The sequence below is a fragment of the Falco peregrinus genome, chromosome 7 (assembly GCF_023634155.1).
Source record: "Falco peregrinus isolate bFalPer1 chromosome 7, bFalPer1.pri, whole genome shotgun sequence".
NCBI classification, from domain to species: Eukaryota; Metazoa; Chordata; class Aves; order Falconiformes; family Falconidae; genus Falco; species Falco peregrinus.
In genome coordinates this window covers 86,259,757-86,314,146 of record NC_073727.1, presented here as the reverse complement: position 1 = coordinate 86,314,146, position 54,390 = coordinate 86,259,757, and the positions used below count along the sequence as shown (strand labels likewise).

The following is a 54,390-nucleotide window of genomic DNA, read 5'->3' as shown; positions in this document are numbered from 1 at the left end:
TACAGTGCTTTAACTCCTGTGAGTTGACTATGAAAGGCAGCTCACCAAGGTTGCTGGCTACCTGAAGCTTGCAGCGTGTCCTGCTGCAGGGAGGGATCATCTGAGGCACAAGTCGATGAATTGAGCAATAGGACATTTCCAGCCCTGTAGGCAGTTCCTGTGCAGGGAGGTTCATCATGGGAAACAGACCCAGTGGGGCAGCGGGATGTGTGGGGTGGTGAAATGAGGCCCGGCCAGCTCCCCTCCAGCCAGAAGGCGTTAGTTCCCAATGGCCGCCCAAGTCCCAAGCCCTAGGAGCACACCTATCCATCAGAAAGAGAAAGCCAAAGCAGAAGGCATACCTAGCACAAACACACAAAACAGTTTGTCACACATAGGTGACACCTGTCCCCAGTCCTTATCAGTAGAGTGTGCAGGGCAGCACGTATCTCACTGCAACCCCAAGAAAGGTGCTGTTCCTCTGGCAGAGACAGCTAAGTCCTCAGACACTGCCAGTGATGTCGCTGGACCAGCAGCAGGAATTCCTGGGGCGAGGAGGTGACACCCATGACACCAACAGTGGCGCAAGGAAACCCATGCCTTCCCCAGGCTCATCCTCGGTGTGGGGTGAAGAGCCCAGGGAGAGACCATGCCTGCTCTGTCACTGTGGCCTGTGGAACTCGGCCGTGAGAGCAGCATGTGGGGGACAACTGGGTGTGAGTTAGGGCCAGTGCAGCTTATCCCCCAGGCAAAGGGCCACCTCTGTGGATTACAGCCCTGCAGCTGGCCAGATACTGGTCGTCACGGGCTTGGCATGGGCACCAAAATGTGTCCAGCCACAGGCTGGCACTGATCCTGCTGTACTCCTCTCTCTGCAGCGGGGGTCCTCCTGGCCACTGAGGCTCAGCACAACGTTCCAGTTGTTTCCTCATCATCAGGAAATAATTTGGACTCAAACCTTATTAACAAGAAGGTTTTGCTCCCATGAACTCTGGGGGCTCGGTGGCCTCAAGCTCAAGGGCTTGCTTTCCTCAGGTGCTAACGCTGACTCTGATACAAGCCCCTTCTTTTGTTTTTTGAGTGAAGCCCGTCGCTGGCCCGAGGGCAAACAGCAGCCAGGGGATGGTGCAGACCCCACGGGACTATCCATGGTGCCTGGTTGCCACCAGCTGTGTCCTGCACCCAGCGCCTGCACTCTGCCAGCATCCAGCAGCACACAGGTCCCACAGCACAGCCCAGGAGCCCAGCCAGAGTTAGACTCTGATTATTGAGATTATTGTTAGGAGGTGGGTTTAGTCATGATGACCTGACTTTTCACTGATATCTATGAGAGTTGATCCAAACTTCTTAGCTAATTCTGTGCTTTCACAAATTATTTTTTGACAGTCCTGGAATCCTCAGAATCGAGGCTGAGAGGTGGCAGGACATTGTACTTTTCCCTGTGCCAATTTTAATTTTAAAAACTGCCTTCTTTTACACAGTCAATAGGTTTTGAAAGGAACAAGGGAGGGAGGGAGCAAGGGAGGGAGAGACAGAGAAGCGCAGGGAGGGAGGAAAGGTGGAAGGGAGGAAGAAGGGGAAAGAAAGGAGGAAGGGAAAAGGGAAGGGAGGAGAGAAAGAGACAAAGACAAAGAAAGAAAGAGAAAAAAGAACAAAAGGGAGGGAAGGAAGGAGGGAGGGAGGGATAGAGGGAGGGGGGGAGGGAGGGAGGGAGGGAGGGAGGGAGGGAGGGAGGGAGGGAGGGAGGGAGGGAGGGAGGGAAGGAGGGAAGGAAGGAGGGAGGGAAGGAAGGAGGGAGGGAAGGAAGGAAGGAGGGAGGGAAGGAAGGAGGGAGGGAAGGAAGGAAGGAGGGAAGGAAGGAAGGAAGGAGGGAAGGAGGGAAGGAAAGAGGGAAGGAGGGAAGGAAGGAAGGAAGGAAGGAAGGAAATCCACTCTATAGCCAGCAAGGTTAGGTGAATTATAATGTATTTACAAACGACACTTGAAAAGAAGGATTCTACACTGTGTTCTGATCCTTCCACTTTGCTTCCTATTTTATGTGTTTTCATTGATGTTGGAAAAGTCTAGCAATACAATTTGCATTTCAGGCAACACTGTGGATCAGTTTGCCACAGACAGATAGATACAGTTCTTTTTCAAGTGACATGGTTTAGTGATGGACTTGGCAGTCCTGGGTTAACGGCTGGACTTGATGATCTCAAAAGTCTTTTCCAACCTAAATGATTTTATGAATCTATGATCCTCTAATAAGGTCTGACATGTCACTTCTCGATGCATCAAACTTGCGAAACACAAGTTGAAATTTTAAGACATCACTGAAGGGTATGGTCAGTCCTTTCCAGGATTTGCAGGGAAGTTTTATCACTCAAGGGTGAAAGTTAGGATTAAAACTCACCAGAGTTGGTGGCGTGGAGCTGCTGTAAGTGATGCCTGAATACAGCCCTGCCCTGCCATGTTTTATGGAATCCACGAGCAAGAAAACCTATGAAAATGAAACACTGTTTTCCATTTTAATTTTTGAAGCTTTAGAGTTCTCTGGGCTTTCTTTTGCCACACTGTCCCCTCTCCAGTTAAAAATGCTTGAACCAAAAGAGAAGGAAAACCAAAGAAAGACTGGGGGGGACCACAGTCGTGGACCATTATTCATTTTATTTTTCCTGAAGGGAGAAGGATCGAGAGATAGAGTTCCAACTTTGTAGAAGAAGTTCGATTTTTCATTATTTAAAATGTTGAAACATAATTTTCACACTCCTTAGAATTAAATACGTTATGAAGAATCTATCCAGCTTGGACCAGCACTAGCACCAGACAGAGGAGAGCTTCCCCAGTTGCATGCATTGCAGATATTTCATATTAGCCAGGAGGCAAGGGAGTAAGAGAGGTCTCCAGCAAAGGGGCGAGACAATGACAATTTAACAGACTGTCCTCTTTATAAACTAACCTCCTGTTCTGATCTTGTGCAGCTACCGAAGATCCCATCCCAGATCCATTTTCTCAGATGAAGGAAATTCAGACCTATGTCTCCCAAGAAAACATCTCAGCTACCAGGGTAGGGGTTAACATGCAGGGTTTCTCCTGGCATCACACACTTCACCCTCTCCACCCAAGTTGTACCAGTGTGTAGAAACATGACAGGTTCCTGGGGCAGGGCATGAAGGGAATCAGAGACCTGCCCTTACGTGGCCTCACTGCTAACAGGCTATATGAGTGGTGACACAGCAGTCTGTGCTGCTTCTGTCATGCAGCTGTTTAATGTAAAATGCAGACGCAGGCATCCCCTTCAAACTGAACAGGATTCAGGGTTGTCTTCCTACTAGCACCTTTGTACATCCAGGTCAACAAACCTTGAACCCTTCTTTGAATAGTGGCTGTGCTACAACAGCTGCTCCTGGCGGAGACAAAATGGGTAGAGAATATGAAGATGGATGAAGCAGTAAATAAAGTTGGGAGAAGCATATGGAACAACTCATCCCTGTGTGGTTTACTAGGGCCAAATGAGAAAAGTTGGTTCAGTAACAAGGAATGTAGTTGTATCTATGAGGAACTGTGTTTAATAAAGATGCAACTCTGCAAGGAGTTTTCGTTGTAGGGATAGCAAGCAGCTGAACAGAGACATCAGTGTCATAGGGCATATATGGTTCTTGGTTGAACAGATAATGCTGAAAAATTAGAAGCTGTCAGAAAGAGTTAGAAAAAGTACCCAAACATGAGAGAGAAAAGTTTTAGAGAAGACCTTTAAGAAGCTTAGTCATAAAAGAAGACTAAAAAATGATCGATTAGTGTGTGTTGGTGAAGTAAAATTTTTCCATGAAGAAAAAATATGAACCACTAAAAGACTGCTGATTTTAGCAGAACCAAAAGCCAGTGGCTGAAAGATGAAGCCAGATGTGTTCACATTTTGAATGAGAAGCAATTCTTATGTAGCACAGAAGGCAATAAACCTCTGGAACAGGTTGCCACAGGAAGTGCAGATGAAGCCAGATGTGTTCACATTTTGAATGAGAAGCAATTCTTATGTAGCACAGAAGGCAATAAACCTCTGGAACAGGTTGCCACAGGAAGTGCTGGACTTCCCGTCTTTCAGTGTCCCCAAAGAAAGGATTTTCTGGCAAGTATCGTTTAAACACAGACTTCAATTGAGTTAACAGCCTCAGCACAAGAGTAATAGATGGACAGGTAAGACGGGTAAGACCCTCTAACAGACACAAGATCAGATGATCCAGTAGGTCCTTCTGGATGTGTGCTCTGTGAACATATGAACTGAAGGTCCTTAAAGCTTTCTTAGAAAATCACAGATGTTTTTCACTGAAAATACTAAGTGTAGCACATGGGCAACCTGGATAAAAACAGTGATTCAACAATAAAAACGAGATTCAATTATACATGACTTGCCTCTACGCTATTCAAAGGGAGCTGGCATTTTGACTTCCACTGGCTCAGAATCTTCTGTGAATAGCACTCGGACCAGGAAGACTGATGACATTTTCGAAGAACTACATCATTCACCTGATGAACTTTTTATGAGACAAGGAATTTACCTTTACCCATTTATCTACAAAGATAAAAGTTTGGAGGCTTTAGAAGTAAAAACCAAGTAAAAAACCTGACTGCCTTTTCAGGGCCATTTACAATGAAGTAAATATACACACTAATCTACCAATTTATAAGGTTTGTCTTTCAGCACCCTGCCTCATTAAATGCCTGGCCTTCTCTTTCTCCTTTTTCAGTTGTTTGGGTGAAGTCCTGGCCCCACATCAGTCTATAGCCAGACTTAGTGGGGGAGGAGAGAGGAAATCTTTCAGCCTCTGTTCTGCCTTTAAAATGCCATCCTGCTATTCTGCTTGGGTTCCCCAGGCCTGCTTAACCAACCCTGACAAACCCGACAGCTTTGGTGAGTCCTCTGCTCCCCAGCTCTTCTGCCCCTTCTGTATGAGTGTGTTGCAGTAACAAGCCTGCACCCTGCTCTGTCTTCACGTGCACGCCAGAGACGGGCTGGACCAGTGCTGTACAGCCCACAAACACACTCACATTTCTCAACACCCAAACTTGTAATTCCTTTAGAGTTTTATGTGGTTTATTAAGCTCTGTACTAACAATTCAGGTGTTCTGCCAGGTGGCACCATACTCATAACAACATACACCATCAACAGGGCTGGGACTTTCAGCTCCAGGACAGGGCTCTGGATGCTTGAGCTAATGCAGTAACATGTTCACCCTTCAAGTTAACTGCATATACAGGAGGCGAGAGTCATAGTTTGCTAATGGGTCTTATAGATGTTTGCTAGCAGCAGAGGTACAAAGAGGCTGAGAAAAACTGCCCCGAATCGAGGTTCACGATGGAGGAGTATTCAAGTGGACACAGGTACCCCCAAACAAATCCTCTCTTCTGACCCCTTCTGTTTTGACCCTTCAAGTATTGTGCCTGCTGTAGCCCATGTCTCCCTTGCTCATTCTTCCAGTCTCTCCTTGCCAGTGATTTCCAGTCTCCCGTCTTCAGGTTTCTCAACCCAGTTTCTATTTTTTTATCTATTCAGCCCTAGCTTTCCACTCTAGCCTTGTTCTTCATTATCCACTCCAGTTCCCCAGCCCTCCTGTCCCAGCATTCAGACCCAGGTTGTTTACCCAGTGTCTTCATCCTGCCTTTCTTCTCTCCATATTCACGTTCAACATGCTTAGCTCCCTGTTTGATAGCTCTCTCTCTGCCTCCCAGGATCTCACAATCCCAGTTTCCTTCTCCATGTTCCTCACAATTCCTGTCTGGCTTTCTATCCAGCCAGTTCTCCCTCTTGCTGAAGATCCTGCTCAAGGCATCTCTCTTTTCACAGTATCTGCTCCTTCTCCCCACTTCCATCAGGTTTCTAACCACAGCCTCTTTGTCCCACTAATCTCAGGATGTTGCTTAATTTCTTTTTTCTCAGCTAGCACTCCCAGTCTCTGCTCCCTTCCCAGTTTTCCCCCACCCAGCCTGCTGTCACCAGCCCCTCTCAAAATACTTACCCACCCTGTCTTAATCTTGCTCTTTCCTACATCTCCTCCATCACCTCCAAGTCAGTGTCATTCCTTTCCTGTTCAATCTTAGTCTTACCACACTAAGGAAGAGCTGCTGATGGGAGGGTAGGCCAGGAGTGGGGAAACTTGAGATGAGAGCAGAAACTAGGAATGTGAGATAAATGGTCAGGATGGGATTAGCAGCCCATTTTTCCATTGAGTGGGTCCCTAGAAAAAAATAAAACATTTGACTGCACTTTCTGCATACTCAGAAAGAAAGATAGTAGCTTGAGGATCACATATTCATCATGGAAAATTTCTGCCTTAAAGACTAAATTTGGCAGTTATAAGTAGCAGAAAATTGGATCATTGCAAAGATCAAGGGATTTTAATTAACAATTTGCCATTATTCTAGGTGTAATACAACATAATGTCATCCCAGAATAGTAACTGCTTTATCTGCACGACAATTTCATACTATTATTTAATTCTTACATAGTGAAAACATGCGATACTCTCAGTAGGGATCAGGACATCATATTATATGACACTGTATGTATACTACAAAACCACCTCTCTGGGAAAAGGCTGATTTAATCGGCTCATCTTCCCATTTTGCCCAGTAGCTTTCTGATTATAAGAACATGAGGATAGAGTACAAAACACATGTAGGTTAAGTAATTTTAAATAGCCAATTATCCATATCCAGCCATGCTGGATTTGGGGTTTAATTGCTTCAGACATCCAAGCTTTTTCTCCAGTTATCTCTTCACAGCCCACAAACACAATTTCATGTTAAAGTAGCACTGTCCTGAAAATTCCCCATAATGAATTTTCCAGTCTCAGCACTCTGTCTCAGTTCTAAGTCAAAAGTTTTTCTACACAGAAAAGTAAAAAACTTAGTAAATCTTAAGTGAACAATATTGACCTAATATAACAAAAAAATCTACCTCTACACATTACAGATAAACAACTGGAAACTGCAGAGAGTTCTATTTCCAAACCCCATATAAAATGCTCTACATTTGACTTAACATTTATCTGTAGCTTTCTGATTCATAAAACCATAAATCGAATTATTTGCTTATTTTCTCCCTGTAATGGCTGCACAATGCTGAAATTTTGCCATCAATCATGGAGCACCGAATCAGTTTTCAACTAGCATTTCTTTATTTTATTTTATAGAGCATCAGGTTAAAAAATGACCCATACTTCTGTGGCAAACTCTCTCTTTTGCATAGCAGCAAAGAAAGAAAAATCATGAGTACTTATTATTTTTTTAAGTGTGTTTGACTAAACGAAGTTATAAAAAAATAATGAAAATCTCTGCAATTCACCATAAAATTTTTATTTCCAAAAAGAGCCAGTAAACCTGTCAAAGAAAAAAAATTCATTTCTATGGTATATACTATTAGACCATACATAAATGAAACTGCACACACATCAAGACTTAAATAACTATATAAATGCATCCTAAATTTCCTGAGATAGATAGTGGATCATATACAGGCAAGATATGCATTCCAAAAAGATTTTTCTTTAAGAAGAAGAAGAAAGGGAAGATGAAAGAATACTGGGGAAACAATTAAAATACTATTAAATTGAAACCCACAAGATCGTGTTGCAACATTAGACAATGCAAAGCAAATGAAAGCAAGGAATGACACGGTCATTTTGGCCCCGATTCTGGAAATCACTTAAACACATGTACGAGGACATCTTAGCTCAGGAAAGAATGTAAGCACAAGCTTAAATTTAAGCATGATGAGATTTTCACCTTCACTCCGGCCCCTGTATCCCAGATTCAGCAGCTGGAGTAGTGGGAGGAGATAGTGGAAGGCTCTGTACAGCAAAGGCAGGTGAAAAGGTCTCCTGGCAGATGAACTGAGCTTGATGGCCATCCAAGGTGTGGTGTAGGAGGGTATCCGGCTCCCACAGTGCTAGGATTTCTGTACAGATCACACTTGCCAGAGCGGGCTAGAGAGGCTGCCTAACCTGCATTGGCCAAAAGCTCTTGTAGGCTCCCGTGATCATGAAAACATTTTTATGTGACCTTTGTCCCTTCTTATAGTTCTTCCGTGTTTCTCCCCTTAGAAATGCAGCAGATTCTCACTTCAAGAATTTAAATACCACTGGCTTAAACAGGAGTTGGGCACATGCCTAAGGTCTCAGAATAAGAATACTTCTGTACCTTGGGGTGATCAGTAGAGATAATGTTTCCACTGCAGTCAGCAAGCAGAAGGAGATAAAAACATTGTAGTTAAATCTACAGAAAAGGAGAAACTCCTGTTGATTCTTTTAATTAACCCACTACCAGAAAGTAACAATGAAAATTCTTTACATTTCTCAGGCACTGCAGATAAAAGGAGTTACACCAAGTACAGTTATATATTCTAGATGGTGAACACTTCTTGCTAGAAGTGTTCAAGAAGATTGCAACATATTCTTTCTCTCTTTAAAAATACTTAAGCTAACTGAAACACTTATTTCTGGATGCCCTTTACCTGACTGTCATGGCTGTCCACCCTCTTACCAAACCAACAGGTATATTATTCAGATTATGGCATCAAAAGTCAGGGACAGTTGTGCTAAGATAATAATTTTGCACTTCCTATGTGTGTTATACTGCATCTAGTACAAAGAGCAACTCATTCAAGTTTATATTTAGAATGAGAAGATGATAATACAGTGGTTGTGTGATGGCTGCTTGGACAGAGTAACTACCAACTTCAGGAATTTCCTCACTTCTTGGAGTTTCTGATTGCAGCTTCAGCAACAGAACAGCCTGTTTGCCCTATCTGTTGAGCAGTAAGGCACTCTTCTGTGTTTTATGCTACAGTTTTTGCATCAAATTTTCTAGCAATTTTTTTCCTGTTTTGTACATAGCTTTAAGGAGCTGTAAGAGAACAAAAAAAGCAGCAGATAATCATATTTTGCAAAATATAAGCCAAAAGAACAAAGCCTCCTTGACCTACCCTAAGAACCCCCACACTTACCAGTACGGATTAGTTCAGCTGTTCCTGAATTTCATTTTCTGAACTACTCTGCTTATGTTACCTATCACTTTTTGCTGGGTTTTCCAGCAGACCATGGAAATTTAAAACCTTCAAAATATCAACCCAAACAAGTCTGGAGGTTCTTTGCAAATGTTATTAAAATACAAAATGGTTGTGTATTAGTACACCTTTGCATCATTATGGAAAAGAATATCCTAGTTCCCTCTCTTTCAGTTACACTACACCCTAATCACAACACGAAAGCAGGAGTTCAGAAGTCAATCATAGAGCCGATGGCAGTGCTTCATATTTACCATACTTTCAGTGGAAACATTTTCCTGAGTAATAACAACTGGTTTGGGTCTGTTTTTAAGAGCAGCATTCCAGACCTAATCCCAGACTCACCACAATATGCTGTCTTTGATTGTTGCACAGAATCAAAAACTCACCTTGAATGTGTAAGCTAGTTTTGTGAACTGCAGAATTTATTGTCTGCTTTTTCCTGCTCTATGCATTTTCTTCTTAATGTTGCAAGACTTTTAAGTTTGTCCACCAAATGCTATAAGATGACATAGTTAATGATAGTGTTACCAAAAATATCATTTCCTTTTTTAAAAAAGATATTTTTATAGAATTAAGTGCATGTCATTTTTTAGTATGATGTTTTATTTGCAAAAATGTAAATGATCGTTTCACTAAACAGCAAACAAAATGATGTATCTCTGAAAAATATGATAATGCTTTTTTAAGGATGTGCAGATGGTGCAGTTAGAACATCTGCAGCAACAGAGGATCTGAAGAGAACAGGAATTCTTTGAGAGGATGAGTTACTACCTCCAATCTATTTTTTTGCCATTTTTTCACAATGTTCTTTACTGAGAAGCATTCTCTACCCTGGAGTGCTCAATATTTGGCCTCTTTTCAGAGCTTTTACAATACTCAAGAGAAAATCTTAATTATAAAATCTATTAAACATTTTAATCAGTCCACAGTCCATTTTTCAACATGTCATCCACTCAGGTTTTTTATCTGCATCAAACAATGTTTATGTACACCAACAGAAAGCACCTTCATAAACAAGACTGTCATGTAATGGAGGAGGGTTAGAGAAGCTCAGAAAGGATGATCAGAGGTATGATATGGTTTCACGATGAAGAATCACTATGTACTCTTGCACTTTTCATTCCAAAAAGAATATGATCCCTGAAGGGGAGAGGACAGTGTGGCCTGGCAGCTCACTGCCTTTTCAAGAAGTAAGGTGGTCAAATGAAGCTAGAAGGAGGTGGGTTCAAGCTGCACAAAAGATGTGGTTGTGCTATGGATCTCCTTGCCCTAGGATGTTTTATGGGACAGAAGCTTACACAGGTACAAGGGGACATTGAACAAAGCCATGGAAAAGAAATCCATGCAAGATTGCTAACTGCTTAGAAGTTGCATCTGTTTTAGAAAATCTGCAAATGCCTGGAAGCTGGAGGAATACATGTGGAACATCATACAGCCTTGTCTTGTTTTTGTACTCTCCCCTAGACATCCTTTTTTTTCATCCACTGATGTGATTACAGAGGTAGATGAATCCTTGGTCTGACCCTACTCTTCTGTTCACATAGTTTGGTCCCCTTGATGGCAGAAATGGTTACAAGCACAAATGTGCAGGTAAAAAATTAATTAAACTTATGAAGCAACTTTTAATGACCTTCCCTACCATTATGTATCCCTCCACGTGTCAAGAAGAAACTGGATTATAGTGATTACATAGTAGGTGCTATGCTTGAAGATCACCAGGGAGATGAGGAGCACTTTACAAAAAATGGTCTCTGCCTAAACTATATGTCTGGTTTCATCTAGTCTAGATTAATATCGTCACAAAATTAAGACTTCTTAAATGTCAGACTTACTGGAAATCAAAGACAGTGAATGAACTATAAAACGTACTTCTTAAAACCAGTATATCAAACATATTTTAATCTTCTTTGTATCACATTTCTTTGTAATCCATTTTTTTTCTATTTATTATGCAAGTCCTGGAAGGACTTTTGCACTTCATACTTGGTGAGTGAGGGCTTTGACACTTCTATTATAGCTAATGCAGATGGTGAGAACACTGTAGCTACAGGTGGAGACTCCAGTTCCTTGAAAGGCCAATGCAGACCCTTAGGGGGGCTATTTAGTCCATGTTACACAGTGATCTTTTGTGGGCCAACTTCTCTTGGTTGTCTTGTCCAAATTTTGATTTCCAAATATATTTTATAAGACCCCTGAAATGGAAAAAAGAATTAAACAAAAACATACCTTCAAGTAAGTTTCCATAAATTGCTTTGAATCACAGAATCACAGAATGGTCAGGGTTGGAAGGGAGGTCATCTAGCCCAACCCCCTGCTAAAGCAGCTTCACACAGAGCAGGTTGCACAGTCACATCCAGGCAGGTTTTGAATGTCTCCAAAGGAGACTCCACAGCCTCTCTGGGCAGCCTGTCCCAGTGCTCTGTCACCATCAGGGTAAAGAAGTTCTTCCTCATATTCAGGTGGAACCTCTTGTGTTGCCGTTTGTGCCCGTTGCCCCTTGTCCTGTCCTGGGCACCACTGCAAGGAGCCTGGCCCCGTCCTCTGGACACTCACCCTTAAGGTATCTGTAGACATTGACCAGATCCCCTCCCAGCCTTCTCCAGGATACACAGCCCCAGCTCTCTCAGCCTTCCCTCGTACAGGAGATGCTCCAGTCCCCTCATCACCTTCATATCCCTCTGCTGGGCCCTCTCCAGCAGTTCCCTGTCTCTCTTGAACTGGGGAGCCCAGGACTGGACACAGCACTCCAGGTGTGGCCTACCAGGGCAGAGCAGAGGGGGGAGGATCAGCTCCCCTGACCTGCTGGCCACGCTGCTCCCAACGCCCCCCAGGGTCCCATGGGCCTTCTTGGCCACCAGGACACACAGCTGGCTCGTGGGCAGCTTGCTGTCCCCCAGAACCCCCAGGCCCTTCTCCGCAGAGCTGCCTTCCAGCAGGTCACCCCTGGGCTGTGCTGGTGCATGGGGTTGTCCCTCCCCAGGTGCAGGACCTTACACTTGCCTTTATTGAACTTCATCAGGTTCCTCTCCACCCAGCTCTCCAGCCTGTGCAGGTTTCTCTGGCAGCCCAACCTCCTGGTGTATCAGCCACTTCTCCCAGCTTTGTACCATCAGCAAACTTGCTGAGGGCACACTCTGTCCCTCCATCCAGGTCATTGATGACTAAGTTGAACAGGACTGGAGTCAGTACTGACCCCTGAGGAACACCACTAGCTACAGGCCTCCAGCTAGACTCTATACCACTGACCACAATCCTCTGAGCTCTGCCCTTCAGCCAGTTCTCTGTCCACCTCACTGCCCACTCATCCAGTCCACGCTTCCTGAGTTTACGTGTGAGGATGTTACCGTAGACAGTGTCAAAAGCCTTGCTGAGGTCAAGGGAGACAACATCCACCGCTCTCCCCTCGTCTACCCAGACAGTCATTCTATCGCAGAAGGCTATCAGGTTGGTCAGGCATGATTTCCCCTTGATGAATCCATGTTGACTACTCCTGATAACCTTATTTTCCAGCATATGCTTAGACATGACCTCCATGATGAGCTGTTCCATCACCTATCCAGGGATGAAGGTGAGGCTGAACAGCCTGTAGTTTTCTGTGTCCTCCTTTTTGCCCCTTTTGAAGACTGGAGTGACATTGGCTTTCCTCCAGTCCTCGGGCGTCTCTCCTGTTCTCCATGACCCTTCAAAAAGTGACAGTGGCTTAGCAATAACATCTGCCAGCTCCCTCAGCACTTAGGGGTGCACCTCATCAGGGCCCATGGATTTGTGGGTGTCTAGTTTGCTTAAGTGATCTCTAATATGAGTCGTTCCCTTCCCACCCACCATCACTGTAACTGCTTTGCAAAGCACTTCTTTCCAGTCTCCAGAAGCTTGTTCCTGTTTTCTTTACTGACAATACAAATATTAAACTACAGAGAAACTTGTCATGTTTGTCATCAGTAATACCATATTTTGATCAAATAAAATGTAAAACATATTGTATACTGTCCACCTACCAGTGAAGAATCATAAAGATCACGGCAAAGATCACACCAACAGTCACAATGGTTCCAGTTACCAGGCAAAAGACCAGGATGGCATCTCTTGTTCTCCTTGATTGCTCTGTTTCTATTCTCCTAGATTTTTTTGCTTGTATCTCTGAAGAAAAGAAATACATGGTCACTGTTATGTTCAAATTGTCAAAGGAATCAGGCATTTAATCTGATGGACAGGATGAAAAGGAGCAGGGCTTGATTATTTACTATCTGACATCTTTCACAGCCTTCAGGCTTTTACTGTATCAGCAAAAGTTAGAATAGTGACATTTTATACCTTCTTTGCAAAGGCCTATCTAACCAAGGAAGATGCAAAGAAACAGAGATCAAGGTGTGGAGTGGGGGATACATGTCACTTAACAGCTGTGAAACACAAAGAACTGCAATTCCTAAAGACAAGGCAAAAATAAAAATGGGAAAGTATCTATTTGGTACATGTTAAGAATGACTAATATAACAATATTTTTGCTTTAAGAAATGCCTTAATGTTAAGATTTCAAGACATGTTCATGTAAGACACATGAACGATAAAGACAGAAGAAATACCACAGCCTGTCTGCCACTCGAGGCAGGCTGACTTCTTTGTTTTGTGCCTGGTACCAGGTGCTCCATCACCCAGGGCTGAGACATCAAGGTACCACCGTGCTACAGAAGAATTCTAACAATGGTAATTGCTGCAGTCATAATGATAATAATGAAGCCAAAAGAGAGTATGCTAACAAAAGACCAGATTCAAGGACTTAAGTGCCGCTTTTCAGTTCCCTGTCTCTATCTAGGTCTGCAAAGCCTTTATTTAAAGCAAATAACCACTAAGCGTGGAAAGGAGCTGTTCTGCATGGCCCAGAAATACAGAGAGAGGAGCAGCTGCATGAAGCTGAGAAATGAAAATGTAGCAAGGACATCAAGTAAAAATGCATTTTGTAATACTGCAGCCTGTTCAACCATTCACCTAAGGAAACTGAGGGCCTTGCCATTACTCAGGCTGTCTCTCTAAGACCAGACGTGACGGTTAGGAGGTGACTCTAACAACCAACCCAGGAAGAGTGAAAAATGCTGAAGATGGTAACCAACTTCCTCCATCTGTTTTTTGACAGTGGATAAAGAAATGCCTGGAAATCAAACCCAGTCACCTTGTTCTGAAATTTATTTGACCTTATTTGTTCAGCCACATTCAACCAAAATCAATGAACCATTAGGCATCTTGCCAGATCCCTCCAACTTTGGCAATTTTACATGAGCCAACTCTAATTTTTCATTTTCCCTCATGCAGTTTCTAAAACTATAAGGTGCAATCTCATTGCTGACTGGTATGCAAGATTCATGTTCACACTGGTAGGAATTCTGTGTAGCAGAATGACTGCAGGAAACCCATTTCTATTTCTACTTCATTTCTACTTCTATATAAAGACCTGTGCCACTGTCATCACTGTAGTATCTAAGCAACTCTTCCATCACATCATTTGGGTTTCACCCTTCTGCATCACAGAATTTTCATTCTGATATTCTTACACCACAGCTCATCTATATGATTCTCCTGATCTTTCTGCAAGATATAGGACAGGTAAGAATGGTGAACTGGCTGAGAGTATCATACATAATAAGTCTGAATGCTGGGGTTTTTATACAATGTAAAGCCATTCACTTTTAAGCTAACTGACATCACTGGACTGTGTCTTTTTAGAATTACATGAAGGTGTGGGGAAGAGAGGTTAATGAAAATTATAATTGATTTTGTAATTTCATTAATGTAATATATTAGATGTAAACTTAGAACTCTAAGAATATCCCTGTTTACGGGCTGTAACAGGAGCCTGCTGAAGAGAAAAGCAAGTTTTATGTCATCCACAGCTAGTCTACTCAAGTTTTCTTCCTAGGCAAGAAATTCTTCCAGTAGCCAAGAACCAGAACTGCCCAAGAGACAACCTGATAATACAGAGGGTATGCATTCCAAGTAAACACACGTGTTTAAAATGCAAGCAGGAAGCAGACAGGAAAGCAGCTTCCCAGTAAGCTGGTTCACAATAAGCAAAGATTGATTCACATCAGGTGCACTTCTAAGTGCTGACTGCACTCTTAAAGTCCAGGCAACACTCCCAATTAGTAAGTGAAAATTTTGCCACAGTCAGAATGTGCCTTAAAAACATCCTCAGCTTACAGTTAAGGTTACAAAGAGGTATTTATAAAAATAGGAAGAGCAAATCTTTTCTGAAACATGTGAAGTCTAGTTCAATTGCTTTCAACTTGAAGTCCACAGCCCACTCTGGGTCTGTGGACTACTTCACTACAAAGAATGACCAAAAAAACCACTATCATATATATTCCCAAATTACATTGTAAAACGATCCCTAAAACTGTGCATTCCACTATTAAAAAAAAAAAAAAAGAGATTGATAACATATCTCACAGTTTCAAGCAGATTGCCTCCAACCCTTACTGAAAGCATGGCATTCTTACCTTACCTGTTAATTATTTATATTCATGTTTATTAAAAAAGGAATGCACTTCAATGAAATGCAAGGCTGGGATACTGCAGATAGATTGTAGGCACTGTTGGATCTAACCTATGAAGATCCATTTACTTATGTAAGTCTGAACAAGACAGGAAGGAAGGAAAAGAAAGAACGCTCAAATTTGAAATTAAAAAAAAAAAATTAACTTCCACCAGGGCTTGCTGATTTGAGGCCAGCCCTGTGGCAGAAACCCCAGAGTTTGTGTGGTCCCAGTGCTGGTCATGACTTACGGAAGCCTTTCCAACAGCTCAAATGGTCCAAGCAGTGCACACTCCTACCCCAGTCTCTATCTGCTATGCCAATGCAGGGACAACAGGCTGGATTAAAGGAAACAAAAGCATCACCTGTATGGTCACTACCTGCTGCTAAGAAGCTTGGCAGCTTTTTAACCTTCTTTGTGCCATCAGAACAACAGGACCTTAGAAAGTTACTGCTTTCTTATTTGGGCTGAAAGAGATACATCACATACCTCCTTCCCACCAAGCACCAGAGCAGGTTAGCAACACATACTTTGCTGTGGTGTGGCCCAGCAACTGTATTTGCATTGTACACCACAGTTCAACAAAGCTGTTTTGATTTCTGTGCAGTGCAGTGCATCTCTGGACTGTCCTCTGCCTTTATGGAACCCTCTCCCCCTTAATTTCTTAAATCCAAATACATTCAGAAGCATCTGTTGCCACTGCTAGCATTTCCCTCCAGAAAATATCAGCAATACAAATTCTGTCTCTGCATTCCATTCAGTAATTTCTTTAATAAGAAACAGATTCATAATAATGTAAATCATGTACATCAAGAAGTGGAACACCTGCTTTTTCAGCACCATTTCTGTCCAAAGGAAACCCAGTTCTTCTGCCAGTAGCACTGTTCCTCTTTATCCTCCTCTACCCCTGGGTTTTTCACTGAGCTGGAGTTCCTCCTAGACCATGATGTTGACTGTACAGCAGTGCTCCATTTACAAGCCAGCGCTCAACCAATTGTTTATATGGTCCAGCAGCCAACAGCAGTTCTTTCCACCACTTTGCAGATCCAGAAAGTATGTATCAGTTTGGCAGAAAGGAATGAGATTTTGCCTCTGCAGACTGTTTTATTTCCCCTTAATATAATGGTGATGCATAGCTTTTTTGTTTTCCTTCTAGATTATCTATAAGCCTTTTTCTGTGTATCAAAAATGGATGGATATATGCTAATGAGACAGTAGGGTTGCAACACATGGAGGAGATCCAGGCTGTTAATCTTGAGTACGGGGGTTCCCCATTTCATTTCTGTGCAAATGCAAGGACAACATGGCCATGCTGATTGCATGTTTGTACAGTAGCCAGTTACAGAGATGTGACTTTTCTGTCTCAGGGAGGCTCTGGCACTGAAGTCATCAGCAGGAAATGAAGAGAGATGTGGGCTAGAATGGCCTCTGAAACACAGAAACGCTATTGCCTCCATCTTCTCCACAGAAGTGCCACTAGACACACACCCCAACTCTCTCTCTCACTCATGAGAAGCGTGGAGCTTGGAGCACAGCTGGGATCTCAGTAGGCTGACACCCTTCAAATAGCATCCTAATGAGGATCGTTCTCTGTTCTTGCATTCCTCCCTTGCAGAGTCCTCCCTCCTCACAGAACTATTATTAGTACATATGAATAAACCACCTTCCAGTTCCAAAGTCTTTACAAAACGCCGAACAACACAACAGGTGGGAGTGCGAAACAAACATTCTTCAGTGTTTCAGGGTAGTGATTTAGTAAAAAGGAAATATAGAAAAGTCAGTTATTAGAAGATGGGATTTTCCTTGCATAGATTCCAGTAATTTTGGATGAGAATAAAATACTTTTTTTCCCCCTGTTCTCTTGCTATAAAAGACAAAGAGAACCCATAGGTCTGAACAGTTCTGAAAACCAAAGAAAGAGCCAAATTATGAAAAAAACCTCACTTATGCAAAAATACCATTATGACTGCTCGTCAAAAGGTCACTGAGAAGCACAGTGATCACTGGTAAAGGACACATGGAAGTTCTGTGTGCATAGATTTAAAATTAACTCATACGAAGTTTTGCCACATGGCAAATACACACAAAGTCCTGTGAGGTTTTATCTGCCCTTTTGCAACACGTCTTCCCTCCTCCCACCTCACATGCCTCAAAATCTGAAGCAGAAAGTGTCACACTATGTATTTTCAAGTAGTGTCTTTGGGGCCAGGCTTGTAGGTGGTGTTGCTGAATCTGGTTGCTGCTGTTCACATGGGTGAAACATCAGAGCACTAGAAAAAGAAGGAAGGATGAGACAAAAGCAAACATATTTGCCCTTTGTCAGCTACCTTGATAATTTTTAGCTCTGTTGACAACTTCAAGGCTTTCTCTCTAGGAAAGTGCCAACAAGAAAGGCCAACCATGGAGCAAACACGTTTTCGCTTCCCCTGCCGTGTCCTGTAGTCCCAGCATGAAGAAATGTATCTCTGTGGAATAGTGAAAGGAGTGATCTAGGTGATGAGAAAGATGAAATACATAAGCTTATTGACTTGACTGAGGCACAGAGATCGTCTGAATCCCCTCAGTTGGATTAAAAAAAAAAAAAGTAATTTAGGAGGCAATAGAAAGGACCTACTCTTTTCCTGACTAAAACCAATTTGTCCATGCATCTGGTTCAAAGACACCTCCCAAAACATACACAAGACCCTCTCCCCACAGACAGTTTGGACTGCAGTACTAGGTGCCAGTGCCCAGGCAGTGAAGGGCTGCAAGGTGGCCTCTGTGAGACTCATCACTTAAGGACGTGGTTTAGTGGTGGACTTGGCAGTGCTAGGTTAAGGGTTGGACCTGATGATCTTAAAGGTCTTCTCCAACCTAAGCAATTTTATGATTCTCTGACCCACCTGTGTGGGGCTGGCAGCCAGCCAGGGTCAGCCCACCACACCTGTCCAGCTTCGGCTGACTAGGAATCTCTGTAGCCAATTTTGGATGCTCAAAAAAAATCTAGTTCAGTCCTGTAGATTACCTGAAAGGGGAAATTTTTGTCCTATTTCTGATACTGATTTTGATTCTGCTCTTTACATTTCAGCTTGGAGACCGGATAGATAAACGGCAAAGAAAAAGATGTTCACTCAAAGGAAAGACTTAGATTTTCTGGAGTAGATAGAGAAGCCATCTTACTTGACGGGGGTGATAAACTTGTCTCAAATTCCCCAACCCTCATTTCAAAATGTCTTTTAATAAGGAACTGGGACAGGCATCGTTGTACCATGGGCAGAAATGTTACCCCTTTCCAGAGTCTGAACAACACAGATGAACAGAGCAGCTCTGCAAAATATAAGGCAGCAGCTAAGAAAATCGACATCCAAACACAAGGAGTCTCGCCGCATCCACTGATGCTGTCAGAAGGATCTTTCTCATTTCCTCCCAATCCTGTTGCAAATCCTGATCTGGCTAGACTTCTGATCATCCACAGTGAGCAAAACTAGATCTGGTACATTCTCAACCAAAACTTAAACTAATTAACTTCTTCTATGTATCTAATTCAGAGTTAGTAATTTCTCAAGTCCAAACAATGCCACTCCTGGGTAAGCAAAACCCAGAAACTCTTTTGGGCATCTGCACACCTCTGTACAAAGCCAAAGGATGCTGATCTGGCACTAAGCAGAACAATCCATTCCTTTTAGGCTACTTAGTAAACCTTACAGCTTGTCTTCCTCAGATTTTTGTACAGTCCTAAATATTTTCTAACTCAATAAATCTCAGTCCTTGTAAGAGGTTCTCAGTGGCTAGGTCTGTTGGACGTGTTTCATCTGACCACTTTTCACCAACACTACTCAGTCACAGCTTAAACACAAGTGTGTGAGTCGTCCTATTGATGACTCACCTACTCAAGTCAATGGAACCACTTGCATGCTTAAACCTAAAACAGATTATGTGCTACGCTAATTCAGGTCTCAAAAAGGAAGTTTGCTCTGTACAAAAAGGCATGTAGAGACTGAATAGTGGGAGAAGGAAAAAAGAAAACAGCTTTCGGTGTTTTGTGACTGCCAGATGGATTTAGAAAGTGAATAAACAAATTCCATGTTAGTGTACAATAGCAGAAAGGACCTCAATAGATATACAGGAAATAGCCTATCTTACTGAAGAGAAAGGAAAAAAAGCAGGATTCCCAGGCCACACAGTTTTACCTGGGTAAACAACATGAAAGGGAGAAACCTGGGGAGGAGTATCTCCAAGGATTTCTTTCTAGTCTGCCATATTTTTGCCTAAGACCTAAATCTACATTATTTCAGGAAAAACTTTACATTTTGATGAGCAAGGCAATTTCACACTTTCTCTGATTGGGAAAGATTGAGCTTCCGTGTGCTGTTCTCATGGTTTGAGAAAATCAGCACACTGCTACCTTTCCTGACGAAGTCAGCAAAAATCCCATTAGCAGAGGGGGTAAGTAGATAGTACTGGGGAAATGGTTTATGATGCATTCTTCTTCATGTTAAAATTTGCTAAATCCATTGTGTATAAGCAAATTCCAGATGACTACTAAAAGACAAACCCAAAAGATTGTTTTCCTGCTTCAGTGTAGAAGTGGAAAGGAAACTTAAGTGCACAGCCCGTGCTGCTGGTGCTATGTGGTTTAGTGAGGCAAAAAGTACCCTATGTTAACCAACCTGGGTGCAGTAAAAAATAAGCAGGTAATAGGAAAACCTAATTTTAGCTTGAAGTTTTACAAAGGATAAAGAAAATACTCATTCCTACCACAAGGAACCTTTTCATTCTCATTCTGTCATTTCCTTTTATATGTCTCTTTTATTGGCCTGCATTTCATGACAGTCATTACCACAGTGCACAAGCTGCTACCTATATACTGCCAGTGACATGCAATCTTACGAAGACTGAGTACTACATAAAAAACACAAGGCCAAATCACTACAAGACTGTAAGCATCTCTGTGAACTTACCAGTTGTTGCGTAGACTGTGTATTTTACAGAGGCAATTATAATTCCATTTTCTTGAGTTTCACACTGGAAAGTAACTGAATGGGTACCTCTGCAAACTTCCATAATAGCTGAATCATTGGGAAGAATGTGTGGTGTCTAGCCATATATAAAAGAGAAGAAAAAAAAAAAGGGGGGGGGGGTGGTGTTTGCAATTTTTCACATAGATCTGCAAAGATGACTTGCATTGTGTCAGACGCACAGAAAAGTCTTATTATACTCCAACAGCTTTCAACCTGTCAGGATCTCTTGGCCCCTGGGAAAATTCCACCACCTCTTCAGCATCTCCTACGCAAACAACTGGGAAGGGCAACGTGGTTGTGACTTGCTGAGATATGTATATGCTCACCAGCCACTATGCCCCATTTTCCTGAAGTAACAGTAAACATTGCTCTTTAAAATTATTTCCCTCACATGCAGAGGAAAGTGAAGCTGCATAAAGAAGCAAAGCTTTGTGAGTCCTTCTATTACCAACTTTCCAGTCAGAAATCAGGGCTTATTTGCATTATGACAACAAAGGAAATAATCTGCCCAGAAGTCTGAACAATTCAGCTGGAGCATGTGGTAAATGCATGCAGTACGCAATTTTTGTGCACAAAGTGGGATTCAGTTACTCACCTTGCTTGGAATTAACATCTTCCAAACATATGTAAATCGATTTTCAGGAGGTATAGAAATACAAGGCATCTTCACACAGGCAAGGCCCTCAGAAATTGGTATTCCCCCTATAGGAGGAATTTTAAATTAGGTACATCATTACTTAATTAAATACATCTCTGTATAGATCATAAAGTTCATAATTCTGTAAACCACTGAATGTTACTTGGAAATTATGCTTTCCCTTAAAATTGCTTAAAATACTTTTTGCTTGGTCTAATGTCTGGAACCAAGTACACAGCAGAAAAACAGTATTTTACAGGAACTTGAAATCCAGCACACATCAGTACAGAAATGAACCCTGAAACATTACCGGATTTTTTAACAGGGTGATTAGAGGGTGGAATGCAATCATTTTATTCCACTTCCACCATGCTAACAGAGAATAAGGATGTTTCCTTTGAATCAACATATTTACTCTAGATTACCGTATCACAGTGTTCCACTTACATCCACAGTCTACTGGCCCCCGACATTCCTCCACACGGACAAGACATTTTGCTTCAGTCCCAGGGCATCCACGGGTTAACAGAACTTCCCGAATGCCAATACCTATGAGGGGCAAAAAAAAATCTTTCACTCTGAATTTCTTCATTTCCTTCATACTCTGTTTTTCTTTCTCTTTCTTTATCCTGGATGTTAATATGTATCTACCAAATACCAGGCAAAACAGATGTTCTCAGAGTGCCTGCTAAAGCTATCCCATGTTGGTATCTAAGATTTCATGACAACATCTACTTCTGTCAGACACTGCACACCAGGAACTGAGATTCTTAGAGTCATCATGTGTCATCAAAAGAATTGAATATTAATTCAAAACTTTTCTTACAGAAAAAGCATTTGAAAAGAAACTAATCTATGTTCTGAAAAACCATTAATTCACTTTAACTACCAAAGCACTCAGGCTCCTGGCCTTTAAATGCTCGAATCAGATGGCACAGAGAACACTGTACAGACTGCCGACTCAGCCTGCCTCCAGTCTCGTGACTGAGTGTCTTCAACTCCCACCAAGGGCAACAGAAACTGAAGGCACGAAAAACCTCCTGGCACTAGGACTGGGGAGTCTGAAGCTACCTAACAGGGACCAACAGTGAGGGATACAGGAATACCACCAACAGCCTCCGGAATGAAGCCTCTCAGAGAACAGAGGCTGGTGGACGGTAACATGGGGCTTCTCACGACAAACACGTGAAATCAAGTGTTGTCCACCTGGACTCCACCTGCAACATGGAGGGTCGCACTGAAGACAAAGAACGGGAGGGAACCTATTTCAAACATGTAAAGTTAAGGAGAATTCCTACACAATGTTCAAGGAAGCAAAAAGCTGTTCACTCTCACTATCAGGATTTCAATGGGAACATCCTCGTTTTAACAATTACGAACAAATTCAAAACAAGTGCTATAACTGTTTTTGCCAAACAGTGTGTACACAGTTCATTGGAATGACATAGCTTGTGGGGGAGGCAGGAATAATGTGTTTAGGCCCAGTAAACACTGAAGGTTTTGCCATTTTTCCAGAAGCATTTTGTTTACTAATAGGCATAGAAAGAGAAAGTTAACCCTCCCTTGCAGGAGAATAATAAATAGGAAATTGGTTTGAGCATTGCATTTATGATGCATCTGCCTTCCTTAAATGCGTATTATATAAACCAATGGATTTCAGAATGTCTCAGAGATATCATGTAGCTTGTGAAACAGAACTTCAAGTGACAGAGGGAGACAACACCACTTACTGAAAATGACACAAAACAAGGATTGTTCTCCTCTCCAGAGAATGTCTCATCTCATGATGCAGAGAGACAGAGGTGTAAATGGCAGTGAACTGACATTTTTATTAAAGGCATTCCTCTTTCTTCAGTGACATCTAGTTTTTTTAGCTAACAAAAAAGACAGGAAGCCTATGAAAAGCCAAAAGACTGGGTACTGGGCTAACTGTAGTCACATTCATCAGGAAACATCTCACCATGTCTTATCTATGGGAATAATAAAATGTGAAAAGTATATCGTACTCAAAAGGGTTCATGAAAAAAACCCTTTTAATTACACCTACAAGTTCTTTTGGTACTCCTCTGCCTCTTCCTTTTGGACAGCTTTTCCTTTCATTCCCATGTTTCCTTTCCCCACCTCTTCTTAGTAGCTGCCAAAGCTGATGAAATTAATCTCCTGAGATGCTTAACAAATGAAGTCTTAACTTCAACAAGTCATACAAGTTAACCTAACAGAAAACTGGCCACAATGCAGTAAAATAAATTACCTAAATTAAATTCACCATAGAGAAATGTAAATTAATAGACTGGGGCAGAAGTGGTAAAGAAAGATGATCCACAAAGAACTGGATACTTAGCAATACAAGAGAAATCGAGAGGTAAGAGTGGCCAAAACAATTAGACCACAAAGAGAGTATGGCAAAACTGAGGCAAGTATGACAAGGTATCATTAAATATGTTTTAATTACGCTTTAATGCCTCTGTAAACGTGGACTATGACTACAGGAGCAATGGATCTGAGCCACAGCATTACTGGGAAAAAATTAAGAAAACTGAGTCATTTCAGAAAGCAAGAAATAATAAAAGACTTGATAGATGGATCTAGAGGATAAGGACTGTGAAGGAGACAAAGAGCTTACAGCTTTACCGGAACAACAAATGTAAAATCACAGAATCACAGAGTGGTTTGGGTTGGAAGGGATCTTAAAGATCACCCAGTTCCAACTCCCTTGCCACGCACAGGGACACCTTCCACCAGACCAGGTTGCTCCAAGCCCCGTCCAGCCTGGCCCTGAGCACTCCCAGGGATGGGGCACCCACAGCTGCTCTGGGCAGCCTGTGCCAGTGCCTCACCACCATCACAGTAAAGAATTTCTTCCTAGTATCTAATCTAAATCTACCCTCTTTCAGTTTAAAACCATTACTCCTTGTCCTATCACTACATGCCCTTGTAAAAAGTCCCCCCCAAGCTTTCCTGTAGGCCCCCTTTAGGTACTGGAAGGTTGCTACAAAGCTTCCCTGGAGCCTTCTTTTCTCCAGGCTGAGCAACCTCACCTCTCTCGGCCTGTCTTCATAGGCATTCCAGCCCTATGATCACCTTCATGGCCCTCCTCTGAACTGAGTCCAAGAGGTCTATGTCCTTCTCCTGGGGACCCCAGAGCTGGATGCAGGACTCCAGGTGGGGTCTCATGAGAGTGGCGCAGAGGGGGATAATCAGCTCCCTCGACCTGGTGGTCACACTTCTTTTGATGCAGCCCAGGACACAGTTGGCTTTCTGGGCTGCAAACACACATTTTCAGGCCATGTTGAGCTCCTTGTTAACCAACAACCCCAAATCCTTCTTCTCAGGGCTGCTCCAAATCCATTCTCCACCCAGCCTGTATTTGTGCTTGGGATTGGCCCAATCAATGTGTAGGCCTTTGCATTTGGCCTTGTTGAACTTCATGAGGTTCACACAGGCCTCCCTCTCAAGCCTGTCAAGGTCCCTCTGGATGGCATCCCTTCCTTCTAGCATGTTGACTGCTCCACACAGCTTGGTGTCACTGGCAAACTTGCTGAGGGTGTACTCAATCCCAGTGTCCATGTCACTGACAAAAATGTTAAACAACACTGCTCACAATCCCAACCCCTGAGGAATGCCACTCATCACCAGTCTCCACTTGGACATCAAGCCATTGACCGCAGCTTTTTGAGTGTGATCATACAGCCGATTCCTTATCTACCATGTTGTCCATCCATCAAATCCATGTCTCTCCAATTTAGAGACAAGGATGTTGTGCAGGACAGTGTCAAAAGCTTTGCACAAGTCCAGTAGATGATGTCAGTGGCTCTTCACTTATCCGCTGTAACCCCATCATAGGCGGCCACCAAACTGTCAGGCATGATTTGCCCTTAGTGAAGCCATGCTGGCTGTCACTAATGGCATCCTTATTTTCCATGTGCCTTAGCATAGTTTCCAGGAAGATCTGCTCCATGATCTTGCTGGGTACAGAGGTGAGACTCACTAGCCTGTAGTTCCCCAGGTCTTTCTTTTCTCCCTTTTTAAAAATGGGGATTATGATTCCCCTTTTCCAGTCAGTGGGAACTTCACTGGACTGCCATGACTTCTCAATTCGATGGATAGTGGCTTAGCCACTTCATCTGCCAGTTCCCTCAGGACCCACAGATGCATCTCATCAGGTTCCATGGACTTATGCACCTTGAGGTTCCTTAGATGGTCTTGAACCTGACCTTCTACAGTGGGGAGTTCATTCTCCCAGTCCCTGCCTTTGCCTTCTGTGACTTGGGTGGTGTGGCCAGAGCACTTGCCAGTGAAGACTGAGGCAAAAAAGTGACTGAGTACCTCAGCCTTCTCCATGTCCTGGGTAACCATGTCTCCCGTTTCCTCCCAGAAAGGGCCCACTCTTTCCCTAGTCTTCCTTTCATCACCAAGGTATCTATAGAAGTTTTTCTTGTCACCCTTCATGTCCCTGGTAAGATTTAATTCTATCAGGACTTCAGCTTTTCTAACCTGATCCCTGGCTACTCAATTTCTCTGTATTCCTCCCAGGCTACCTGTCCTTGCTTCCACCCCCTGTAAGCTTCCTTTTTTGTGTTGAGTTTGTCCAGGAGCTCCTTCTTCATCCATGCAGGCCTCCTGGTGCTTTTGCCTGACTTCTTGCTGGGATGCACCGCTCCTGAGTTGGAGGAGATGATCCTTGAACATTAACCAGCTTCCTTGGGCCCCTCTTCCCTCCAGGGCTTAACCCCATGGTACTCTACTAAGTAGATCCCTGAAGAGGCAAAAGTCTGCTCTCCTGAAGTCTAGGGTAAACATGCCATGCACTGAATAGCTCAGACTAGAATGAAGGCTATGAACATGATCTGAACTCCAGATATGAGATGATGCCTTTGTCTTTTTTGTTAGAGCTTTCCTTTCCTGATTCTTCAGCAAGATCATATAATTTTCAGAATTAAAGTGGTTAAACATATTGTATTGGGTCTGGCTGGGATGGAATTAATGTTCCCTATAGCATCTCTTATAGTGCTGTGCTTTGTATTTGTAGCTGGAATAGCGTTGATAACACACTGATGTTTTGGCTACTGCCGAACAGTGTTCCCACAGCATCGAGGCTGTCTCTTCGCACCCCCTCCAAAGACCAGTAGGCTGGGAGTGGGCAAGAGGCTGGAAGGGGACACAGCCAAGACATCCGACCCAAACTGATGAACGTGATATTCCATACCATACGATATCTTGGTCTTCATATTAGCCACTACAAATACTGAGGCCCTACGTCATAGCAAGTGGCTGGACATCACCTGCTGATGGGAAGCAGAGAATAATTTTGTTTGTTTGTTTCCTTTGCTTCTGTGCACAGGCTTTGCTTTTCTTTATTAAAATGCCTTTATCTCGACCCACAACTTTTTCATCTTATTTTTCCCCATGTCCCACTGAGGAGGCGAGTGATCGAGTGGCTTGGTAGACACCTGGCATCTAGCCATAGTTAACCCACCAGAACATTAACTCTGAGGGACCAAAGATAAAACCAAGACAAAATTTAGTGAAACTCCCTGGAAATACAGAACATTTAAGACATCTGCTAGAGGGATGGGACATCAAGAGCAGTTTCTTATATCCAAAAGATGTGTGCATCAGAGCAAGTGAGGTTACTAAGAGTATGGGGATACATATACAGTATCAATATACAGAACATATAAGCAGATTTGACATTATGAAGTGAAGAAAGAGAAATATTAAAGTATGTAGAAGGAAAAAATCTTTTAGACCCATATTGTCCTAAGATGTGAAACAGGAGGGGATTAAGGAAGTTCTAGCATATGAAAAAGTGACTGAGGGAAAAAAAGGCATACTCTAGAAAACATCAGATTGATGGGGGCAAAACCTCACTTTTCTCTGTGGTCTTATGAGAAGCTGAATTTGTTCAGAAAAAAATTAATAGCATTTCTGATTCAAGGCTGCTTCCTAAGCAATAAAATTACCACCTCAGAGCAGTTTCTATCATCACCCCAAACACAGAGATGTCTTCTTAAAGCTCATCTCATCTTTCCTCTCTCCCTTCCTACTCCAAAATGATACCTCTTCTTGCCATCACACAATTTATAAATTGTATAAATGTGGAATACAGAACAGGCTACTGCAGGCAAGCAATTTTTTGGCAATATTGTATGTGGGAAGACATCTGTGAGAAGCATCAGAAGATCTTTCATCTTCTGAACATCTCACAGATGTTCACAAATAGCGAAAATTGTTACTTTGGGGAAGGCAGCTCATGTGCCAATAAACGTAGGGAACTGGTTTAAAATAGGAGCTTGCAGGCTGTGAAATTAATAAAACAACAGATCTGACCTAAACTCCTAATGACAATCAGCCTGATTGTTTTTGTTAATTATAGTTATTGGCAATTGAAACCAATGAGAGGTGAACAAGGGCAAGCAAATTACAACTGCTAAATTGCTACAGTTAGCACTTTTTTTTTCCCCAAAAAACAAATGACAATATGTTTTATTCATCTGCTTTGCTACTTACCACATGTAACAGTGCATGCTCCATATTCTACTTCTGCGGACACAGTGGCATCCAGACCTGAACACAAAGTCTAAAGTTACATCTCTAATACAATGACAGGGGTGGAAATTCCCAATTGATGGGAAACCCACTCCTTGAAATCTCTGCTACTTTTTAGTTGAAATGTGAAATTTGCCAACATTTTTTCTTTCACTAACTAGATGAGAAAAACAAGACATTTACGAAAAATTTATCATAAAATCCAGTCTGAATAGCATTCATGTTTAAACCTTAAGATGATTCTTTAAAAGGAAAAAAGCCGTAATTTTCTTCTAAAGCAGACTATGATGCTAAATTAGCCTACTGAATGCTCTGGGAAGTGCAGTGTCTAGGTTCTACACAAATAATAGGTCCTCCCTGAAAAGAGTTAAGAAAAATTTTCATGAAACAATATTCAGTTAACTCATTTCCTTGTTCTTTCTGGCTAATGTATGCCTTCCCACATGATTTTTTTCCCCATCACACTTCAAGGTCAAGTTTAGACAGCCAGCACAAAGATGAGTCAACCAGGTACAGTATTTTAATTAGATACTAGGGTTTTAATCACTGTGATTGGGTTCCTTCCATTTTTTAATGGTACTTTGAGGTTACAAAATGGGTTTCACAGAATGTACAAAAGCAAAAGGTTCTCATCTCCATCTGGGATTCAAATCTGGATTATATATTTTATTCCTAATAGCATGCAATTTGAATGTTTGTTTATAAGGATGCTGAGATACAGTAACTGTTTTATAGAGAAACTAACTTAGTGAAACTCCTTTGGAAATTATTCATTAAATAAGCAATAGGTCTTTTCAATTCTTCCAAATGCAAAGAGAAAGTCACTATGACTGCTTTTGCAAGTCTGCACTGCCAGTCCCTCCTACTCAGATTATTTTTTTCTGATAACAAATACTCACCAATGTAAAGTTTGCTTTCACTGTCTCTCAGTTTTTTATATTCAAGATTTATGTTTACAAAATGTTATTTCTGTGCAGCAATGCAAGTTTATATATCACTTCTTGCTACTAAATCTCTGAGTAACATTTACATTTTTCACACACTATCCAAAACTTTAAATTTCTCAGGTTGAAAGGAATGGATCCATTTTTCTTGCAGTCAGTGATACACAAATATAAAACCTTTATTTCTCCATTGTAAAGGATTTAGACTACAGCAGCATGGTGCATTCTCCACAATAATACGCTGATACTGAACTCTTTTCCCCAACATTATAAATAAGCCATCAAAATCTTACTCTCCTGTTATCTCTAACTGTCTCTATGGTTTTGACATTTACTTCAGCATATAAGCTGTGCTTGTCAGAACAGTCTTCTAGCGTATGCACAACAATCCTTAAACAGTAGCTATCCAGTTGAATGATAAAACCCCCAACTTTAGCCAAAACATAAGGAAAAAAATGATAAGATTAAAATCCTATGAAAACAGAGACAACCTTTAAAACAGCTAGTGTATCCTCAAACTATCTCTAATGAGCCATAAAAATAACAACTTCTTTAGAAGATGGTACCCACCATGGACATCCTATCACATTTCCCTTAGCTTCTTTTATATCGGACAGTCATTCAACTGTCTTGTCTAACATCAACTACCACAGCACAGCAGAGAGGAGGAGGAGAACTTAAAGATCCTGTCTACAGTCTAAATACAGTCCTGTTTAAAAATACCTGTTTTCAACTTGGTACAACACGAGTTGCACTTGTTCACCTATGCAGAATAAACAAATATGCAAAAATGAATGGGAGGGGGGACTAAAACAGCTTCAGATTATGTTAATTCTCAACTCAATAGATTTCTGATGATTCGTATCAGCTTATGGTAAGCCCCAAACCTCTACCCTGAAAGTAGGCATTATTGTAATTCAATTTTGAGGTGACAAGCTGAGTGTAGCCACAGCAGGATGCCATCAGGTCTGAAAGGAGAACCTGCTATTTCCCATCCAGACACAAATTTAAAAAAAAAAAAAAGCTTTAGAAACAAGCAGAGACACAAAATACAAAATTTCAGATATTACTAATAAAAGGCGAGGGACTTTGCTAACCAGTGAAAGCAAACTTCTAATTATAGGTGAAGATATGAACTTTCAGGATGCTTCTGGCTTCAGGAGCACCACAATGCACAACATGGCTCTTTTGTCAGAGATGCATAATGATGAACTGACTATAGCTCTAAATAAAAAAGATACTGTAAGTAATACTCCAAATAAAACTTTAAACACACCTAAACATTAAAAGCTGACTTGTTCTAAATGAACAAGTTGATCAGGAATCACCAATCCTGGTTTCTGATTTAATGAATTTTTTTTAAAAAGCAACAAAAAGAAACTGAGGGAAACTGAATCAGACTCAATTATAAACCTCTGGATAGCGTAACACTTTTTATATGAACCTTCCGTGCCAATGTCACAATACAAAGTTTTGGGTTGCTTACTTTACTTGCATTTCCTCTGTACATTTTAAATGAACCAAAATGTTAAAGACAGCTCCTGGCAAGAAACTACAGATCTTTCTACTTACATGAGAAGGCTGGTTCTAGTTGCATGGGGTTCAGATAAAAAAAATAGTGTCAGCCCTATGCAAAACGAATTATGTATATAACTTCCATTAGCATTAATAGGAGTTATATATGTAAATCCCACACATGCTGAGATAAGAATGTGCTAAGGAACTGCATTTACATTCCTGTCAGGGGGCTGCAATTAGTACCAGCGCAGCAAAGCAGTCTGTATTCCTCTCTACATTTGGAAGCCTTGTAAAACCTATGTAGAACAGAAATCTTTGCCATTGTACACCATTTTAATTACAAGCCGCATCACAGCATATATGCAGAACATTTTGATACAACACTTTAAAAGCCCGCAGAAGTGCTACCAAAAATGTCAAAGAGAGAGCACACGAAGTCACGGTTGTGAACCCTGGGGGAACTTGCTCACTCCTGAGCTAGGCATCTCATTCCTGCCAGGGACTGTGGCTTTAGTACTTGCGGGGTCCTAAAGGTCAAAGTGGAGTGGGGAGGGAGAGCAGCACTGCTCCGTCCCCGAAGTGTCACCCCAAGGGGCAGCTCAGGGGACGAAGGCTTCCCCGGACGGAAATCTTTCCATGGGGAATTGGCTTTGCCCTTGACTACGCGTGAGCCGTGACCCCGTGCGGTTCGTTGCGCGAGCAGAGGCGGAGGGGGCTGCAGGGGCTCCCGGCGGCCCGGAGCCCACCCCCGCGGCTACCAGAGCAACAGGCAGATCCGGCGCCTCCCCCGCCTCCCCAGCACGTCCCCAGACCCCCGGCCGGAGGGGTCCCTGTGCTGCTGCCTGGCTCCGCACAGCATGGAACCGGCCCCGGCCCCTCCCGCTGCCCGCCTGTGGCACCCGGGAGGGGTCGCTCCGCCCCGGCGGCGGCGAAGGCGGCTGCCCGCACCCGGAGCGCCCGCTCTCCGCACGAAACCTGGTCTCCCCGCGGCGCGGCCGGGCACCCCTGCCTCCGGAGAGGGAAGCCGGGCGGCGAAGGGGAACTCCCCTCGGCGGGAGCGGACATAGCCCCATCTGCGGGAGAAGCCATGCGGGGAGAGAGCGGGCAGGCGGCCGGGCTGAGGAGAGCCCACCGCCCGCCCCGCTCCGGGAAGGGCCCGCCAAGGGCGCCCACACCGCCCGGGGACGCCTCACCCGGCTCGGCGAGCCCGCCCAGGGGCTTCGCCACCTCCGCTCTGCTGCCGTTCACGGCGCCCGCCGCCGGCGAGGGCAGGAGCAGAGACATGAGCAGGAGCAGCGCCGGGCGCCCCGCCGCGCCGCCCGCCCTCAGCGCCATGCCCCGCGCTCGCAGCCCGCCGCCCGGCAGCTCCGGCGCCTCACAGTGCGCCCGGCCCGGCGGGGCTGTGACGGGGCGCCCGGCGCGGCCCCGGCCTCCGGGCTGCTGCGCGGGGTGCTCGGCGGGCCCGGGGCCGCAGGCTGAGGCTGGCAGCCGCAGCGCGAGCAGTTCGTGGCCGCTCCTTGGCCTGACTTCGTCATAAAACTGGCGGCAAACTTCGCGGCACCGGAGGGTTCAGCCTGCCGGTTAAAGGTGGGCCTGAACAGTAACGTTCGCTGTTGCAACTGAGGCATGCAGTTCTTCTCCAAAGTCCAGAAAAAGCAGATTTAGATTCAAATTCTTGTGGCTGACTCCAATGGCTTAAAATACTACCCGACAGCACCTTTCAAGGCCTGGTATGCCGGAGCCCTGTGCAAGCCAGGGAAATGCACCTGCATGCAGCACACCAGCAGTGGTGTGCGGTGGGCACACTGGACAACAGCTCTGAGCGAGGTGCTAGGCCGGCAGGCAGAGAATACAAGAACCTGCTTGCAGTAAGCATCCCCGCAACCCAAACCCAGTGTTTGTAAGCAGTGCTCCCACATTTTCACACAGAATCCACAATGCAATCTCTGCTTTAATGTTGAGAAAACCTCTGCAGATGTCCCAAGCTATCTGGGCAAGAACTTCCCCCTCAGGGACCACGATTTCCACCAGCAATTGCATTTCCTCGGAATGCAGACAGGCAGGCAACAGGGCATTGCTTCTGATTGCAGAGCTGGACCTGGGCTGCTTCCATGTGAAATCTGCTTCCGTGAGGGCTGCAAACGAACAGAGCTTTCCACACATCCGAGACTACCTGTGTATCTTACCTGTTTGACTTAGCCTTTCTTTCATTATTTCTTCCCAGGGCACCTGCTCTCACCTGTGCAAACATGGAAGAAAATTCCTGGAACTGATTAAGCTACTTCCCCAAAGGCTAGAAAAGAGATTATTACTTGGGAGGCTCTCAGGTGTTGAAGGCAGAGAAAGCTGGGGAAGTGGGAAAATACTGTTTTGATGGGTAGTAAACCATCATTTATTCAATAAAGTTCATGAAGCTGTCAAAGTTAATGTTGTCAAAAAAAAAAATTATGTCTTTAGTAACAGCTCCTATTTCTGTGTCTTCAGGACCCAAAGTCATCTAGTACTAGAAAAAAAGTCAGTGTTGAATAAAACCAGCTGTGTCTAGGGAAGGGAAAAAAGACTGACCAAGTAGATTAAATCCAAGTGTCTATTCTAGTTTTTCTTTCATCGAGTCATTTTCAACACTCTTTCCTACCTATGTTTGTGTATGTGTAAAATATACCTGTATATACACACAGATGCACATATATTCTGTGCCACTGTGGCTGCTTGTGATGGAGTGCAGGAGACAGTTAACATGAAGGAAAGACAAATAATTTCTGGGAATAGCAGGGCTACCTACTTCTCTGGAAGAAATAGACCTTTACCATTTCTACAGAATAAGCAGGAACTTTTTAGGCTGGGACCTAGTAAACACCTGGATGGCATTTGGTGTATATACTCAACATTATTAATTAGTAGCAATGTATTTTCCATTCCTTCCTTGTACTTCACAGACTTGGTGTTGATCTTGATATCTTTCTACAGTCTATCTTCTGCCCAGGCTCTCTCTCTTTTTTTTTTTTCTGGCCCTTATTTTTCTGTTGTTATAAAAAAGGGGGATAACAATACTAATGGCAATGGGCTATATCGGTTTGGCTCATGCTGTTAAAAGGCTCTGTGGAGCAGTAGCAAGCTCCCAAGCGGGCAGAGCTGTTCCACCTACTTGTGTTGCTCTCACAGCTGGCTGTACCACAGGCTGCCCAGAGAAGACTGGCAAACAAACAGCTTGGAAAGAGCTTGCAGCTGCCTGTTCTTCTCCCCAGCCGCAGGACAGCCATAAAGTGTTTCTGCAGTGGGAGTGTGTATTTGGAAGCTTTCTTCCAGGCTGCTCCTTTCCTCTCCTGGCTTGGCACCATCTCCCACACAATCGTTTTCCTCAGCCATTTACAGGAAGAACAGTCTGCCTGGACTTGTAGCCAGTATCACTCCCCTCCCCAGGGCTAGGAGCGGTGGGCAGGGTCACAGTACTGCTTAAAATTATGTGGAGCTGGAGATGCAGCTAGGAGCAGCAGAGGGCTTCTTCACTGCTACAAACACCTGGAATATGATTAGCTCTCAGTTCTGCCCTCAGGCTATGGAATGTGGACTGTCAATGTAGCCACATAATGCAAAAAGGTTTCTTGCTGACTTTATTAGTCTAGTTGCTAATTAATAGACCAAATTATACCTTTACCACAATACCAACAGATCTGTACTTTAGTCTGAAATTCTCAGTAATAACGGGCCAGATTAGATGCTCAGCAGTTTTCTGATTTGATAGCTGTACTTGCGAAAGGTTGAAGTGGTGTGTAGCCAAATGACATAGGCAACATTTAGAGTGAGCCAGAGCAGACGTGTCTCTTTTATTCACACGGATAACCCAGGTTGTTAACAAGATAAGGAAGATGTTTGATACTCTTAGAAAACAGGAGTTCCATGCAGTGCTGGTTTCTGCAACAGGACTCTGTTGGTCAATAGAATGTCTTTGTTCTCTGTGCATGGGCCAATAAATAATTCTGCAAGTTGTACCTCATTGAAAGCTTCTGCAGCAGGAGCTCATGCCAGAAGGTCAGCACATCTGTAGTGGTCAAGGGGAGGTGGGCAACAGTTCTGAAAAACGCCTCCTCTTGTTTTGTTCCTATGCACAGATAATGGCATGCTTCTTCCACTGGGTAAGAATTGTTGCCATAGTAATGTTTCCAGCACTCCTTTGGATCAATAGCACAACAGAGGGTTTTTCAGGTATTTCTGTTGTTTGCAAGCCTGCTGTCATGCCCCATATATATATTTCTGTTCCCTTCTATAAAGCTTCCCATAAATTGTTAAGGGCTGAATCTACCAAAGTGTGGATTTAGTCACTGCACCACCACTTTCAGCAGCCACCTTCAACATGTAGATCGTCAGAATCTGCCCATCTGCTCTACACATGTCAGAAGACTCTATACGTGCTGTATGGAGGCCCCTACATAACCTAGCAGTTAGGGCATATCTCAGCATTTGCAGTGAGCTAATTTAGATGTTTACTGGAAACAGTCCCATTCCCAGTAAACAATTTGCAACAGCCATGCTGTGCAGGAGATTTAAGAGTCAATATGAACCATTCATGCTAGTTGACCTCAATGTTGGAGAATGGCTGCAAGCATGATCAATGTGTGAAGACAGGCTTTGGTTAAAGATGAAGCATTGCCACATCTAAATGTTTTTGTGAATTTAACATGGAGAGCTGAGGACAAACTATTCTGAGGTAGAAGTATTCTACTTGCCATATCGATATGCAAGCAATAAAGGAGAGCACAACTTGCTAACAATATATTTTGCATCTTTTTAGGAAAAACAGCTCAAACTCGACTTAGATTTCTCCATGGAATAGTGATTCTTTTACTTCAGTAGTTTATATCTAAACCTTACTATTCACAAGCCTATTATGCATTTTTCTGTGCCTAGATTCCTTTACAAAGGGTGTTTACCTACAGATGCTGCACAAGGCTCCTTCAGGTATTACAGTTATTCACTTGTAATTGGAATGGGAACATGCTATCTTCTGCAATTATGTGGTACATTTTTTAAATAGCGACTAATATTTCATTGCCTGCTGAAAACATCTCCAAATCACAAACACAAGTGGCTTCTGCGGGAACAGCGGTAATCAGCACCATAGACACAACTCAGAGAGATTCATTAGAGTTCCCCAGCAATTCCTAGGCTGGTGTCTGCATGCATGTATCACCACTGAGCAGAAGAAAAATGTGCACTACTTCTTTTCCTCTTACCTGACATTTCTCAAGAGATCTGGTATTTCATATCTACTTACTCTCCCCCTTCCTTGCTTCCACCAAAACTGGAGGAGCTATCCTTTATCTTCTGCAACTCCTTCTTCCTTACTGGCAACGAGGCCCTCTTGCCTACATGACTACCTGGCCTTCCAGAAAGGAAGACAAGAGGAGAAGTGAGTAGGGGAGGAGAGTATACATGCCTTGGTTTTGTCATGAGATGGAGTCAGGATGCATCTAGGCCACTGGACACTGGAAAACACTCTCGAGTCCTGTGGTTTGTATGTACTTCCTTGTCTTCGTGGCCTTGTGAAGAGAAAGACAGGGGAATTCAGCTGAGATTTCTTGCTGTGGATGACAGCATGCTGTGATGTTATGATTTTGCCCATGTTATTTAGGAGGTACACACACGTTCCTGACACCCAGCCTTTTCAACAACAATACTTATTGAATATTTTATGCCAGAAATATTAGAGAATTCAGATATATTGTTGGCCTTTCTGATATAGTCCCATCCATCTTCCTGTTAAACTGAAGAGAAGATAAGATTGAGAGTGTGAGGAGAGAGAGACTGAGAAATGGGGAGAATCCCTGCTGAAACAGTACAAACCAGAGGTCATATTTTGCTCCCGCTGTTACAGCCATTTTTGGTCAGAGGGGTTGTTCAGATATAAGTTGGGACTGAATAAAAGTAGTATTAGTTAAAAGCCTGCTCACATGAAGTTTTCTTAATAATATCATGAGGATCAAGATCCAAGCCCTGAACATGAACAGTCCTGAAAAGGTGCAGTTTTATCTGTTTCCAGCTTGCACTCAGCACCACCAAAAATAAAGTCTGCACCATCCAGGAGATTCCAGGTTTCACAAGTAAATGGATAAATTCATGGGCTGGCTTTTCAGGACCAGAAATGTTGCTTTCAAATACAGCAACTGTAGGCATGCACATCACCTGGTCAACCAGGTCTTTCTGTTAAAAGTCTAGCTGATACCTTAGATCATTTCAGGAAGCTAATTGCTGTAGTGTGGCTTTACTTTTTAGCTCAGTTGCTGTTTGTTCCCTAAGGGAATGCCCCCAAGGCTACCCCCTGGCACTTCAGCCTTTCTGTTTACCGACTCTCTCATCCAGAATTCACCCGCCTCCACATGGTGTTCCTTGGCATCCTCACTAGCACAGAGCTCACAGTAACTCTAGCTTTGCTTTTCTCTGCACACAAGCAAGAAAAATGCCTGCGTATAATTCAACATGCGAGTGCCCTGCCACCTGGCCAGAGGCAGACTGTAAGGCACTGCTAAATAGATTCCAGAGCTTCCACACTGTCCTACCAGCTTTCCTCGTTCAGGCAGCTCATTGCATTCAGGAATCATGCTGGTTTTTTCTGCTGTCCCCTGCAGTTTGGCAGAAGCATCCTCTGAGGAGTCCTAGCAAGAGCTAATGCTTATTAACTCCTCCTCAGATATCCATGGGTCTGGATGCACTGAGATACCATGGTAATGAGAGCATTAAGAGCATCTAGGCAGACAAACAGACAGACAGTAGTGCCACAGTTAAGGGAGAAATTTTGCCAGTAGATATTTCATCAAATTAACTGTTGTGTATTCTGAACAGAGAAGCATGACTATGCAACCTGAGTGTATGGTGAACTTAGTGGTTGCCTGCTATGACAGCTTTTATATGATATCACAGAGCCTCTGGCAAATACGCAATTAACAAGACACTTAAAAAATTAAAACATCGAGCATTTGACAAGCTGTGTTATTAAAAGGGCTTCTTCAATAGTACAGGGTTTCCCTGGCAGTGATGGGGAGCCAAACCAATCTCCCAGATTACAGTTCTTGAAAGGATGGAATTAAATCACTTTAAAAGACTGCCTCTTGCATAGCCTACCCTTAAAAGTCACTACAACCATTTCTGATAAGGATTTCAAAGTACAAGATCCATTTCTCTCTTAGATGCTGATCAGCTATGCACCATTCCCTTATGTGCATTTGCCTTGATAAAAATAAACCTTGATTGACTCAGGTGTGGAAATTAGGAATTGCCTTGAATATGTTTGCTTGTTTGTTTGTTCTCAAGCATAAATTATGTTTGGACAATAAGGGTGCGGCTCTCCGAAAGGCTGAGCACCTGCAGCTCACGTTCCATTCAGCTGGAGCTATAAATGCCAAGCAGCTCTGAAAAGCCAGGGTTGTAACTGTTCTGCTGGGTGAGATTTATCCAAACAGTATTGATCGACAACTAAATCTCAGTATAGGGCTGCCTTTCCCTTTCCAACCCACCGTGTTTACTCAGAGGCCTAGATTCTGTGTAGAACATTCAGAATAATTTTGTTTAATTAAAAGACTGCAGTGAAAAGAAAGAAAGGCAAAGATATGCCTTGTTCTGCAGTACAATAAAAAATAAGTAAATACAGTTCCAGTTAATTATCCATCACTCAATACAGAGACTTCTTCTTAATCTAATCGCTGGTTAATTAGATTGTCTGTTTTATTTGATCAAATCTACTGTAACCAAATCATCTGCATTTGCATTGTGCTTTGTATTTTGATGATTCTCTATTATTAAAAAGGTCACTCTTAGGTCAACTTAGGCCTGTATTTGTTGTTTAATATAACAGGATTTCACATTACATAAACCTCTTTCTGCAGAACCCAGTTTGAGGCTCAGACTTTTAGAGCTATGCAAGTACTGAAGGATCTAAACCCTAAGATTTTCAAAGCAATTAGATGTCCCACTCTGATTAAAAAGCAGTATCTTTGACAATCCAGGCAACATTCAGTGAGGTATTTCCCAGAATCAGCAAGGTATTTCAATGAGGAGTGAAGGACCTAAACGAAAAATACACGCAAGAAAGGGTTTAGGCTCACCATTTCTAACTGAGAGTCCATTCCATTTCCTTGTGGTGACCCCAAGACAGGCCAGGGTAGCGCAGTGCCCCTGTGCCTGCAGTTTTGCTGCTCGGATGATGGATGGTAGTGCGTTAAGTGGTGTTGGTTTGGTTGCATGCCTTAGTCTCTAGAGAGTAAGTCCTGTTTTGGCTCTCAATGAGACTTAGAGCATTCTTAGAGATGTTTTACCTTCCTGCAAACTAACAAGTATGCTACCTGATGCAGGTGTCTGTCCCAGCTGCCAAAAGCGAAGTGGTGCAGAAGCTAAAGCCAGACTAAGAAACATGCTATCCCTGGGTGTTTTAGAAGAATCAGGAGGAAGATGCTTTTAACAAATGGAAAAGATTATGGTCTACAGTTGAGGGGATTATGATGCCTTGGTCCCATATTGACATTAGCCTGGTGCAGAGAGGACACCCTCAAGCCACTCAAGCTGGGATGGCTGATAAGCAACCAGACCAGAACTGGGACACTGAAAGGTTCATAGGACCTGAAAACAAGAATAGTAATGGCTCCCTAAATTTTCCCATGTAAATGTGAATACAGTGGCGTTCACCGCTTCTTTCTAAAGTGCTGTTCAAGACCATGGTAAGTACATGAGGGAAATTTCCTTATCTTGAATTTGTGAGAGCTGGTGTTGGTGATAAGAGCAGGGATAGTATAATAAAGCGTGCTAATCTCATCATAGCAATTCTGCTGTGTATATTGCTCAGGGCCAGCTCTAGGTATAGGCAAAATAGGCAGTTGCCTATGGCAACAGACTGCTGGTGAAACCAGGGTGAGTTCAGGCTCCTGCAGCCGCCTTTGTCAGTACCAGTGCCCTAAAGAGCCAGCCTGGTGGCTGTTGCTGGAGGAATCAGGACACTGTCAGGCTCTTCTCCCCAGTAACAATCAATACAAGAGGAAATGTCCTCAAGTTGCTCCAGGGGAGGTTTAGTTTGGGTATTAGGAAAAATTTCTTCCCCAAAAGGGTTGTCAAGCATTGGACCAGGCTGCCCAGGGAAGTGGTTGAGTCACCATCCCTGGAAGTAATTAAAAGACGTGCAGATGTGGTGCTTAGCGACATGATTTAGTGGTGGACTTGGCAGTGCTGGGTTAACAGTTGGACTCAACGGCCTTAAAGGTCTTTCCAACCTAAACAGTTCTGTGTGGGGCCATGGCTTTTGACAGCAGAAGTGAAGACCTAAGGGCTTCTCTGCAATTGTTGTCATCCACCGTTGCTCCCCTGACACCTCTGCCATAGCAGAGGTGGAAAGCATGACTCCACAGGACTCTCCCCTGGCTCTGCTGCTGCTCTTTTGCAGCAAAATTCAATATTGCCAGCACTTTTGAGATATCTGGAGCTGACTTGCATTATGAGAGTCCTGCAGGCTTACAGCTGTTTGAGGCAGCTTGAGGTTACCCAGATGTATCTTTATCAGCTCCTCAGAGTGATGGCAACACCTGCACTGACAGAAGTCAGGAAAGTGTCTTGCTGCAGCAGGAGAAACAAGCCAGGCCTTGCAGAAATGGGCAGGCAAAGATCAAACAATTTTTCATGAAATCATGCCAGAAAACTAGGGATATTTCTGTACCAAAACAACACAGACATGGTAAATGAAGAAGAATGGTTGCTGGGTCATTCTAGGAGCTGAGTGAAAGCCAAGACCCACCAGCTAGCAGCCTCACATTTCTAGCCTTCCCTGTTGCATCTTTGACCCAAGCAGAGATTGAACATCATTTGTGTTGGAAAGTCATACTTAATTGCCAGTGCTTTTGCATTATAGAGCAATTTCTGAAAAGTCATGATTTCTCATTGGCAGGTACTCCATCACCGGCAAGCATCTGAAGAAGTGCTTTTTCAAAGAATTTTATTCCAAGGCTCATGTATTGGTCTGTGTGCATTTGTGTTTACAGAGCACTGAACTGTATTTGCTTTGTTGCTTCATTACTAGAAATATTATCTGCTTCCAAAACAATACATGTTTGGGAAGGGATTTGGTGGGAGGGTGAGGTTGCTCAAAGTTTATTTTTTGCTCTCGTTGCCAATTACTGCTGATGCCTGCTGCTTAAGTAAGTAGGCTGGTTGAAAAACACAGCTCCTTTTTTCCATGTCCATAAATGATCCACTGCCTTTTGACAGTAATCTGTGAAGATGTAGCAAGGGCATAAAGTTAACAGCTGGGCACATACTGACTCCCACCTCTTCTCCACAGGGAATCTCCTGGGCTCAAACAAGGTGAGGTTCAGCTCTGCCTCAACAACCTGCTGCTGGATGTCTGGGAATATTGCATATTCCCTGCCTTGTTTAGCAAGTTTTCCATAGCTGTGCCATCTGGGATTCCTAGTCCTTGTCTTGCCTGAACCACACCTCAAATAATGTCCTGATTTGTTTTTTTTCTTTTGCTGAAGCTTTTTTTAAGTTACAGGGTAAACCCAGAGCCAGCAGAAATGAGCAACATCAAAGCTGGTGGGAATTTAGCAGAGGGTCAACAGCCAGTCAGTGAACAATTCCAAATTCGTCCGTGCTGCTCGCCATTCCTGGTTGCTCACTCCTAAAGATTATGCGTGGAGAATTTGATTCCTTTATTTGTGGCATCACTTTGGAACGAGCAGTAGAGTCGTCATACCTTAGTTAAGATGATGTTGTTCTAGAGACGTCTTTTTCCATCACCCTAGGCAGATGTTTTCTCCCCTTGAAGTGGTACCCGTTCATTGAAAGCAGACTTGCTCCACAGCCTCACTCCTGAAGAAATCTTCCAGCAAAACTCCTCACAGTGTCTCTGAAAACCTTTTCAGAGAGCCAGTTTTTGATTGCTGTTGTCTGTATTCATAGATTCGTGGATCAAAGGCTGGAAGGGACCACTGGATCATCTCTTTTGACCTCCACAAGCCCTTAAATGTCATCACTTACCACTGCACTGAACTCGTGTTTAGCTGTAGCCTGTATTCCAGCGGGGTTGCAAAGTTACCGAGGGACAGAGAATTCGGCACTTCTGGTGGTTCATCTCCTCTGCTTTTAGAAATATACGCTGCGTTGTAGCAGTGCCTGAGGGAGCCATCTCAAGGCCTGAGGCCCCATTATGCTGGCCCCACTATACATAATTTAAAAAGACAGCTATTGCCCCAGAGAACTTGGAGACTGTAAAGTATATGTGAGGCTAAATATCAAGCAGAATATTATGCAGTTGGTTTCAGGCTGCTTGGCCAAGTGAGGAAAAAATTAAACAATACAGTGGCCTAAAGTAGTTTGAGACCAAGCAGTGAAATGCACAAGGCAGGCATGAGGTTTGCACAAATGTCACAGGCTCAAGAGGAATGATTCAGAGAGGACAGTCGCCCTTAGCATGGTGGTATAATTTATAAATCAAAATAAATAAATAGAACGTGGAGAAGAAATATAAAATAATAATAAACAGAGAAAAATTCAATCAGGTCCCTGAGGATTAAAGAGGAAAAATAGCCTTGAGGAGAGCTAGAGACTGATCTTTTTCTGAGCGCTGGGTGGCTGTGTTCTCTTTGCAAAATGATAAATATTCAAAATAAACTCCAGGCTTAAGGATTTTCAAAATGCCGAATAAAGTCAGCTCCCACATATACAAAATATTAACGTTTCCTGGTGTGTATATTTATTAATCTGATTAGAAAGAAAGAATAATAGACTGAGCAAAATAACGTAATTATGTTCCTGAATGCATGGCTGGAGGTAATTTAGGGGTTTATTTCATTCTTTTTGTCCTCTGGAACATCATCTCAGTTTTCTGAGCAATACGTTTTCCTTCTGGTGGGCCTTCAATACTGGTTGGGATGCTTACATTTTTTTCTCTTATCTCCTCTGGAATATCTATTGGTATTTTCAAGGCAGCCTTTTTCCTTCAGACTAAGAGAAGAGTTAAAACCTTAAAATTGTGTGGGCCAAATTCTTCATTTGCACTACATTGGTACCTTTCAGGTCAACTGAGTTTGGTGGACTATCTCCTGCATGATTCCAGTCTGAGAGGAGAATGAGGGCTGTTGTTTTCCTGCTTAGCTCACCAGTGCATGTTGGTAGTCTCTGGCTCTTGGGAACAGTCAAACATCTACTGCTTAGGGTAAAAAATATTCAGCCTCATGTGTTTTCCCTGTGAAGTAGTACATGTTTTGCTGAATTTTAAGTTGACATTGCCTAAGCTAATCAGGGTCCTAGAGCTATTGCAGTAAGGCGTGAGCCATTTAAAATGCACTCAGATCTTCCCAGTGGCTGAGTTAAGGTAAAGTGCTGGTAAAGACAGCAGCCATCTACCCCCCATCCCCCACTTGCACCCTTCATCACTACAAGACATAACACAAAGATTCAAACTGAGGAGACACTGGATTAGCTCCTGAAAAGCACCACTAGAAAGCTCAGTTGGGTGAAACTAGTTGCAAATTAATTCACATGGTACTAACACGGGCACATACAAAGGATTTCAGCTTCTTGCGCTGTTTCTGCTTGGATTCAGCCTTCCAGATCGAGCTGTCTATTGCTTGATGCAGATCCCCTTGCTCACATTGCTTGCTCTAAGTTTAAACAGCTCAGCAAAGGGTCTGTGTGGTCCTGTAGCAGCTCCAGTCAGGCTGACACATGTACCCTTACTTCCTCTGAGGCAGGCAACAGCAGTACTATTAAAGAAGGATCACAGCACAAGAGCAGGCAGATGCAGGGAAATGGGGAACATCCATGCTAAGGGTAGTGTAGGCTGAGGCAGGAGCTTCAGTAGAAAACCTCTGGCCAACTGCTATGCAGGGCAAGAAGCTGTGCTGTAATATTTCTTGCTGAGATGTGATGGATGTTCAAATGCTTTTAAATACGTCCCACTTATCTTTGAAGTCAGAAACAATATTTAAGATAATCCGTAAACTGGCAGGCACAAAAGGCTCTGTGAGCAACTGAAGGAAACAACCGATAGACCTGCATTATCTACAGTTCAGGAGACTCATTGGTGTGGCGGGTGTACATGAATGGTGCCTCTGATTAAATGCCGCCAGCTGTCTGTTAATGTAAGATCAAGATTAGTGGGTTGGCAGAGACACCCCAGCTAGGTCTGGAAGGAGCCTGTCAGTCCAGGCTCAGCTCCGGCCCACCCTATGCACCATCCCCAGCCACGTGCACCCTGCTCAGCCCTATGCACGCTACCCAACGCTACGCGTCCTTTCCAAGGCTGTGAGTGTGGAAGCGCAAGGCATACCAGCTTTGCAGAACAGCAGCTTGGCTCCGGAAGCGATAGCTGGTTGCAGTCATGGTCTCTCCACTTCTTCATGCTTTTTCTTAGCATGTTGCAGGCTCGCTGCCCTGTGCAGTGGATGGGGGAAGGTCTGTGCTGAGTTCTCTCTGTGCCTGGGACAGACGAGTTGAAGCAAGGGCCTGAGGGACAGGAATGAGGGACAGGAATGTGGTCTCTGAAGGGATGTTCTGCCAGACTGCCTGTGTGAGCCAAGGAGCTTCATGCAAAATTCAGCTGACAGGCAAGCAATTTCCTCCTGAAGTTTACCACTGTCTGAGAAGAGGAGAGAGTGCTTAGGCAGCAAGGTGAAGATCATTCTGGTTGCTTTACATGACATACAAGTGACCTGAACAAGTCACTCGGAGCCATTTTCCTCCTTCCAGATGCCTTTACCCTAGGGTAACTCTGAAGGACTTGGTGGAGCTGCAGCTTTATCAACAAGAAGCAGCTGTCTGGATCCCTTGAGCAACATAATGTGGGAACATTAAAAAGGCAGAATTATGGGTGCCAAAGAAGAAGGCAGGTCAGTAGTGGCCTCTGACAGTAACGAGAGAGTAAGAAGCTCTGATGGGAGTTCCTCTCAGCCCTTCCTCATCCAAAGGGCAGGAGCTGTATTGTGGAGCTTTTGAATACACAAAGGAATGAGAGTGAAATTGTGGACTCTTAGCAACCTGCCATGGTTTAAGAGGAACTCTTGGACAAAAAAGTAGGAAAAAAACCCTCCTTTTTTTCCCTATAAAATTGAAATAAAGAAAGTAATGGTATATATCAGTCCCTCTAGAAGTCTTCACATGTCCCTTCACTCTCAGAATTCAACTTAATAGGCTCCAAACATAGACTGCTTTAACAGCCAGTATTCTGACATCTTTTGGTGTTATCTAGAAAATGTCAGCAGCTCAAATGCAGAAGAGAAATCTGGCTTCAGGTTTTTTTCAAGCAATTTATTTTTCTTTTTGTCCTTTGACATCCAGTAGCTGCAGGGTGATGCCTCAGTTTGAGAAGTAGCTGTATTAAATGAAATGTGATAAAAAGAGACATCCAAATTCCAAACAGGTTTCAGATTAAGTTTTTGAATATGTAAATTTAGAAACATAAATTTAAATTTAAACTACAGGGGGGAAAAAATGAAGAGCATTTTGGCTGCTTAGAAAATTTAATACAAGATGTTTTCTTCTTTTTAAGGGCTTGCACGTCTAAAATTCCAGGCAGATGGAGACATTGTGAATCTTATATAGGCACATCTTGGTCAATTTAATTTAAAAAAAAAAAGTAAAAATTATTGAGGTGCAGAGTTTCTATACATATAATGCAAGAACAAACTGACTAGCTAGATGTGGACCAGTACAATGCCTCACTATATCTTCTGCCCCTTTGCTTTTCAAACTTTGCTGCCATTTTGTTCTTAAAGGCCTGTTTACTTTGAGGGTTTTGTGACATAGTTCTTTACTGATTCTCAGCTTTCCTTCACTTTGTCATGGTTCCCTTGTACATCTAGACCTGACCTTCTGGCCCATCTCCTACAGTCTCAAACCTCATATCCCTTATGCTACTTTGGGCTGAGAAATTTCAGCTGTGCTTTGCAAATCCAGACCTCTGATGAAAACCACACCTTTAATTTTCTTTCTGACTTTTTTTATTGCATAGCTGTAATCTTAAACTCAGGATGGCTAAACTGATACTTGTTTTTCCTTTATGTGAAATGCTGCCTTCTTCCCATCTTTCTCTGGTATCACAGACGTGTTACCTTTGACTATGTCCTCCCACATCACCTCTAGATTTTCGCCTTTTCATCCTTACAGTACTTGCCCGGAAGCTCCATTTCTTTTGCCATCAACACTTCCTTTCTCGTTGCCTTTAATTTCAGCAATTTTAGGTCCCCGAAGTTCATTTAAAATTTAACTGTTCAGGTCATCGTTCAGGCTTATCTTGGGCCTATTGCTCTTCCAAATGTATTCCATTGTTTAGTCAAAATTTCTCACCTCTGTGTTTAAGGCCTTTCATTTCTTAGCTTCACCATTTCTATTTAGATGAAAGAATTATGACATGATGATGCAATTTCTTGCAGAATGGTTCCAGCCTATTCTGCCCATCAGTCTACCATTCTGTCTAAAAGATGCATCTTCTTTCCATGATGCATTTTAGATTTTGGGAGAATCTCCATATTCACAAAGGTACTGATATTCACCTCTGCATAATACCTTAAAAAAAAAACCAAAATGCTTCTGCTCTTAGTTGGCTCAGTGATAATTTTGCTTTTCTATGCTTTCCATTCTGCCTTTCTTTCAGATTCATGACATTTTGGTTCATATCTTCTTTGCCACGAGTCAATAACAGTAATATCAGCAACAAAACCTGCCATCAAAGGAACCTCCAAATCCTGCACCAGCTACATCATCATCAAACAGCAGGTTATCCTCTAAATCGTATCACAGATGCCTCTGCATCTGTGTTTCTACCATACAGCCCCAAATCATATGACTGGCTCTGCATCTGTGTTTCTACCATACAGCCCCAAATCTGAAAGAAACTGCCATCACAGAGTGGTATCACCGGCTGCTACCATAATATAGATTCATTAGTGACAAATATCATTATTCTGCTCAAACCTGCCTTTAAAGAAAGACAGAATTTGTCTGAATTTTAATTTCATTTAGACCTATTAGAGAAAAAGAAAGCTGAAAATCCAGAAAATTTAGTTCCGGTTTTGTACATCCAGAAAATCTCAGTGTTAGGCATAATGTTAAAAAGCTTTATTACCAAGAAATATGCAAGACTTCCATAAAAATCCTTCCAGTGAATGCTTAAGTCTGGGTTTTTTTCTTATTCTAACAAGGTTTAAGGTCATTCAGTCTTCCTCTCTCTGTTAAAATATTGTGTGGATTACCAAAATGTAATTGGCGCTTAAATACCATGCTGCAATTGCCTTAAGTCAAACAGATATGCAAAAGGCAGCAGGAATGTGTGATAAAGCACATTGTGGAATGGAAACTAATGCTTTCTTTAGCACTAGTCTAGCTCAGAGGGCATCTTGGATTCAAATTAATGGACTGTTGGCAGCTGCTTATAAAATTAGGTTCCAAAAGGATAGTGCAAATTTAAAACTTTAATTCCTTGCAAGCAGCTGCAAGGAATCTCTTTCAGCTCCAGTGCTACATGGAAGTGGAAGAAGGTCTGATTTTTGCTCCATGAATGTTTACCTATTCTACCAGGTTTGTCAGTATATTGTACTTTGGATTAAAAGACTTTGATAGCGGAAAGTAATTGCCAAAGAATAACTTGGCATTCTTGTGTGCCCATCAGAGATGTGGATTGGCTCAGTAACATAGAAAATTGTCTGGAGAACAGAGACTTGGCTACTAGCATCCTAATTGGAGAGATCCAGAACAGGTTTTATTATGTGTCTGTCTTTGCAGAATTATTGTATTTGTGCGTGTGTGCATGCATGTAAAAGACTTGGCAATGATACAGTCTTGGAAGGCTTTTAATCAGCTCAAGGAGCTTAACTTAATATGAGAAAATGTATCAAAGCAAATGTTAAAGAAGTTGCCCTGTCAGTCAGCGAGCAGCTGAATTGCTGAAGGACAGCATGCAACACCCATTAGGCAGCAAGTGCCAGACTAACAATTGCCAAGGTAGGGGCTGCAAAAAGCCCACAGGCTAATAATTCACAAAAAGTAACGAACAGCTGAGGATGTCTCTACGTTATGTGTCCTGCCCACCACATTCATGTGCTCAGAGAGCGGGTAAGTTAGCTCGTGAGCCAGGATCCAGCAACTAAGCTGCATTCACACATGACTAAAGGGAACCTTAGCGGTAAGAATGTGACATGTGTAGCTTAAATTTATGACGGTTCATCTGCTATGTGAGTGGTATCTTGAATGGAGTCCAACAGCTCTTCCGTCAGCTGCATCCATATGCTATGCATGTGTTCCCTGCTAAGCACATCTTTTAAATTTAGTCTTTGTGGGTGCATGTTCTACACTTTCTCCATGTTTGTGGCTCTTTCGTGTGCATTCTTTAGAAAAATACTCCTGTTCATTTCAAAGGCTGTCGTGAGCTCTTCAGATGCTCTCCAGCCGTTCAGCTGTGACCTCCACCAGACGCCCCGGTGCCCTCCCTCCCCGTTTCACCCCGGCTGTGCAGCAGCCACCGCCACTCTTTGGGCTGTACTGCAAGTCGTGAGCTCCTCGGGGAACCGTTAGCGCTTCCCCGCTCCTTTGTTCGGAGGTGGTGAACATCCTGCTGGTGCTTGCAGTGATGTTTGCCCCCGTTTAAAATTTATAGACTCTCAGGCAGAATGATCTGGATATGGTGACAAGCCTCACCACACAGCATCTTTTCTGGTGGATTTTAAGCCTCATCTGTTGATTTTTTTAATCAACGTTTACCACTAACAAGAAATCCCTTGTCACATTTTTGCCATATGTGGTAAGGAGTGAGTGTTTGTATCTTTGAAAGCAATAGTTGCCTTCCATGGTTCTCTCCCAAGTCTCCAAATTGAAAGAACCTTTCCTAGAAGAAAATGTGAGCCAAGCAGAAATAGGTGTCAAACTACCCAGTAGCACAGTGGTATAGACACAATAGATTAAAAGCCTGTTCTCTGGCAGGCATTTGTTCCTAAGTCTTTTTCTGGAACAGAACATACTGCCCTACACATCAGCAAAGAACTGAAGACACAAGGCAAATAAGAAAAATAGAAGACAGAGGAAATATGAAAGACTCTTCTCACAACAAGCAAACATGGAGGAATACTGCCCTGATATTAAAGACTAGTGCCGTTCTTCAGGCTTGAGAGTTCAGATTTATGAAAGAAATGCATAGCAGTTCCCAGAGGAGGGGGGCAGAAGCCAGAACACTCAAAATGTAATGAATCTGGACACAAAATTATATGTTCACATAAAAATGTTATGAGGAAAAACCAGAACAGTGAAGTGCTAAAAAGCATTGTCTGCACATTCAGGAATTAAACTGTAAGCTAACGTTTGAAAATTGAATAGTGGTAAAGCTTAAAAAGCAGAGGGATTAAGGAATCTGCTGTAGCTCACATGGCAATCTGTGCCAGAAAAAAGTACAGAATTTGGATGTCTTCTGGTTTTAATGACACACAGTTTCCTCTTCCCACAGATAACCCTACTGATGTGGTCGTCTTGCAAGGAGAGGGTGAATTAAAAAATAGCATCTATTCAAATATTTAGCACATGCCCACAGCAGAATTCATGTTACCTAACTTCAGCAGTCTGAAAGTTGGAAATGGGATTCATCTGCCCAAATTTAGATTCCTACAGTGCACACGTCAACAGCTGAGCTAGTCATACTGACTCCTTTATAGGCAATGAAGAGAAACAGGCACTTCTGATGCGTAAGCACATCTCATCCCAAAAAATATGTCTAAAAGAGATCCAGCGAATCACATGTAGAAGTGGCTTCTTCTCCATCAACTATAAAGAGAGCCCAGACTGTTATCATTATGATACAGGTTTTTAAAGTTTGGCAAGATGAATCTCTCTCTGGGTGTCTAAACTAGTTGTTCTCGTTCCCTCATCATGTTGACAAACAGTCACTTCCAGCGGTCTTGGTCATCTTGGTCACCTTCCTCAGCCACAAACGCCTAAGACAGCTGGCACTCTGCCCTCCGGAGGTATTTGCTGCTGGGAGGTGGAAGCCTCTGGGATTGTTGAGCAGTGTGAGCTGAGAGGAACTGAAATTATTTGAGCCATTCCTCATTCCCACACGTCTATTTTTGTGGTTTTATAATGTTGCCTCTGGAGATACGGAAGGGTCAGGAGGACAGTGCCAGGATAGGAGGAGGGGGCTCCAAGGGCAAGTAAAATCTGAATGTCTCCTTTTTATTTACGTCTTGTTTAAGCCACTGCCTTCCCTGAAGTTTTCCCTTTGTCTGTCAGTAGCTACTGCTGTTGGTGCCGGTGAAGAAGGGTATTTTGTTTCAGAGATGCCATGCTGTGCACACATGGCTTGGAGGCCTCCCAAAGCCATCTTGCCTTTCTCCCCCAAAGTCAGAGCGTTGCTTGCCCGCTAACACACCCTGTACTGGGGAGAAAATGCAAAATAAAAAGGCAGGGAGGTATAGGCAGGCACAATGGTGAATGGGATATTACAGGTAATGAAACTGGAAATGGCTTCTCTTTTTTACCTCCCTTTGTCCTGTATAGTGAGATATCCCTCAATTCACAGTTATTTCACCCCTGTCTGATTCACCAAGGGATCCCTGGAGTATGCAAATGGTGGGCTGCAGGTTTTTCTGGTCACTGCTCTGCCTTTCTTTCCTCTGTGCCAAGTGAGGCGTGAGGTCTCCTGCAGAGCTCGAGTGTAGCTCTCCGATGTGGCCGCACACATGTATGTGTGCACACACACACACAGATCATCATCCTGGGGAAGGTGCAGTGGTGTGGGATGTGGAGGGGCTCATTTTTCATCCTTGAAGGTACTGATAAAAACACTCAACAAAAAATACACCTTTGTTTCACAGTGTGCCTCCAGAAAGCCGTGTTCAGAATCTCACACCTCTTTTTCCTGTTTAAGCATCCCTTAACTACCTGATAGATGCAAAATGGATCTTCATTAAATAGAATTTATCCTGAAACAGTCCTGATTAAGCAATCGTAATTATTGCTGCCTGCCATTAGGCTTAGTCAGTCCTCAGGGAAGCTTCCTGAGAGCAGGAAGACGATGGGGATCTCTGCTTTCCAGTTCAGGGACTCTGGTTGGGCTCTGTGCATGTACAGCCCCGAGCCTGGGGGCTTGGAAGCACAGCACTTCGGAATTACGGATTGGGGGGTGGGGCGGTGTGTGGTGTGCTTTGTTCTGTGCTCCTACAGCAGCTCTTTGGGGTACCCCCTGACCCCAACTTGAGGAGGTGGCGAGGCCAGGCTCCTTGCCGTCAACACTGGCCAGGCGGCCAGCAGCGCTCTCAGGCTGGCAGGCGAGCTCGTAAGCCACGGGGCAGCCTCGCAGCTCTGCCTCCCTGTCCAGTCCTCACGTGCAAGCCGCGGCAGCACTGCGTGCTGGACTCCGCACTCCCGGGCCATGCTGGCTCTCCTCGCAGCTAGGGACAGGGACAGCCTCCCCTCCCTCTTCCCATCTCCCACAGGCATCTGCTGCCTGCTGTCTGGGCAGCAGCTGAGCAGGCAGCAGCAGCTGTAAGGCTCGCTGGGGGGGAGGGGATTGTTTCTTTAATTTCTCCAGGTCCTGTTGGGCTATCCCCACTGGCCACACACCCGCCAAGCTGTGCTCCTCCAGGACCAAATTGTACTTCTGGATTAACCAGTGGCTCACCCAGGAGCTATGTTCTCTGCCGGTCAACTCCAGAGGCAAGGGTGAGGGTCTAGAGGATATCTAGAGAGCACTCAGGACCAAACTGAAGTCCAAAGTCACAATCAAACTCAGAATTGAGCTTGCTGCTGCAGGGGAGAGCAGACATTAGGCAGAAGACATCTGGAACCTTCACTTGGTCTTGTATTTCCCAAGATCTCTTCCATTAACTTTGCTCAGTCTCACCCCAAATCATCCAGCCAGAGGCCAGTGAGACATGCAGACTAAGGATGGATGGGCAGCATGGTTGGAGCTGGCCTTGGGTTAGGTTCCCCTCTGCCAACCTCTCAGTGAGCGCAGAGCACCAGAGGAGCCACTTTGAAGCACGTGGGAATGGCAGTCTCCAAAGGCCCAGCAGGACTGCTCGCTACATCTTACCACCCTTCCCCTGTTCTCACTCTGATGCACTCGGGGGTGAACACCAGGGTTCATCCAGCAACAGGTCTGCTACAAATGCAAAACAAGGCACACAGAGAGGGTTCCCTCCACGGACAAAGCTTTCCGGGATCCAGGGAGCTGTGCTTCCTCCACTTCCACAGCAGATTGTGCCCAGATCACCACATATTAAACGTGATGACTATTAAAGACTATTCAGTGAGTTAGCGATGTGCTGGGTAATAAAACACACACGCACAGTGAGCATTAGATCCACCGCCTGCTTGTTTCAGGGAAACACCGGTCCTGTGTTCCGAGAAACAGCGAGTAAGAACTCCCTGTTCACTGCTTCCCATGCACCTTTTCTGATTTCCTAGGTGTGACTCTTTCCCCAGGTGGAAAAGAGCCAGCTTTATGGCATCCCAAGGCATTTCTTTTTCTTCAAGGCAGCTCTCTGCAGATCCAAAAGTCAGACCCTTGAGCTGAAGCTCAGACCTTGCTGTTACCCTGCATCTCTGCCCACTCTATATGCCCATCTTTGTGAGGGGAGCTTCTGTGTCTACAGAAAGAGCATCTCCTTTTCCCAGTCCTCATTTCTGTCCTTCCTGACTTTTCAGATTCAGTATCCATAGGTTACAAAGCTGTCTGCTTGCTTGTTCTGCTCCTCTGCTTGCAGGACACCTAATAATAGCACTTACCTGGAACATTTAGTTCTCCAGAAACTGCACAAACCCTGATCACCACACTGGGCTTGTGAAGGAGTTGAATATTTGGCACCGATTTATCAGGACTGGGAAGGCTGAGAGCTCCCCCTTCTGCTCTGCCCCCCAGACCCTGCCTTATGTTCCCACATGGGGAGTCGCACTTGTCCCTAGCTCCTTCACCCCATGCTTTTGGGACTGTAGGTGTTATGCAGGAGCAGGAACTTTTCTGGCTAAAAGAACAATGCTGTCATACTGGTCTAATCCTAACTATGGTATACAGACCCATGGCACACCCAGGAGTAATTTTTGTCATATGATCACAGCATATATTCCCAATAGCATCAAACAGCCCCGCAGCACAGCTGTGATGTTCAAAATGTTATTAAGAATAATTCTGTGGAAAAGTAAAAGGAAAGCTAGGTGACTGGGTAATGGCCATGCAGGGTCAGAGGCAGGGGTAAAGCTGTCCTCAGGACCTCCAGGGGATTTCCAAATGATGCATATTCTTCTGGGACAGGATGCAGGCACATCAAACGAAGCAGCAGATGCTAGTCCCACCTGGGACTGGGACTCACACAGGACATCACAATGAGGCATATCTTACGCAGAATGTCTGTACACAGGCAGATTCCTCCCCCTTCGCTTCCTAGATCATCCTGCCTCACATCTCAGCCTTAGCAAGTGGGATTCACGCAATTTGGAAACAGATTGAGTAGTGAAAAATAAATAAAACTGTAGTGTGTGTCAGCAATGTTTCCTATTATTCCCGGAAGGTAGGTACCAAGCACTACCTAATACTGCTGGCATTAATAATTTCTGCATTCTCCTCTATTCCGTCAGTGCCATGAGTCTTGCTAAGTCTAACATGAAAAGATGTGAATGTGATGGACTGTGCTGAGTTTGCCCAGAATTCTCAATATTCAGCTGAAAATAAACTAGAGCCCTGATGCCAAATCTTCAGTGCTGATGACTTTGCTTCCATCTCAAACAGAAAAAAAAGACAGATTTCTCTTTTTCTGCTGGAAGTTAGTCATATAATCCTGTAATCAGTAGAGTGCTGGCCTATCATTTTCAAATCAGAATAGATGTCAGGAGGGAAAATATAAAAACTGAACATTCATTGCTCATCCACCATAATCACCATAAATATGTCCTTGCATCTGAGAGCAGAACTGCCAGGTTAGTTTTATTTGCAGAAGTCTCTTCACATTATTTCTTTTAAACCAGGTTAATGTGGCCCAGCCATTTCATCTGCTACCAGACTATTAGCCTGTGGGTAGATCTGACTCTTCCCTCCCCCATCATGCATCCAACGTATTTATTTTTCTGCAATTGGTCAGATTTTGAATCTTCCTGTCCAAAGTCAACTGACAGACACCTCCAGCCACCACCGGCTCTATAGCATCTCAGGCTAACCATCCCAGGCTCCACACAGTTGTCTTTTGTATTCTCCAGACTCTACCATATACTGTGCCATCCAACATTCTTCCGACAAAATGCAATTCCTAGACCTTCACCTTGAGCTGCACCCTTCTCTCATTCTTTCTGCTAGTTTCTCTCACTCTGTTTAAGTCTTCCTGCCATTGTCCAAGTACAAAATCTTTCCAAACACAGCAGTAATCACATCACTTTCTCCAACTTTCCTTCAGTTCTTACAGACTCCTTGAAGTGCTTCTTGCCCCTTTCATTTCCTTTCCTTTTACCTCTCTTGGGGCAGTGTGTGGTACAGGGAACAACTTCCCACACACACACTTCTTCCATCACCAGCGAGATCTTCCCACAGATTTCATCTCCTCCCTTGCTACCTGCCACAGGTGAAAGACAAATAAATGAAAGAAGTGGCAATGTACAAGCCTTTTCCGAGTTCCTCTGTCTGCTCTGTCTTTACCTCTTCTGTCTCCTGGAGTATCTAAGAAGGACCATGACTGTCTCCAGATCTTGGTCTGCACCCAGCATATTGGTCCCCATATAACAAAGAATGGGGAAGACCCTGAATCTGAGACACCAGGTGCGCTTTCACAAGGTCTTTGGACCCCTGTCTGTGGAGTATTCCATAAATATCACTTTGTCCTAACCTTGGAGGTACAACCATGTCCTGTTGTTGTCAGAGGAATGGGGGAGCAGGGGCAGGCAGAGTAATAGGGCAAGCACATGATAACTGATCATTAGCACTAGGTCCCCTCCAGTGACCATGTGTAACCAGACAGCAGAGCCTCTCCAGACAGACAGCCCCCAAGGGATCCAGGCAAGAGAAGAGGTGGCAAAGCCAATGCCCCAAACACCTACCCCCGCTCTCTTTCTTCTCTTTGCCTTCCCTTCCCTGCAAGGGACTCGCTATCTGCCATAGACCTCTGGCTCCTCTTCGACTCACCCCTCCAGATAATACGAAATTACAACGCTGGCAGGCTTGGGGTTATCGACAAGTATTCACGCTAGTGCTGCCTG

The 54,390-nt window shown here is 43.5% G+C and overlaps 1 protein-coding gene across 1 annotated transcript; it reads right to left on the bottom strand.

The window, feature by feature from the left end:
• Window positions 1–7,347: 7,347 nt before the first annotated feature.
• On the bottom strand, window positions 7,348–31,544 carry SPACA1 (sperm acrosome associated 1). Its single transcript, XM_055811270.1, has 7 exons — window positions 31,392–31,544; window positions 27,698–27,754; window positions 21,635–21,736; window positions 21,146–21,252; window positions 20,491–20,626; window positions 13,022–13,163; window positions 7,348–11,218 (listed from the first exon to the last, which is right to left on the bottom strand). Exons 1-7 carry the CDS (start codon window positions 31,531–31,533, stop codon window positions 11,128–11,130), a joined length of 777 nt encoding a protein of 258 aa, XP_055667245.1. The 5' UTR covers window positions 31,534–31,544; the 3' UTR covers window positions 7,348–11,127.
• Window positions 31,545–54,390: the final 22,846 nt, after the last annotated feature.

Bases quoted from the DNA above. Each gene is read 5' to 3' on its own strand.
- SPACA1 (XM_055811270.1), bottom strand. From the start codon at position 31,533: ATGGCGCTGAGGGCGGGCGGCGCGGCGGGGCGCCCGGCGCTGCTCCTG. The intron at 27,755-31,391 runs GTGAGGCGTCCC...CTTTGTGTTCAG, and splicing joins GGGCGGGCTCGCCGAGCCGG to GTCTGGATGCCACTGTGTCC. The intron at 20,627-21,145 runs GTGAGTAACTGA...ATATATGGCTAG, and splicing joins AGATGTTAATTCCAAGCAAG to ACACCACACATTCTTCCCAA.